Here is a 70640-nt window from a genome sequence, read left to right on the forward strand (position 1 = left end):
TAATTAAATGCATTTTAGATTACATAATTAATTAACTAATTGTTTGTGTGTTTGATGTTTAAAGGAAATGTTTTTTGCTGGGTCAGAGACTACAAGTGCAGCAACAGAATGGGCTATGGCAGAGTTACTTCGTAAACCTGAAGCCATGAGAAAGGTTAAAGAAGAACTCAATGAGGTTGTTGGAGAGAATAGAAATGTTGAAGAGAGTGACATAGAGAAATTGCCATATTTGCAAGCTGTTGTAAAGGAAGCACTTCGGTTACATCCCTCAGTTCCTTTACTCGTTCCAAGAAACACAATGCAAGATACAAATTTCATGGGGTACCATATAGCCAAAGATACTCAAGTTTTTGTGAATGCTTGGGCAATAGGAAGAGACCCAGATTCTTGGGAAGATCCTTTGACCTTTAAGCCTGAGAGGTTTTTAGGTTCAAACATTGACTACAAGGGGCAAAATTTTGAGTTGATTCCATTTGGATCAGGGCGGAGGATTTGTATAGGTATGTTATTGGCACAACGAGTACTTCTCCTTAGTCTAGCATCTTTAATTCACTGTTTTGATTGGGAACTTGACAAGGATTCAACCCCTGAGATCTTAGATATGAGAGAAAAGATTGGAATGAGTGTGAAAAAACTTGTACCTCTGAATGTGATACCCAAGAGACGTCCGAAGATGATGGCTGACTAATAATACTCTCAACTTAATCAGCGTGGTAAGTTCACTTTTCAATTTAGATGAAGTCTTAAATTTAAATTTTATTTTGTTTTTTAAAAAATCCATCTAGATACTATATGGTTGTGTGATGTATTGTATGGATTAAAATAACTATGATGTAGTTTGAGTTTAATATCTTTACACTCAAATTCTTGATATTGTTGTTGAATTTTTATGATAGAGTTAGATCACTCTACATATTTCTATCATACTAATACATGGAAAGGCACATGAGTATAATACTGAAAAAACGCTCAATTCAATTAAAAAAAATCTAAGATTTTAAAATTTTTAATTTAAATTATTAAGTGTTTATCACATCCACCAAATTTGTGAAAAAAAAAAAAAAAAAAAAAAAACTCGAAGAAGTTAAAATTGATTTGGTGGAAGAAGAAAAATGAAGATGGTGGAAGGTCGAGTGGGGCCAAGCTTGAACGCAGATTGAGGAAGTAGCAGAAATAGTGAAGTTAGAGAGAGAGAGCTAGCTTCCAATGGCCATAACTGTGATTTTGGCAGCGATGAAGCAAGTCGGAGTACCAGGACACTGACGGTGATGCAAACAAAGCTACGGTGAGATAGATGGATAATAGCAATAGGACTTGAGGCTTTGAAGCTTTTATTTATGCTTGTTATAATAAGTATGTAAATCTAAATCATACATTATCATACAATCACACAGTATATAAGATTTACATGATTCAATTATAGAGTCTATGATTATAAGGGAAAAAGCTCCATTCATTATTATAAAAGCAAAATATAATATTTTCAAATCTCTAATTTAGTGTATTTTTTAATATCTTACTAGTCTATCATAAAAAATAGAATATTACAATATTTATTTCAATCCGCTATTACTACAGGCCTCATTTTTTTATTTAAATTAAATTGCAGCGTAAAATTTTAAAATTGAATTAAAATTTTATTTCATAAAAAAGATATATTCAAAATTTAAGTTATATCAGTGATCGATTCGCTAGGCAAGTGGGTGATACTATTGTACTTACGATAAATAAGTGCAATTAATGGTAGTGTCAACTTCGATATGTGAAGTGGAGAGAGACTAATATAATTTTTTTAATTATTAAAAGGTTAATATATATTATTTAAATAAAGAAATTAGTTAATAAATTATAATAATTAAAAGAGAAATTTCTATCTAGAGTTAATTTAATATGAATTATTATATACAATGGAATTCACATATAAAATAGAGAAAACCTCATCTACCAACGATGAATCAAATTTAGATAAAATTTTTCTTAAATCTTAGAAATTAAATTGTAGGTCTCTAATAAATAAAGATTAATAGTATTTTTATTTTTTATTTTTATTATTTTTGCTCATGAAAGAAAGCTTTCATTTAAAGCAGGCAGCAAATACGGCCCAGCGTTCATTGAGTAAATGCCCAAAACCTCAACATTAAGAACTTCTATTTTCGTCTATTGAATGGGCCTCGAGAAACCATCGAAGTGTAGACGGGCTTGATCCTTCAGGTGAATCAGGTCTTCGGCTCTTTGCCTCCCTGCGCCCCCCTCTCTGTCACTCACTGTCTCTCCCTGCTGCAACTCTACATTCCAACACTTTTCTTGTATCATAATCCTGAATCTGGTTTTTATCGACAATATTCAGATCTTTTCTCTGTTCTTTTGTCATTCCTCTGTCGTATTCTTTACTGCATTTCTCACCCTCTCTTCTCAATTTAAAATCTGGTCCTTTTTAAAATTTGATTTTAAATTGTGTAGTTTAAACGACCACAATTGACCTTTATAATCATTTTCAGATTCTGGGTTGTTCTTTAGCCTTGAAAAAATTATGTGGGCAAGTGTAAGACGAAAAGTTCTTACTGGCAGCAAGTCTGCTTCTTTGGTCGGTTGTGAAAGTTCTTTCTTTTTGTAAAAGAACTAAGAAATTTTGGAATAAGAATTCTGATGTATATTGCCTCAGAAATCAAAGATGTATATAAAAAATTACAGCTAACAAATAGATTCCTAATCAAGTTAAACTACCAAAATTGTATCAGAATCATACAACAAAAGGTAAGAACAGATATGCACACAAAAATTCCTAAACAAATGCCCTAAATAAATGCAAAATAAGTGGCAGCTAACAACTGCCTTTCCAATACCCCCCTCAAGTTGGAGCATGGAGATCTCGAATGCCCAACTTGCGAAGAAGAAAGTCAAACTGATTCTTTCCCAACGCCTTTGTGAAGATATCCGCAGGTTGCATTGAACTACGTACATAATCTGTTCGAATGTTACCATTCAATATCTCATCACGGATAAAATGATAGTCCACTTCAATATGCTTGGTACGTTCATGATAGACAGGATTAGCAGCTATATGCAGAGCTGCCTGACTATCACAATACAAATTCATAGGTTTAGTATGCGCCACACCAAGAGAATTCAATAATCCTTTCAACCATTTAAGTTCACAAGTTGTAGTACTCATAGACCGATATTCAGCTTTAGCGGATAAGCGAGACACTGTCTGTTGCTTTTTAGTCTTCCACGAGATAGGGGATTCACCCAAAAGAACAAAATAACCGGTCAAAGACCGTCTCGTCAAAGGACAGCTAGCCCAATCAGAATCACAGTAAGCAGATAATTTGAGATCACAATTGGCATGCAGTAGTATACCCTGACCTGGATTTCCTTTCAAATAATGCACAACTCTAACAGCTGCCTCCCAATGAGCTTTCTTCGGTTGTTGCATGAACTAAGAGAGAATATGCACACAATAAGACAACTTGGGCCGAGTTATTGTTAGATAAATAAGTCATCCCACCAGACGCCTATACTGAGCAGGGTCATCCACATCATCACTCTCGGTAAGGGCCAGCTTGTGATTTTGTTCAAGAGGAGTTTTAGCCGGCTTGCAACCCAGTAATCCAACTTCTGAAATTACATCCAACGCATACTTACGTTGACACAAGAAAATACCATTCGAGTTTCTGGCTACTTCAATCCCTAAGAAAAATTTCAGCTTCCCCAAGTCTTTCATATGAAAGCAACGACTCAAATAGTTCTTGAATTTTTGTACAGTGGAAACATCATTGCTGGAGATAATAAGGTCATCCACATAAATAAGCACATTCAATTGAACTGTCCCAGCTCGAAAAGTGAACAAAGAGTAATTTGAATATGATTGCTGAAATCCAGAGATGCATCCAATTTCGCAAACCAACATATAGGTGCTTGCCGCAAACCATACAGAGATTTTCGGAGTTTACAAACCTTCCCTAGTGATTGAGAAGCAAATCCAGGCAGCATCTTCATGTAAACCTCTTCCTCCAAATCACCGTGTAAGAAAGCATTTTGGACATCCATCTGATAGAGTTCCCAATTCTTTGCAAATAGCGGTAAGAAAGGTGCGCACAGTAACCATTTTTGCTGTAGGAGCAAAAGTCTCCTGATAATCTATGCCTTCAACTTGATTATTTCCCAATATCACTAACCGCGCCTTGTATCGTTCAATACTTCCATCACAATTGTATTTAATTTTGTATACCCACTTGCTTTTTATTGCTTTCTTTCCAAATGGTAGATTTTCAACTGTCCATATACCATTATCCTCCAAAGCCTGTATTTCTTTTCTCATAGCCACTCTCCACCGTTCATCCTTAACTGCTTCTGCATAAGAACTTGGTTCATGTCCTGTAGTAATGGCTATCAAAAAACATCGATGTTGTGCAGAGAATTTATCATAACCACATAATGTGCTATAGAGTAAGGCATACCTGAGGAATCAGATTGGGAAGGTGAGCATACCGAGGGGCTTGTTTTGATGGCGTTTGTCACATAATCCTTCAAACGAATACTAGGTTGCTTGGCCCTTTGTCCCCTACCTAGTTGCTCTTCAACAACTTCACCTCTATCCACTCCCTCACTGTTTTCATGGATCAATTCTTCCGTTTCAAGATTCACCTCACTTTCTCTACCCACACTTTCATCGTGCTCCTTTCCCAAGTTGTTCTCTAAACCATCAACTTCATCACCCAACTCTTCAACTCCATTTTTAATGAGTTCATCACCCATTGTTTTCTCATTTGCATATGGAAATTATGTTTCAGCGAATACCACGTCTCTTGATACAAAGTATTCTTTAGTTTCTAAATCATACAATCTCCATCCCTTCTTTTCAAATGGATACCCAACAAAAACACACCTACGACTTCTACTACCAAATTTATCTTTATCCCGATTCAGATTATGCGCATAGCACAAACAATCGAAACCCGAACGTGTTTGTAAGAAGGTACTTTCCCAAAGAGCATCTCATATGGGGTTTTACCATTTAATAACATAGATGAGTCCTATTAATCAAATACCCAGCTGCAAGTATACATTCTCCCCAAAATTCTATGGGTAAATTTGCTTGGAAACGCAAGGCTCTTGCCACATTAAGAATATGGTGATGTTTTCTTTCCACTCGGCCATTTTGTTGAGGTGTTCCTACATAGGAAGTCTGATGCAACATCCCTTGTTCATCAAAATATTCTTTCAAACACATAAATTCACTTCCGTTATCACTTCTGATAATTTTCACATTTTTTTCAAATTAGCGTTTAACCATCATAACAAATTTCTTAAGAACACAAGCTACTTCTTGTTTTCCATTCAGCAAATATATCCAAATAGCATGAGAGTAATCATCAACAATTGTTAAGAAGTAAATTGCTCCACAAGAAGTTGGAACTCTATAAGGTCCCCACAAATCACAATGTATCAATTCAAAACAACCATCAGCTTTATTGTCACTAGAAAAGAAAATCTCTCTTGTTTGCTTTGCTCTAAAACAAACTTCACAAGTTTTATTAGTTTTCCTAACTATGCTACCAGCTTCTGGAATTAACTCTACCACCTTATAAGAAGGATGACCCATTCTCTTATGCCAAAGCTCAAAAGACCCCACATCAGTTACCTTGCAAGCATGTACCGATGTCACTCCCTTGAGAAAGTACAGCCCCTTGTGTTGCTCACCCGCTCCCGCTCCAATCAGGTTCCTCGAATTTAGGTCCTGTATAGCACAAATTTTGTTAGTGAGTTGAATAACCAAATTTGAATCATTAAGTAGTTGTGATACAGAGATCAGATTGCAATTCAAATTTGGCACATAAAGGACTCGTTGCAATTTCAAGTCTCCTCCAAGCAACACAGTTCCTTCTTTCACCGCCAAGGTCTTTTCTCCATTAGGTAACCCGACTGAGCATGGCACAATGTCACGCAATTCACTCAAAAATGCCAACGTTCCTGTCATATGATGGGAAGCTCCTGTGTCAATAATCCAAGGAAATATCCTCTGCGTACCTGTCAGCCTCTCATTGCCACCATTCTGACAAGAATTCAACATGCCCAACAAAGCAGCCCACTGCTCTTCATTTAATCCACTAAGACCCTTTCGATCTGAATCTGTCACAATTCCACGCCCACCATCAACTTCAGTTGCTTGTGTGGCATTGGCACGAGCAACTCCTCCCTTGTTACGTCTTGCTCCATTGCCACGTTTTTTACCACCTCCTCATCCAGCAGAAGTTCCACGTGGTCTATTACCCCACCATTCTGGATAACCTATCATCTGGAAAACAACTTTCAGCATCATGTCCCTCTCGGTTGCAATTAGAACAAATTGAGGATTTGTCTTTATCCCCCCTTGAATTTCGACTTCTTGCTCGAATGGCAAAACTCATAGGATTGCCTCTTTCTTCCTTGGTTAGTGTCATAGTTCGCACCTGCTCTTGCTGAACAACCATAGCATAGGCACGATTCAAATTGGGCAAGGGTTCAGTGCTCAAAATGTTAGAGCACACTGTTCCGTATCCTTCTTCATCCAAGCCCATCAAAAACTGATGAACTCTCTCTTTTTCACGCTTTCTTTCCAATTCAATGGTAAGATTGCATCTGCAGCCTGCATAGATACACACTGATATCTGATCATAGTTGTTTATTTCATCCCATAACGTTTTGAGTCTTCCGAAATATGAAACGATCGATTGACCTTCCTGCCTACAATTCACCAAATCCGATCTCAGTTGCTGCATTCGTGGACCATTCCCAATCGAGAACCTCTGTTTAATATCCTCCCACAGATCCTTTACGTTCTCCATGTGAGAGATGGTCGAGCGAAGCGTCGGTTCAATGGTGTTAAACACCCAAGAAACCAGCATAGAGTTAACCGTCCACCAATCTTCGAGTTCCAGTGAGTCATCTGCTGGTTGCTTAACAGATCCATCAATAAAACCATATTTCTTTTTGGCCCGCAATGCAGTTCGCATAGCTCGCGCCCATTCTTCATAATTCTCACCCTTCAACTGAACTTGGGTAATCAAGTTACTTGGGTTGTCATTTGAATTCAGTGTGTAAGAACTAGAAGTTTTTTTCCCTGATCCAGAACTCTCATTTTTCTTTTCATCAGCCATGGCTCTAATACCATGTAAAAGAACTAAAAAATTTTGGAGTAAGAATTCTAATGTTTATTGCCTCAGAAATCAAAGATATATATAAAAAATTATAGCTAACAAATAGATTCCTAATCAAGCTAAACTATCAAAATTGTATCAGAATCATACAACAAAAGGTAAGAACAGATATGCACACAAAAATTCCTAAACAAATGCTCTAAATTAATGCAAAATAAGTGGCAGCTAACTGCTGCCTTTCCAATACTTTTGTTTGAGTTTATTTGCTGTTTCTACGTATATAGCCTTCAAAGCCTATATTATTCTATTTAAGACATGACTGTGGTTTTATTGAACTCAAGTTTACTTGTCTGCGTTTTCTTTAAAATAGGTTTTAGAACTGTCATTTCTAGGTACTCAATCTAATTTGGCATTATCATCACGATCTTCCTCTATCGCCTTGAAGGAGGTAACGAAGCTTGATGTCTCTTGCTCTATGTGTTTCCTTTCTTTTTTCTAAAAAATCTAACATGGAGATAGGCTGATGACCTTTGTGGAATTCCATAATTAATCAAAGACCTTAAATGGTTTTTATTAAGACTAATCGTCAACGAAAGTAGGGTTTAGCTCTGATTGAAATACACCTTAGGTGCCTTAAGAGAGGACTTAAGATACTTAGGATTAATTTCCATTAAAGCAACGATCCTGAATCTAATGAATAGACATGATTACATCCATAATAAGGTTAAAGTGTGAAATCTTAATTTTAAAATTATTTTAAATTCATTATCCTTCTAGTCTTTAGTATTCAAAATAGATCAGATTCACTCTTCCATTTTATTCGATAGTCTAGACAGTTAAAATTACTATGTACCTTGGTACTTGCAAATTAAATTTCTTATGGGACGATACTTTACTCACTACTTTATTACTTATTAACGATCCGTATACTTAAGGGTTGAAAAACCAGCAAACAGTGATAGAGTACTCATACTCACAATGAACATCTCTTTTTATCGTAATGCAAGAATTTTCTAAATGGGCCTAATTTAAAGTGGGCTTTTTAGTCAACCAACTAAAGTCTTTAATTTTTATACAAAGCCGTCAAAATAGACCACACTTTGGACTAAACATTCGTCATCCCTTGCGTACTGAGATTTTCTTTCTTTCTTTTTTTTTATTTGTTGTGGTGCAATTATCATATAGTCCTTCAACTTTTTGTTTTTCTTAATTCTTCCCCAACATGAAATATTTGCTACTTATATTAAGTTTATTAACAATTAAAGTGAGGATAGTTATTTTTTTTTTCAAAATTAAAGAATAAAATTTAATAAATAATAATTACTCTCTCCATTCACTTTTATCACTTTTATTTGTTTTAAATTTTTATGCAATAATTAAAAAAATAATTAAATTATAATAAAATATTTATTAATTTGATTAAATTATTATTTATCTGACCTATTTAGTAGAGATATTGATATAAAGTTGAAGAATATTAATTAATACTTTTTAATCTTATCAAAATGACCTAATTTTGGACAAGACGATTTCTAAAAAATAACAAACAGAAGACGATGGAGGAAGTATTAAAAATTTTAATAGTTTATTTATTATTACTAATCTATCCAATCAATGATCAAATATTAATATTTAAATAAATCTTAATAGTTCTTTTTTTTTTCAAAGAATTTTTCTTTATATTACCAAAAAATGTAGTTTGGTAAAATTGAGCCACTATCCAAAAAGGGCCAAAAAAGAAAACAAGGGGGTTGGGGTGAAAAATTAATAAAAAACTATGATTGTGGATTAAAAAAATTTTATTTTTTTTTTAAAATAAAATAAAGACCAAGTGCAGAGAATAGCAGGATGAGGCCAAAAAATTTTTATATAAATGGCAGACTCTGTGAGCTAGAATTGTAGGAGATTCCAAAGCAAAGTAGCTATGGCAGAAGAAGAAGTAAAGGTTTTCAGGACATGGTCAAGTCCATTTCCTTTAAGAGTGATATGGGCACTAAAGCTGAAGGGGGTTGAGTTTGATACAGTGTATGAAGATCTCTCCAACAAGAGTCCTTTGCTTCTGCAATACAACCCTGTTCATAAGAAGGTTCCTGTGCTTCTGCACAATGGAAAACCCATCTGTGAATCTCTTGTCATTCTTGAATATGTGGATGAGAGATGGAAACAATTTCCATTGTTGCCTCAAGATCCTCATGAGAGAGCCAAGGCTCGCTTTTGGGCTAAGTTTGGTGATGATAAGGTATTATTGCTTCCTACTTTGATGAGTATTAGTTGCTTTTTCTTTTAGCCTTTTTTTCCTCGAAGTTAGAAGTTATCTTTAAGGTTAAATTTTTTTTTTTCTCTAAACTTTTAAATATAAATTATTGATTTTTTTTATTTAGATTATTAATTAAAAAATGTAAAATTAAATAGGTTTGAGGATTTTTTAGATAATAATAATAATTAGATTTAGGATGAATTTAATTAATTAATGATAAATTTTAATTGGATTTGAAATAGGTTCAGGTATTGAGAGTTTAGGCTTTGATGATTTTTATAGATATCTTACCCGTTGTTATCCTTAATGTACAATCAATTTAATAGAGTCAAAATATAAAGATAAAATTATTAATTCTTTAAAATTAGGGGTATATATATATTAATTTTGACAAAACCCAAGAACTTAAAAGTGATTGAAACTAGGGCTGAGCACAATACGGTTCAAAGGGCTGGCACAAATACAGTTCAAACCGAATAACCGAACCGATTCAATTCGGTTCAATTTAAAAGTTAATCGGTTGGTTTTAATTTATAAAAATTTGATTTATTTCGTCGGTTTTGAAGAAAAAAACAGAACCGAACCGAATAGTGATTTATATAGTCAAATCGAATTAAATCGAACCGAATCGATTTTTGAATTAATTTATTTTTATGGAAAATTTATGAATTATATTTAATTTTATATATATTAATTATTTAATTTCATTGATTAATGGTTATTAGGTTCAAACCAAAGTTAAAATTAGACCAAATAACTTGAAAATCAAGTCTAAATTAAAAAATCAATCAAAAATCAAACTGATCGGTTTAAGAACCGAATTAAAGCGGTTCGGTTTGATTTTTTCACTAAGTTTCTAAAATTAGCAGTTCGGTTTTGATAATTTAATTCGGTTCGGTTCGGTTCGGTTTGAACCGATTGCTCACCCCTAATTGAAACTAAAAATTTCTGTTGATGCAGGTCTTTCAATCAATTGTATATGGTATTCTGTTCAAGCAAGGAAAAGAGCGAGAGGAAGAAATACCTAGAGCAATGGAGATCTTGCAGCATTTAGAAGAGGAGCTAAAAGGAAAGAAATTCTTTGGAGGAGAGAAAATTGGGTTAGTGGATCTTGCATTGGGATGGCTTGCTTATTATTTGGGTATAATTGAGGAAGTAATTGGTCTAAAACTCATAGACCAAGAAAAATTCCCACTATTGCTACAATGGATTCAAGAATTCTCAACTGCCCCAATCATTCAAGAAAATTGGCCACCTCGCGACGAACTTATCGCCAAGTTTGATGCCAGTCGTGAGGCTGCCCTTGCACAAGGACTTAAATAAAGGATGGTCCAAGTTTTCATTTGTCACCAATAATACACAAGATAAAGCCAACAACATCACCTTCTTTAGAGTCAATGGGTGTGTACCTTTCTTATCCTATGTGTGCTTGTGTGTCTTTTATTTATTTAAAAAAAAAAGCATATATTTTTTAGTATTTTTTTTTATTTATGTGATATTCCACACTTAGATTGGGAGTAACGTTTAGGAAAGAGGGCGCTTTTAAGTTTTAAAAATATGTTGATTTGTTTATTTATAATAATTTTTAAATTTATAAATTAAATATATAAATTAAAAATAATAAGTTGGAGGATTTGATTTTTTATTTTAGCATTTATAAGCTTTGTACATATAAATTAATTTGATCAAATATTTTATTATATTATTTTTATTTAATTTTTAAAATTTAATAATAAATCTTATTTAATATTATTTTTAATTATTTTAATAATAAATATACTTATAAATTATTTTTTAATAAATGCGTTAATTATTTTATGCGTTAACTCATAAAAGAATAAAGACTTAGGTGAGTTGAGTTGAGAGTTTTATAATTTTTTTTAAGATAGAGTTTTTATAATTAAATTATATTTAAATAAATGTGTTTATAAAAAATTTGAATTCATATTAGAATTGATTATATCTATCATTACATTAAATTTTTAAATGTAAATTTATATTATATATATATATATTTTAATTAATTTTATATATATCTCAGTATAAATATTTAATATAATATAAATTAAACTCGTTATTAGATGTACCCTATTTATATTGACAGATTGAATGATTACGTAATGACTCATTTAAGAGAAAAATTCACCTACCTCTGATACTGTTGCCAAAAAAATCAACGAAGGCTCTTCATTTGGAAATAAAATTTTTAAAAATATTATATTTAAAATATAAATATTCTCACCTATTATAATTTTACTCTCTCAATATCTAATTAATATATATATTTTAAAAACGTAATTAACATTATAAAAATATTACAATATTTTTAACCTGTATTATATATAACTCATAAGAGGAAATGGTTAAAAAAATATGAAATAAAACATAATAGATTATTAACTAATAGTAATTTTATCAATATTAGATTTTTTTTTTCTAAATTTTTATCAATATTAGATGACAAATTAATATATATTAATTTATATGGGTACTTCGTGTTTCCTAAATGAGCTTAATTTAAGTGGGCTTTCAGCCTATTGTAGTCAACTAACTAAAGACTTCGATTTTCATGCAAAGCCGCCAAAGTAGAAATCAAGACCGCACTTTGGAGTAAACGTTCGTCATCCCTTGTGTACGTACTGAAAAAAGAAAAAAATTAATTTGTGATGGTGTAAATATGATATAGTCCTTCAACTTTTCGTTTTTCTTGGTTCTCCCCCAAAATGAAAGATTTGCTGCTTATATTAAAGATTAAAGCGAGGATAGTTAACAAAATTTGAATAATAATAATAAATAATGAAAAAAATTTAATAGTTACTGGCAGAGTGTAGTGGCTTAATGGTAAGCCTTTGATATTAGATACATTTAATTTCAGTTTGATTTTCCATCCTAATATTAAAGACTTAATATTGTCTTTGCTTGATGGAGATGAGTGAATCGACTATAAGTTGTCCATACTTTCGACAAGTTGAGATTGACTATGATTAAGTGATAGGTCTCCCTGTAACTTGGATTAAATCAGGAATGATGAAACCTTCTAATAGCAGACATTGACATTAGAAAACAAAGACTTGCACTTAAAAAGCTTTTTTTTTTGTCATAAAAAAAGAAAAATATTAATAATTTATTTTATTATCATTAATCTATTAAACCAATGATCAAATATTTATAATATCAGTAATATAATGTAACACCCCTAATTTTTAAATTTATTATTTTATGGGTAATCATTTATATTTTATTTTATTTTAATTTTAGGAGATTATTTGAAATTTTTCGGATTTTAAAAATCGGGTTTGATTTTTCGAAAATATAAAACTTTGATGATTTTTAAAAATTAATTTAAAGACCACGTGGCAAAACTAAAAATATATTTGGATTCTAAAAATTTTTTTTAGAATTTTTGGACCTCGTTTTCGGTCTCAAGGCAGAGTAAAAATTTAAAATTTTGTATCCTGAATCGGATCGATCGACCGGATCTAGTCGAATTGGACCTCTTCCTCTTCTTCCTCTCTCCCTCTCTCTCTCTCTCTCTCTCTCTCTCTCTCTCTCTCTCTCTCTCCTGTTTTCTCTCTCCTTCCTCCACCCCTCGCCGGCCAGCCACTGCCCCAGCCTCCCCCACACGCCGGCGCACCTCCAGGCCACCTCCCCGTCGCCGGCCGATGCTCTAGGCGGCCGAAAAAGTCGCGCGAAGTCCCCCCTGCCCGCGCGCGTTGTTTCGTCTTCTCGGGCTGATTCCGGCCTATCCGACCATCAATCGGATCGGGTCTTGTGTCAAAACTCATTTACACCTCGAGAGCTTTCCATAGACACCATGAACACCAAAATGCATCTAGCGGTTTGCCCAATTTTTGTCCGGAAAGTTTTAGCCCATTTCGATTTTTGGGCTAAATTTCTCGCAAACCGTGAACCCCAGGAGAAAACTGAGAGTACCGGAGTGCTCCACTCATCGAGAGCTTTGCGGCAATACCAATTTCAAAATTTTCCGACACCGTTTTTCGGTAGGTCCCGCGAAACTTCGTAGTGTTTTTTCGAGCACTAAATGAGCTTAGAAAATTCTGTAAAAATTATGTAATAACCCCTGTGTTGTGGGCTTCATGTAGGTACCTTCAATTCGCGGAAATTCAACGGTTGCCCGGGTCTGTAAATTTCGGACGAGGCAGACAGGCTACCGAAAAAGTCTCAGAATTGGGTCGAGATTTTGGCTATCCCACCATTGCCAAATGTCCCGAACACGTTTTCGGGGTCAGAATCGGCATAGGTAAACCCGAACCTTACTTTTTCTTAATTATCTAGTACTTGAATTGGATTAAAAATCCATAGAATATTCGTGGTAGCTTAGAAAATTAAAATTCCTTTTGCATTAGCTTAGTAATATTGCTAAGGACCGTGGGGCAAAGTTTTAGAATTTTTAGAGCTCATTTGGGTAGTTTTTGCAAAAGGGTTAATTATAAGGACTAAACTGTAATTTTTTCATATTGTGATTGTTGACTGTTTGGATGGGCCCAGGAGGGGCTATGTGATGTGATTGAGTTGTGGATGTGTGGTTTGTGGATATAGAAGTGCGTTTTAAGCCCTTTTGCAGGTTGGGTAGGTCCTAGGTATAGGGGAGACTCTGTCGGATTTTCGGCACGACTTAGGACATCTTTGATTTTTTCTTAGTTTGTATTGAGTCAAATGTATTAAATAATTATAATAAAATTATCAGGTGAGCCGGGACAGCCTTCCTCCTCCGCCTAGCTGCCACAGTGACCTCAATTTAAGTCTGTGAGTAAAATATTAATTTTAATTGTAATTTCGATATTATTATATGTTCAAGTATGCCCATGCATCACTTATAAATATGTATCTATGTAGTTAAACACTAGGCACGTTTTATATTGCATTCATAATTGTTGAAGTGCCATGGATGTTGTTTGTGGTAATTTGGAGCAGTGTGTGTGCGTGGCGTGTGTGTGGTATGGTATTGGATATGGACAGGACGGCTAGACACGGCTTGAGAGACACTCGCTGGGATCCGGTCCTTCAGGGTAGACACGACTTGAGAGACACTCGCTGGGACCCCGCATTTGGTTTATTAAGCGTTGAGAGACACTCGCTGGCAGAGGTTGGATTAAGAGGGCTATATAGAAGATCAGCTCCCATATATGTATTGTTTGACAGTGTTGGGTGTGTGAGTGCTCCAAATTGCCTTTTTGCTGTTATGATATGAATTGTATGAAAATTATGAGGATGTTGCATATCACTCCACATGGTGCATTAGCTTTAGATAGCTATAGAGATTATGATTAAAATTGGTATTTTATTCTCTGAGTAGAACGCTCACTCCTGTTCATCTATTTTTCCAGGTTACAGAAGGATTATTTGTTGTGACTAACCTGCTCTTCTTCTCCGCAGGTTCATTGATAGTATTTAATGTACTTTGTACAATTAAGTTAAATTTTAGACTCCGCATGTGCTAGAAGTACTTATTTTTATTTTGGGCCTGTATTATAAAAGTTATGTTGGACCTGTAAAATTATTAACTGTATGTATGACTGGATTGGATGAGGGAGCTGAGCTCCCATTGGACTTTTGATATTATGAGCATGTGGAGGGTGAGCTGAGCTCCCCAATTTATTATATATTGTATTTACAGGTCGGGTGAGTCAAAAACTCCCCGTTGAACGATGTTGAATTCTTGAAATTGGGCCCAAATGGGCCTTAGGATTAGGTTGAGGAACAGTTAATCTTACTACAGGCCTCGGGGGCTTTAGGCTGGCCTAGGTCCTAGTGTCGGTCCAGCCCATAGGTTGGGTCGTGACATATAAGATGTTAAATATTCAAATAAATATTAACAATTTTTTTTAGAATTTTTTTATATTACCAAAAAATTTTCCTTGGTAAAATTGAGTCACTATCCAAAAAGGAAAAACAAGCGGGTTGGGGATGAAATTTTAATAAAACTATTATTGTGGGTTAAAAAAATTAATTTTTTTAAAATGAAATAAAGACCAAGTACAGAGAATAGCAGAAGAATGGAGCCAAAAATTTGTATATAAATGGCAGACTCATTGGAGATGACAAAAAAAATTGGCTATGGCAGAAGAAGAAGTAAAGGTTTTTAGGACATGGTCAAGTTCATTCGCTTTAAGAGTGATATGGGCACTAAAACTGAAGGGAGTTGAGTTTGATACAGTGTTTGAAGATCTCTCCAGCAAGAGTCCTTTGCTTCTGCAATAGAACTCTGTTCATAAGAAGTTTCCTGTGCTTCTGCACAATGGAAAACCCATCTGTGAATCTCTTGTTATTCTTGAATATGCGGACGAGACATGGAAACAATTTCCGTTGTTGCCTCAAGATCCTTATGAGCGAGCCAAGGCTCGCTTTTGGGCTAATTTTGGTGATGATAAGGTATTATTGCTTATTAGTTGCTTTTTTAGCATTTTTTTCCTCTAGAGAAATTATCTTTTGGTAAATTAATTTTTTATTCTTGAATTATATTTAAATTAACATAAATATCTTTAAATTTTCAAAAATTAATGGTTTAATTCATGTAATTTCATCAAATTGAAAGTTTCTTGGAACATATTTGAAAACAATGTATTTTCCTTTCAATTTCATGAAGTCAAAAAAATAGGGACTAAAACCATTAATTTTTGAAAAATGAAGGCACATATGTGTTACTTTAACATAATACAGAGACAAAAAAAATGAAATTACCTTTAAGGGTATTTTTGATATTTTCTCACAGTTAATAGAAAATTGGCATAAAAGGAAAAAAATATAAAAAAAATACAATGTGATTTCGTGTTTTAATATATGAGGGATTGTTGTTTAATTTTTATTAATTTAATACTCTATATTTTTCTCCTTTAGCAAATATGATCTAAAACGTTAGTTACCGTAAAATGATGCTGATGGAGTGTTTGTGTGGTGCTCATTATTGCTTAAATGACGAACACGTGGCTCTGACATATCGTTTATATGTATTGCCACGTCAGCATTATTTAATAGTAACTAAAGATTTAGACCACGTTTACTAATAAAAAAAAAAAGGGCAAAGGGTATCAAATTAACAAAACTTAAATCATGATCCCTTATATACCAAAACGCGAAACCACTATATTTTCTTATACTCCTCCCCAAAATTAAATAAAAGAATTTTCAATTTAATAGAGTTAAAATATAAGGATTAAATCATTTTAAAAAATCAAGAGATATATACATTAAATTTAATATAATCTAAAGACGAAAAGTAGTTCAATCTAAATATTCTTGTTGATGCAGGTGTTCCAATCAATAGCATATGGTATTTTGTTGAAGCAAGGAAAAAAGCAAGAGGAAGAAATACCAAAAGCAATGGAGAACTTGCAATATTTAGAAAAGGAGCTAAAAGGAAAGAAATTCTTTGGAGGAGAGAAAATTGGGTTAGTGGATCTTGCATTGGGATGGCTTGCTTATTGCTTGGGTATATTTGAGGACGTAATTGGTCTAAAACTCATAGACCAAGAAAAATTCCCACTATTGCAACAAAGGATTCAGGAATTCTCAAATCATCCAAGACAATTGGCCACCCCGAGACAATTGCCAAGTTTGCTGCCATTCGTGAGGATGTCCTTGCAAAGAGGACTTTAAATAAAGGAAGCTCCAAGCTTTCACTTACCACATATAAAAACAAAACAAAGCCAACAACACCATCTTATTTAGAAAAATTACTATACGCAGTCATTCAATTTTACAAGTATTTTCATAAAAGTTATTAAATTTTAATTTTTTATAAAATTTATAAAATTTTAATTTGATTTTATAAAAATCACTATAACCGAAAATTAAAAATTTTCAGGTTAATCTATTATTTGATAATTATTTTATAAATAAAATTATCTAACTAGTGGTTGCTTGTGAAGAAGAAACGGAAGAAAATGAGGAGTATAATGACAAGATGTAGCTAGAAGCATTTTACACATTCTGTTTTGTTTTTTTTAAGAAACTAATAAAATAATATAATTTTACTTGTAAAAAAATTTATAAGTTAGCAGATTAATCTGAAAATTTTTAATTTTCAATTATAATTACTTTTATGAAATTAAATTAAAATTTAATAAATTTTATAAACAAAGTTAAAATTTAATAATTTTTATAAAATGTTCATAAAATTGAGTTATCCCTCGTTCCATGATCCCTATCTTAATTTGCCAATGTTGGAGTGTGCAAATTAATGTTATCTATCGTATTGGGCTTGGATTGGGCTTTCTTGCCCATGTACTCTTTGGATTTACAAATTAAAGTGTAAGCGTCCGTTTGAGATTGTATATTAAAAAATAGTTTAAAAAGTTATTTAATTATTTTAAAATTTTTATGAGGATAAATTGTTATTAAATCCTTATAATTTATCAAAATTAATTATTTAGTTTCTATTTTTTAAAACTCAATTAAAACATCCCTTATTTCATAAATCAAACTATTTAATTCTTTTATTAAATTTCTATCAAAAAAATCATTCAAATTGTTTTAACCTTGGTCAAATGGATTAATTAAGTAGTTTGAATAGTTAAAATTATAAGGATTAAACAGTATAAATATTTAATATTAAAATAAATTTATTAATATTTTCTTTTGACAGAATGATTAAAAAATTTAATTTTATAAAATACATAGACATTTTAATTTAATTTAAATAAAATTAGTAGGTATGTGGATGAATATCAATATAATGTCCACACATAATTAGGAATTTTTAAATCAGCTAACCTCCATCAAATTAATTTAATAAATTTTATTTTAACTTTTTTTATTAAATGTCATTCAACATATCCACTAAAATATATTTTATTTATTTTTACTAAAAAATATATATCATTTAAAGCCCTCAGAAAAAAAGAAAAATGCGCCTAGCCGTGACACTGTTGCCAACATAAATTAAAATTGTTCAGCAAAGGCTCATCATTTGGAAATAAAATTTTTTAAAATATTAAATTTAAAATATAAATAATCTCAACGATTAATATTTTTCTCTCTCAATATCTAATTAAAATGTATAATTTAAAAACATAATTAACATTATAAAAATATTAAAATATTTTAATCTTTAATATATAACTCAGGAAATGGTCAAAAATATGAAATAAAAAATAAAAAAATAGAAATATAATTAAAATAAGGGTAGTTGCCGGCATAATGATCAATAGAGAAGTCATATTAAAAGGAAGTTTCATTTATTCATATATTTTATTTTATTTCATCCTAAAAATCAACGTGAAGAGAAAAGAAGTGAAAGAAAAATACCAATTAGTGGACTGCACCCTGAATTTTTTTTTAAATATAAAAACAAGAAGCATGATCCAATAGTTTTATATCTATCTTTTTTTTCTTTTTTTAAGACTAGATTCCAATTTGAACAAGAAATCTGCTAAGTCGTTTATAAAATATATTAGGGAAACCTCCTCCTAACTTTTGAAGTACAGTTGGATTTGGTCTATTTTTTTTATGTAGTATTAGAATTTTTTTTCTGCTTTGAATCACTTGTATTTGCCTACAAACTTCATATTCCAAATGTTAATGCCTCCACATGAGGGTGTCCCACATTTGTTTGAAATAGGCATTTGTGCTATATACAAGAATTGGGCAAATCTCTCCCTATTTGGGATGAATTAAACCGGTCTATTTTTCCTAATTTTTATTTTATTATTGTTATATATAAACTTTTACAAAATTTTTGAGTAAAGAAAAGTGAAGCTGAATCAGTCCAGAGAATTGATTATAAAGAAAGGACTGGATCACTGAATTAGCTGGCTAGGTAGTAGTTAGTGATATCAAATCTGCCATGGAAGAAGAAGTGAAGCTTTTTAGGACATGGTCAAGTCCATATTCATTAAGGGTGGTTTGTGCGCTAAAACTGAAGGGTATCGAGCATGAAGCAATATACGAAGACCTCTCCAACAAGAGCCCTTCACTTGTGAAACATAACCCTGTCCACAAGAAGATTCCTATGCTTGTGCACAATGGAAAACCCGTCCGTGAATCTCCTGTCATTCTTGAATACTTGGACGAGACATGGAAGCAAACTCCTTTGTTGGCTGAAGATCCTTATCAGAAAGCCATGGCTCGGTTTTGGGTCAGATTTGGTGAAGATAAGGTAACTGTAATTAGCTCTCATCATTAATTAATATACAATTAAAGTGAAAATAATGCATTTCTTGCATTCTTTATTGTTTTCTTGATGCAGGTGTTACAGTCAATAAGATTTGGTGTTCTTTTGACAGAAGGGAAAGAACAACTAGAAGCAACACTTATCTGCAAAACTTGAAATATTTAGAAGAAGAATTAAGGGGAAAGAAATTCTTTGGAGGAGAGAAAATTGGACTAGTAGATCTTGCATTGGGGTGGCCTGCTTATTATCTTGAAATTTATGAAGAGATGATTGGTGCAAAACTAATAGACCAGGAAAAGTTCCCACTGTTAATAGCTTGGATGCAGGAATTTTCTAATATCCCAATAATCCAAGAAAGCTGGCCACCTAGGGACAAACTTATTGTCAAGCTTACTGCTGCTCGTGAGGCTAGCCTTTCCAAGGTAGACCCAAAATAAGTTAGATTATTGTATACATTGGATGCAGTGCTCTCTCATCACAAAAATGTGAGTCTTCCGTGAATTAAGAAGAATAAACCTCATATGAATGCGAGTGAGGGTACATATGATATTCACCCATTAATTTAGTGTAATACTCTTGGAGGAGGCAAAACTTTCCCTACAGAAATAATGCACAAAAAATTGGCATCACCTTCTTTTGTGATGCCTATATGTGTGTTTGTGCTTGTATTGGAGCGTGCAAATGTGTGATATTTTTTATGAAGTTTAATTTCTTAATGTTGGGTTGCGCTTTTATTGGCCCTCAATATAAGGATGTGTTTGATATTACTATTTAATTTTTCTGAGATCAATATGTAAATTAAATTATATATTTACTTACAAGCTTACTGCCATACTACTTTTGTTGATTTTTTTTCCTTGGAGTTGCCCTTACACTGCAAATCAGTTTACAACAAAGGCAGTAAAGCTGTAGCCAATGTAGAAACACACACAGTGATATATGTAGAGGAAATTAGATTTTATGAACTACTGGACTAAGAATTCAATGATTGAAGGTATCATGAATTTCACAAGGTCAGATATCATAGTACCGCAATCATTTTCTGGGTTATAAGATATGAATTTGAGTCTTAATCCGAATCAATTATATAAAAAATATAACTTCTCTTGGGATAAATAATTATAGTAATTTTTTTTAATCCTATTAATAGTCAATAAAATATGTATATTAAGGTACGTTGTATTGAAAAATTGAAATTAAATTGCTAAGAATATGTTATTAGCAAACATTGAACAGGGTAAAAAAATGGTTGTTTGAAAAAAAAAAAGGTTGTTGGAAGTAAATTTATAAATGTTACAAATGCTCCTAGCATTGTCTTTTCCTTCTAAGAATATCCAATGTAAGAAAAAAAAATGGTAATATTTTTAAGGATTGTTTTGTTCTCTGGTTAGTCTATCATGAATTTAAGACACAAGTATGTAAAATCTACCTATTTTACATGTTGATACGACTATATATCTATGTCTTATGTCTGTGATGTATTGGTGATGGGCAAGAATTTTTCCATTTTATAATGGCATAAGTGGCTGAAGTGGGGAAAACCACCACAATTACCGAGATATTTGTAAAGCCTAATTAGGCATGAGATGACCTCTTAACAAATGGATGGTCCAAGAGCTGAGCAGCAGTGGGACGATCGTCTGGATTAACTTGCAGGCATTGCAGGATAAAATCCTGTGATAATCCTGACAGAAAATCAGGAACAGGAGGTGGCTCACCCCTTCCAATCTTGTACAAAACCTGTGCAGGTTCCAAATGAGAGTATGGAGGTTTCCGAATTAACATTTCCAACACAGTGCATCCGAGACTCCATATGTCTGCTGGAAGCCCATACCCTCCTGTTCTTTTCAGGTTGACAACCTCCGGGGCCATCCAACATGGCGTTCCCTTGCAGGATTTTATGAGATTATTAAACTCAGTCACTTTTGCCAATCCAAAATCTGCAAGTTTCACAGTTCCTCCAACATTCACCAATATATTTGCACATTTGATGTCCCTATGAATTACGTTGTGCTCATGGAGGTACTTCAAGCCATGTAGTATCTGTCTAGTGTAAGCAGCCACTTGGGAATCCTTAAGATGATACCTGCTGTAAATTTCTGTAAGAGAGCCATTACTTACAAGCTCTAGAAAAATATAAAGCTTTGTTTCATCCTTGTCTGTTCCATAATATTGAACAATGTTTGGATGATTGAATTGGCTTAATAAAGCAATCTCCTGCTCTATTTGGTAAATACATTGCTTTGCTTGATTTTCTTGATTTCCTTGATCATGCAATTGAACTTCCTTCACAGCAAAAAAGAAACCCCCGGCTGCATATCCTTCATACACTGATCCAAATGACCCGCGTCCCAAAAGCCTACCCTTTTCCCAATTTGTAATAACATGTCTCCTTCTGTCACTCTGCCAAATATTCAGATTGATTGTCCAAAAATTGTTAGAAGAAAATCTTTAAACTACTTGTAAGCTGTAATATAACAGAAGAAAGCATAAAGGAAAAGTAGACTTTAGTTTAGAGATAATTTCAAACAGAGTTGATATGAGAAAAATTCTGCAAGCTCATAGCATAAGCAAACAGGAAGAGAATCACTTACATAATATCTATAGCTTGCTGCATTTGCCTTCAAATCATGAGGAGAAACACTGCTTTCGATTCCTTGCATCATCCAATCAAGATCTTCAAGATCTAAACAATGGAAAAAGAATTTCTGGAGGCATTTGTTACCAAAAACATCAGCAAGACCTTGAGCAAAATAAGAAACCTGTTTAGAGATAGATGTAACAAAGTGATGTTGAATGATAAGATCAGCAAATATTTTCCAATTTTTGCCATTCACAACTATGCTCTTTCCATCAGGGCAAAGTTCTGCGCTCCTTTTGTACTCTGCACCCCCAATAAACCTCAGTTCTAAAGCATCAGAAACAATGGGTTTGGAAACCATCTCCATTATCTGCTTGCAGTTACTATACAAGCATGGATCTGCATCCCGTATATCTTCTAATGAAATACTCTTTCCAGCCAATTGTAAGAAAAAAACATGATCAAAGACAACACCTACTCGCACTTGATGAATCAAAGCTAATGCTATCAGCTTACCAGCTAACCGGAAATACTCAAGGTGCAAGTTCTCCAGCTTAATTGCTGCATATATTAGAAGTGTATGAGTACTAAATCCTTTCTGTAGGAATAAAAAATGTGCAATTCTGATCATATTTATTGAACCAAAAACATAATTGTATGTCAACTACATAAAGGAATAAAGAAATATCAGAGGAGAGAATCACATACATAACCCAGACCTTCAATTTAAAAAGCATTCATTTCTATCATAACTCTATTTCAATATTATGAATGAAACTTCACTTTTTTCCTATTCAACATTAAGCTTTTAATTTGTCTGTAAACTTTATTTCTAATTATGTCACAGCATGATTATCTCTCACAATTTCAGGGGACCAATGCTATAAATATAAATCTTATGGTGTCAGCAAATTCTAAATAAGCTGGGAATACTGACGCTTTATTAATGCAAGATAGGGGATAACAAATCGTTTCTATCAGGAAAAGATCACGACACACAGCAATAAGATCCTGTTGAAGGAAACATGCATTACATTCAGCGGAAAGCTTACCAGGATTAGGATAGAGTCGTGCAGGATCATTTGGACATGCAATAAAAAGGGCATTTTGTGGATTGAATATAGCCTGGCACATTGAGAGAAACCACTTCTCCGTCAAATAACGTGTGCTGTAACTCTTCAGTCCTGCTGCACTCTCTTCTTGTACCCTGAGTTGTGAAAACAAATCATTAGGCAGCACCTGATGGCCTTCAACATGAGCTCCCATGTTGAGGAACTTGTCAATTACTATCTTGAGCGATCTTTGGAAATCTTCATTTGCCTTGGGAATCATCTGCCTGGCCAATTGCCTCCTAAATTCAAAGCCATAATCATTCTTATGCTCTAGAAGCCACTTAATATCATCTGTTGGCTTCAAATATTTAACAAGCAGCACACATAGTGAAAACTCTCTCTGCCGTAAAGACATCCACAATTCTTCTTCAGCGACGTCATAAAGTTCACTGATTTTGTGCAATTCTTCCAAAATGGCGAGATGCTGAAACCATCCATTCCAGACTGTAACATCTTCCCATGTTGTGTTTAAAGGAAAACAGCTCTGCATCTTAAGAAGGCATTCATCCATCTTTCTCAGCAATTTACTAAATGTAGCATAAAGAAACCCAAAGGCGTCCACATAATCCCTGTTGAGAATGGGATCAGAACTAGGACCTCTCTTAATGACAATAAACAAAGGGAGCAAAAAAGCCTTAAAGTCACAAACATCACCAAAAAAGGGCCCCGAACTCCAGGGAGATTCTGTACTGGAAGCCAAATCTTCACACAATCTATTCCCCAGCTCACCAACAAAAGAGAAAATCTCCTTCATCAAACAGCTGGCTCCCTTGGTATCCTCCCCATACAACAACCAACTAGCAATATCCATGTTTTTCAGCAACAACCCAAGAGCACTCCGGCAAGAGAGATACAGGGAATCCTCATGAGACACCCTTCTGAGCAACTTACAAAACTCTAACACCAAACATGCACATTCGTTACGCCAATCTTTCGCCAATGCTATTCTACTCAACTTCAGAATATGCATAATCATTCCGAAAGCAAAGACTTTGTCCACTTGATATGGGGACAAATAAAGCGAGACCAACAGTTCTGGAAGAAAGGACAGCCGAATTACCTCTAAATAACATTTGTTCTCTTTTGGGATCATTGAGAAGAACTCATTCATGCAATTCTCGATCTGGGTATACGGTGAAGGCACGTATTTCCTGTAAAAGTAGCGATAAATCACTGAAATCATTTCATCAACAATCTGCCAAGGCCGTAGATGCGTTGTGCTCACCAGGTGGAGGCGTCTAGTGTTTTGAATTGAACCATCCATGACCATCTTCTCCCATTCCAGCTGCTTCCCAATACGAAATAACCTTAATCTGATAGATGGAATTCTGATGATGGCTTGGATTTTCTGATTAAGAGAATTCATAGTATCGGTCCATTTCTTTTGAATTTCTTGGGTTTCATCACGAGAGATCAAATTGCTGATAAACATGCTCTCTACTGTATGACGGGAACTGAATTTCCAGTCCATTTTCCAGCAAAATGAAACTAAATTTGCAGAGACGGAGATGACATTATTATAGTGAAATTGTTCGTTAGGAAGAGTGGCCCCATTTTCACCTGTATGAGTAGGTCTAGCCGACCAGGCATACCAGTCGGCAGCGGATATGATTTCCCAGTTTCTCGAAGGTGGTGGACGGGCGGTGCCATTTTCCGTGGTTGCAAGTACAAAATTAAGCTGTGAGGAACCTTCTAACTAACTAAAGTGAAATAAATCTTTGGCAGACAAAAACATTATTTTTTTTATAAATAAAATATTTTTTATTTATTATTTTTAATTAAAAAAATATTATAAAATAAAAAATTATGTAATATTAAAATTATTATTTGTAATATTTTATTATTAAAATATTAAAAAATAATATTTTAATTTTTTAATTAAAAAAATATTTTCTTATTCAGTTCAAAATTTAATTTTATAATTTATTTACCACTAGACTTATTTAATTTTTTTTTCCCAATCAAATTCTAAGAAGCTGCGTTTTTAAGGCTATCATTGGATTGAAAAAAAAATAAATAAACAAGGGAGCAAGGAAAATTATAAAGAAAAATAAATATATTTATTTTTTAATATTTATTTTTTCTTCATTTTAAAGAAAAAATGGATAAAAAATCATAAAATTAATTTTTTATTTTTATAATTATTTATTTTAATTTTAAATAAAAAAATAAAATATATATTTTACTATTTAAAAAACTATTTCCCTTTTTTATTTTCCTCCCTAATATCCCCACAAGTGAAGAAAAATTACTTTTACATTATTTTTATTTTTCTTTCCTATTTTCCCTCTTCTATTTTCTTTCCTCTCTATCAAAGTTCTCAATCATAGTACAAGAGAACTCAATGATTAAATTAGGCTCAATGATAAAAAGCTTTTTTTTTAATTTTATTAAAAAATCTTAATTTTAATAATATTATCTCAGTATTCAAATTATTAGATTAGATTCTTATCGATATTTTTTAGTAAATGAACTGTAAATTTTGCACTTCTATTTGATTTGATAGAATGAAATAATTCTAATTTAATAATTTTATTCATTTTTAAGGTAATTTGACTGGTTCAGTTTTATATTTTAAAAATTTTGATTATTCGATTTGGTTCGATTTTGAATAAAAAAAATCATTATGATAAATCAAATCGAATTATTTTATTAATTTTTAAATTACTTTTATTTTATAGGAAATTGATGTATTATATATATATATATATATATATATATATAAATTATTTAATATCATTAATTAATGATTATTAAATTCAAATCAAGATTAAAATTATACCAAATAACTTGAATATTAAGTGTAAATAAAAAATTAATTATAACTAAAAACTGATCGATTTGAATCAAGCCGAATTAAGATGATTTTATTTTATTCATTTTTATCTTTGGTTTAAAGTTTGCATATAGTAAAATTTTATTGATAATTATTAACAAAAATATTTAGAGGTGATTATTATTCGGTTTGATTGAATAAATTGAATCGAACAATCATAATTTAATAATTTGATTCATTTTTAAGATAATTTGGTTATTTCAGTTTTAGATTTTAAGAATTTTAATTATTTCGATTTGATTCGATTTTAAATATAAAAAATTGATTATATCAAATTAAACTGAATTGTTTTATTAATTTTTAAATTACTTTAATTTTATAAAGAATTTATGTATTATATGTATTTATATATATATAAATTATTTAATTTTATTGATTAATGGTTATTAGATTCAAATCAAGATTAAAATCAGATCAAATAACTTGAATATTAAGTCTAAATAAATAATCAATCACAACTCAAAAACCGATCAATTTGAATCAAATCGAATTAAGATAGTTTGATTTTTATACATTTTAATTCGATTTAATTTTTAAAATATAGTAATTCAATTAAGATAGTTTGATTTTTATGCTATGTGGTTTTCTTCATAACCCTCCAATTGCTGTGTTTTGTTAAATGTTGATGCTATTTCTAATATTTTTATTATATAAGATTATTTAATAAACAAAATGCAAATTAAGTGTTCATCAATTGAGACTAATTTCCGATAACGTTACAGAGTTTATGGGCCAAACATTCCGAACAAGTTTCGATATGCTTTATGGAAAAGGTCACAGATGGAGTTTGGGTCATAAAGCTGCAATTTGAGAATTGGGATGTAAACTTCCCATGTTCCCATTCGCTTTGGACTTGGTCAATATTCGGTAGAGATTAAATTTTCATAGGAATAGTTTGTTTTTCCCCAACTTATTAAGTATTTTTTAAATAATAATTAATTAATAATTTAAAATGATCCATAGAAAGAAAAATAAAAAGTTTTAAAAAGACTTACAGGCCACGACAAACCAGTTTTGGCTTGATAAGTTATATAATTTTAAAATAAATAGATAAGTTATAAATAATGTTAACTTATTCATGACTTTTAACTTATTTTAAATAATTTTTTTATAATTTATAAATCTGATCAAACATTAATGTACTTATGACTTTTTATTTATATGTAAGTTAAACCAAACACTTTTTAAAATTAAAAGAATCTCCGCTCTTGTAAACTTTTTTTTTCACTAAAAGAATCATATAATATCCAGTTTTTCCCAAACAAAATATTCAAATCTATTTTTCAACTAATATATATTTACTCAGATTTTATTTTCACACTTATAATATGTAAAAGTTTTATTTGATTCATTGTGAGTATTAAAATAAAAATTGAAAGGTGTTGGTGATTGTGGTGTGGTTAAGGTAGGACCTCATGTGTGATTGTGAATTAATAAAAAAAAAATTAAATACAATTGTTAAAATTATAAATTTTTAATAAAATTAAAATAATAATTAATTTTAATAAAATAATTATTTTATTAATTTAAAAAAATTAATTTTTTATCTTAAAAATAAAAAAATAAATGATAATTTTTGACATTTTAATAATCAAGTTATAAAATATCTTAAAACGAAATATACCTAATTTTCTAGCTAAAAGTAATAAGCACGATTAATCCTATGTGATCATATTGCGTCTCAAAACTTTTTTTTTTTTTCAAGGATTTTGAATCCGGCCGGTGATAGAGTAGGTGAAAATAGAGTATTTAAAAATTTAATATTTAACTAAAATTAAATCAAAATTTAATTAATATATATTTATTTCATTATTTTTATTCGTTTTTTAAGTTTCCATACAATAATTAAAATTTTATTGGTAATTATTAACAAAATATAATCATTTTTAGGGCTGTGCACTATTTGATTTGAACAAAATAAATTGAATCGAATCGCCTTAATTAGTTAATTTGGTTCAATTTTAAGTTAATTCAATTTGGTTTGATCAGTTATTTCGATTCAGTTTAATTTTAAAGAGAAAAAATTGATTGAATCGAACTAAATTAAATTGAATTACGTTATTAATTTTTAAATTACTTTATTTTTATAAGAAATTTTTGTATTATATGTATTTTTATATATATAAATTGTTTAATTTCCTTGATTAATAGTTATTATGTTCAAATCAAGGTCAAAATCAATTCAACTCAACCAAACCTTTATCCCAAAAATTTGGGGTCAGCTATATGGATTTTCTTTCTCCAGTCTAAATGATTTTGGGTTAAATTCTCGAGAATGTGTAATACTTCTAGGTTATGTTATACTACTCTCCTCCAAGTCAGTTTAGGTCTACCTCTTTCTTTTTTTTGTATCCTCTAACCTAATGTGCTCTACTTGTCTAACTGGAGCATCCGTATGTTTACGCTTCACATGTCCAAACCATCTCAATCTCCCTTCTCTCAACTTATCCTCAATTGGCACCACTCCTACCTTTTCTCTAATACTCTCATTACTGACTTTATCTAGTTTAGTATGGCCACTCATCCACCTTAACATTCTCATCTATGCAACTCTTATCTTAGACACATACCAATAACTTAAAAATCAAGTCTAAATAAAAAATCAATTAAAACTAAAAAATCAATCGATTCGAACTAAACTAAATTACAATGGTTCGATTTTTTGTGCATTTCAACCTGATTTGATTTTTAAAATATAGTAATTCAATTAATTCGATTTTGACAATTTAATTTAGTTCAGTTCGATTTGAACCAAATGTTCGTAATTTTTTTTTATTGGTCGTGCAGTTTCTGTGAATTTTTTTTTTTTGGTACTCACCTAATAAAGTATGTTTGAGTACTTGAGAGGTCACAATATTCAATTGTAACTTCTAGGCTTTTGATCTCTTTCTTTTGTCCCATTTTTCGATTTCCATATGTCGCCGGCTTAAAAATATTTGAATGTCACTTAATACAAACTTTTTGTTAAAATACTTTATTAGAGCCAATTTTTAAAACTTGTTAAGATATGGTCTTTCTTATTTACACTCAGTTTATGATAAATTTAAGGAGATGTTACATAATACAACTGTGATTTTATGTAAGCATTTAATATGAGATTACAAATCAATTATGAAATAATAATTAAACATAAAATAGTAGTTATTATTTGAAAAAAATATATTTTTAATATATGGATAAAACTGAATTTTATGAGACCTATTATAACTTAATTATTATTCTATGATTAGCTTGTCATTTTATTTATGGTCAGATTCACTTATTAAATATATAAATCTTATATATTTATATCATGGGTTAATAGTAAATCGAGTGTAGATAATAATTTTTCCTTTTTAGCTTGGTGTTTTGTTAATTTAATAAAAAATAATCAATTAATTTATCTAATTTATTACCTATGTTTTGTTAATTTTGTGAATTTTTATAAAATACAATGTATAAATTTTAAAACTTATAGAAAGCACGAATAAGAATACAAAAATTAAAAAAAAAAAGCCTAAACCGATAAATTAATTAAACTGAATTAAAATTTTTTATTAGATAATCATATTATAAATATTTTTAATATATTTTTAATCTTATTTAATTGAAATAACTCAATTTAAGAACTTTAAATTTGTAAGAAGTATTGAAATTTTATTTACTTAATTAGTATATTTTTTAACTTCTTGATAAGTTAAGATTTCTATTTTCTTATAAAAAAATAATTTATAACAAATTTTTACTCATTCAATCTAATTTTTCAATTATAACTGATTTTTCCGGGCGCTAACAAACGTCCGCTTAGGCCCAAGAAGAAAGAGGCAATAATTTGCATTGTTGCGACGTGTGCCTACACAATTATTGATTTATTATAGAAGATATAACAATACTATAAAAGAGCAGCGGCCAACACTAAGCTGTCTCACAACTCGAGAAAAAAATGGAGTCCATCTGCAGTTTTCTTGTTTGCTCAGGCCTTTTCTTGGCCATAGCTATGATTCTATGCCTCAAAGGGAAAAATTTGGGACGTAGAACCAAGAAACTGCCTCCAGGGCCTCCAGGATGGCCAATCATAGGCAATATTTTCGATCTTGGAACTGAGCCACACCGAGCTCTACAGGAGCTTAAGTTGAAGTATGGACCTGTTCTCAGGCTAAGACTAGGATCCATGGACACAGTAGTGATCCAGTCAGCGAAGGCAGCGGCACAGTTGCTCAAGAATCATGACGCCAGCTTCTGTGACCGCAAGCCTCTTGATGTATTCACTTGTCATAACTATCGAGATGGGTCACTTGCTGTTGGCCGGTTTAGCCCCTACTGGCGCACGGTTAGGCGTCTTTGTTCGGTGGAAATGATGACCGTCAAGCGAATCAATGATACAGCCTCCATTCGGCGGAAGTGCATCGACCAGATGATAAGGTAACGCTGATTCTTGAATCTTATCTTACAGATATCGTATTCTTGTATCAACTTATAGTCTTATAACTCGATATAATTGAGCCTGAACTTGTTAGACCTTTGTTTAGTCTAAATATTGCCTTCTTAATTATGACCTCTGATTTGGGTCGCTCAATCATGAAGAGTTTTTGTCCTTTCTTGTTTAGCTCAACAATTTAAGATTGCATAATAAATAAAATTTATTGATGTTAATTATAAAGATCAACTACTTCTGAAAATCGCTTGAAAAAAAAAAAAAAAGAATTAGACTCGTTTGACTCACAAAATAATCTGTTTTTAGGGGAAAGTGTTTTATGAAAAAATGAATTATTTTCTATGACATTAAACATAGTAATAAAATCATTAGTGAAAAACAGTGAAGAACACTAAGTGAAAAGAAAAAAATAACTAAAGATATTAATTGATCATTCTGATGAAAAAAAAAAACGAAGCAGTGAGGAAAATGACTTCTTAATCTTGAAACAAGAAGTTATTTCCAAGTTTGAAGAGCATTTTTCGAGAAAATGATTTTCTTACAGTGTTTTATTTTTTTTATTCTCAAACAAATTTTTTTTATTCTCAAACAATAAAAAAATATGAAAAATATTTTTCAGAAAAGCACTTTTCGAAAATACAGCTTTAAAAATCTCTAATTTAAACACTTGAAATTGAGTTTGAATTTTTAATATGGTTTTAAAGTAAATTCTACGCTCTTTATTATGCCTATTAGGAAATGGTATTAGAGATTACTCGGACGATTTAACATATAATTAAATGTTGAAATTAGCTTGTGTCAATCAATTAATAATGAGTCTTTCACAATATTTTTAATTTGAGTTCAGAGATTATATTAGAGATTAGTATGTCAATTTAATATATAATTAAATAATTTTTATTTTTTTATTCCCAAACAACAAAAAATATAAAAATTATTTTACAGAAAAATGTTGTTCGTGAAATAAACAGAACTTTAAAAATCCCTAACTTAAATGCTTGAAATTAAGTTTGAACTTTTAATATGGTATTAAGGTAAATTTTACACTCTTCATTATGTGTATTAGGAAATAGTATTAGAGATTAGTGAGAAGGTCTAACATATAATTAAATGTTGAAATCAGCTTGTGTCAATTGATTAATAACAAGTCTTTCACAATATCTTCAATTCAAGTTAGATATCATGTTAGAAATTAGTATATCGATTTAACATATAATTAAATGAAGAAATTAAATTCAAATATTGCATATGCTATATCATTGTTGTTGATGTTGTGGTTTTTATTGAATTTATTAATTATATCATAGCAATTCATATATATAAAATGTCACGACCCAACCTATGGGCCGGACCGGCACTAGGACCTGGGCCAGCCTAAAGCCCCCGAGGCCCGTAGTAAGCCTAACTATTCATTAGCCCAACTCTAAGGCCCATTTGGGCCCAATTTCAAGAAACCAACCGGACAGAGTCCGGCCATAAAGTGGACCTTTCAACGGGGAGTTTTTGACTCACCCGACCTGTAAACAAAATATATCATCAATTGGGGAGCTCAGCTCACCCTCCACATACTCATATCAACATAAAGATAAATGGGAGCTCAGCTCCCTCATCCAGTCCATCAAACATGCATATAATAATTTTACAGGTCCACATAACAATTTATATTACAGACCCGAATCATTTAAATATTTCTAACACATGCGAAAATTCTAGAAGTTTATAAAATTACACAAACATGAGAAAATGACCTGCGAGGGAGAAAAGCAGGTTAACTTCAAAAAATATCCTCCTGTGGCCTGGAAAAATATTGAACAGGAGTGAGCGTTCGACTCAGAGAGTAAAATATCAATTTTAACCATAATCTCTATAACTATCTAAAACTAATGCACCCTGTAGAGTGAAATGCAACACCAGCAATAATTTCACATCATAACATCAAAAAGGTAATTTGGAGCACTCACACACCCAATAATATCAATCATAATATATGGGAGCTGATCCCCTATACAGCTCTCTTAAATCCAACCTGGTGCCAGCGAAGAACTCAAGCCGGACTTTCGCTTAATAAACCAAATCGGGGTCCCAGCGAAGAACTCAAGCCGTGACTACCCCTGAAGGATCGGGTCCCAGCGAAGAACTCAAGCCGTGACTACCCGTCCTATCCATAGTCCACACCACATCACACGCACGCCAACGCACGCACACTGCTCCAAATTACCACAACAACATACATGGCACTTTCACAGTTATGAATGCAACATAAATCGTGCCTAGGATTTATCTACATAGATATATGCATATAAGTGATGCATGGGCATGCTTAAACATATAATAATATCGAAATTACAATTAAAATTAATATTTTACTCACAGACTTGAAAGCGGTCACTATGGCGGCTGGGCGGAGGAAGAAGGCTGTCTCGGCTCACCTGACAATTACATTACAATTATTTAATACAAATGACTCAATACAAGTCAAGAAAAGACCAACACGCCCTAAGTCGTACGAAAATCCGCAGAGTCTCCCTATACCTAGGACCTACCCAACCCGCAAAGGGCCAAAACACACTTCTATATTCACAATCCATATATCCACAACTCAATCACATCACACAGCCTCCCGCCCATCAAATCACCACCCATCACAATATGCAAAATTTCAATTTAGTCCTTATAATTGATCATTTTTGCAAAATCGCTCAAATAAGCTCTAAAATTCTAAAACTTTTCCCCATGTCCTTAGCAATATTACTAGGCTATTGCAAAAGAATCATAATTTTCTGAGCTACCACGAATATTTTATGAATTTTTAATCCTATTTAAGCACTAGAAAATTACGAAAAAACAAGGTTCGGGTTTACCTTTGCCGATTCCGACTTCGGAGAGACGCTCGGGACGTCTGACAATGAGGGGGTAGCCAAAACCTCGGTCCAATTCGAAGACTTTTCCAGTAACGGGTCTGTCTGGCCGAAAATTCACAAACCCGGACAACTGTCGAATTTTCGCGAATTGAGGATACCTACACAAAGCCCACAACACGGGGGTTAGTACATAAATTTTTCAGAATTTTCTAAGCTCATTTAATACTCGAAAAAATACTGCGAAGGTCCGCGGGACCCACCGAAAAACGGTGTCGGAAAAATTCAAATTTATGTTGCCGTGAAGCTCTCGACGAGTGGAGCGCCCGTACTCGGTTTTCGTAGGGTTCACGGTTTATAGAAATCTAGCCCGAAAATCAAAATGGGCTAAAACTTCTCGGGCAAAAATTGGACAAACCGCTCGATGGATTTCGGTGTTCTTGGTGTCTATGGAAAGCTCTCGACGAGTAGATGAGTTTAGACACAAGACCCGGTCCGATTGGTGGCCGGATCGGCTGGATTTTGGCCGGGAAGTCGAAAGGACACGCACACGTAAAGGAGGCGTTCGCGCACGTTTTTCGGCCGCCTGGGGCGTCGGCCGGCCGTGGGGGAGCGGTGGGGCGGTGCGCCGGCGAGCTGGGGTGGCAGGGGAGGCGGCGGCGCGGCAAGGGGAGAAGGGAGGAGAGAGAAAAAGAGAGAGAAGGGGAGGGAGGTCGGACGCGCGCGGGGAGGAGGAAGAAAAAGAAGAAGACCGGTCCGATTCGACCGGTCCGATCCGGTCCGGTTCGATTCGGCCGGTTCGATTTAGAATACAAAATTTTGAATTTTTACTCTGCCTTGGGACCGAAAACGAGGTCCAAAAATTCCGAAAAAATTTCAGAAAACTCAGAAAAATTTGTAGACTCCAAATATATTTTTAGTTTTGCCACGTGGTCTTTAAATTAATTTTTAAAAATCATCAAAGTTTATATTTTCGGAAAATCGAACCCGATTTTTAAAATCCGAAAAATCTCAAATAATTTCTTAAAATTTAAATAAAATTAAAATATCAATATTACTCATAAAATAATAAAATTTAAAATTTTTGGGGTGTTACATAAAATTGTTTCAATAGGAATATTGAAGATGATACAGTAGCTGCAAATGCAAGGGGAGAGTCAGGGGTAGTGAATTTACCCCACTATCTCTTTCTAATGGCATTCAACGTAATTGGTAACCTCATGCTCTCAAGAGACCTTTTGGATTCACAGTGCAAAGAAGGGTATGAATTTTTTCAAGCCACAGGAATGGCTGCAATGTGGGCAGGGACGCCAAATGTAGCAGATTTTCTACCATTCTTGAAATGGTTTGATCCACAGGGGTTAAGGAGGAACATGTCGAGAGATATGGCAAGAGCTTTGAAGATTGTTGAAGGGTTTGTGAAAGAGAGGCTTGAGGAATACAAATTAGGGAATGAGGAGAAGAATAATAAGGACTTCCTAGACACTTTGTTGGAATTTGAAGGTGATGGTAAAGATTGGCATGAGAAGATCCCATATGAAAGAATCATTATAATCATATTGGTAAGCATTTACTTGATTAATTAAATGCATTTTAGATTACATAATTAATTAACTAATTGTTTGTGTGTTTGATGTTTAAAGGAAATGTTTTTTGCTGGGTCAGAGACTACAAGTGCAGCAACAGAATGGGCTATGGCAGAGTTACTTCGTAAACCTGAAGCCATGAGAAAGGTTAAAGAAGAACTCAATGAAGTTGTTGGACAGAATAGAAATGTTGAAGAGAGTGACATGGAGAAATTGCCATATTTGCAAGCTGTTGTAAAGGAAGAACTTCGGTTACATCCCTCAGTTCCTTTACTCGTTCCAAGAAAAACAATGCAAGATACAAATTTCATGGGGTACCATATAGCCAAAGATACTCAAGTTTTTGTGAATGCTTGGGCAATAGGAAGAGACCCAGATTCTTGTGAAGATCCTTTGACCTTTAAGACTGAGAGGTTTTTAGGTTCAAACATTGACTACAAGGGGCAAAATTTTGAGTTGATTCCATTTGGATTAGGGCGGAGGATTTGTATATGTATGTTATTGGCACAACGAGTACTTCTCCTTAGTCTAGCATCTTTAATTCACTGTTTTGATTGGGAACTTGATAAGGATTCAACCCCTAAGATCTTAGATATGAGAGAAAAGATTGGAATGAGTGTGAAAAAACTTGTACATTTGAATGTGATACCCAAGAGACGTCCAAAGATGATGGCTGACTAATAATACTCTCAACTTAATCAGCGTGGTAAGTTCACTTTTCAATTTAGATGAAGTCTTAAATTTAAATTTTATTTTGTTTTTTAAAAAATCCATCTAGATACTATATGGTTGTGTGATGTATTGTATGGATTAAAATAACTATGATGTAGTTTGAGTTTAATATCTTTACACTCAAATTCTTGATATTGTTGTTGAATTTTTATGATAGAGTTAGATCACTCTACATATTTCTATCATACTAATACATGGAAAGGCACATGAGTATAATACTATGAAAAAACGCTCAATTCAATTAAAAAAAATCTAAGATTTTAAAATTTTTAATTTAAATTATTAAGTGTTTATCACATCCACCAAATTTGTGAAAAAAAAAAAAAAACTCGAAGAAGTTAAAATTGATTTGGTGGAAGAAGAAAAATGAAGATGGTGGAAGGTCGAGTGGGACCAAGCTTGAACGCAGATTGAGGAAGTAGCAGAAATAGTGAAGTTAGAGAGAGAGAGCTAGCTTCCAAGGGCCATAACTGTGATTTTGGCAGCGATAGAGCAAGTCGGAGTACCAGGACACTGACGGTGATGCAAACAAAGCTACGGTGAGATAGATCGATAATAGCAATAGGACTTGAGGCTTTGAAGCTTTTATTTATGCGTGTTATAATAAGTATGTAAATTTAAAGCATACATTATTATATAATCACACAATATATAAGATTTACATAATTCGATCATAAAGTCTATAATTATAAGGGAAAAAGATCCATTCATTATTATAAAAGCAAAATATAGTACTGTCAAATCTCTAATTTAGTGTATTTTTTAATCTATTATAAAAAATAAAATATTATTATATTTATTTCAATTCACTATCACTATAAGCCTCACTTTTTTATTTAAATTGAATTGCAGCACAAAATTTTAAAATTGAATTAAAATTCTATTTCATAAAAAGATATATTCAAAATTTAAGTTACATCAGTGATCGATTCGCTAGGTAAATGAGTGACACTATTATACTTACGATAAAGAAGTGCAATTAATGGTGGTGTCAATGTCGACATGGGAAGTGGAGAGAGACTAATATAATTTTTTTTAATTATTAAAAGGTTAATATATATTATTTAAATAAAGAAATTAGTTAATAAATTATAATAATTAAAAGAGAAATTTTTATCTAAATTTAATCTAATATAAATTATTATATATAATGAAATTCACATATAAAATGGAGAAAATCTCATTTATCAATGATGAATTAAATTTAGATAAAATTTTTCTTAAATCTTAGAAATTAAATAATAGGTCTCTAATAAATAAAGATTAATAGCATTTTTATTTTTTATTTTTGTTATTTTTGCTCATGAAAGAAAGCTTTCATTTAAAGCAGGCAGCAAATACGGCCCACCGTTCATTGAGAAAATGCCAAAAACCTCAACATTAAGAATTTCTATTTTCGTCTATTGAATGGGCCTCGAGAAACCATCGAAGTGTAGACGGGTTTGATCCTTCAGGTGAATCAGGTCTTCGGCTCTTTGCCTCCCTGCGCCCCCCTCTCTGTCACTCACTGTCTCTCCCTGCTGCAACTCTACATTCCAACACTTTTCTTGTATCACAATCCTGAATCTGGTTTTTATCGACAATATTCAGATCTTTTCTCTGTTCTTTTGTCATTCCTCTGTCGTATTCTTTACTGCATTTCTCACCCTCTCTTCTCAATTTAAAATCTGGTCCTTTTTAAAATTTGATTTTAAATTGTGTAGTTTAAACGACCACAATTGACCTTTATAATCATTTTCAGATTCTGGGTTGTTCTTTAGCCTTGAAAAAATTATGTGGGCAAGTGTAAGACGAAAAGTTCTTACTGGCAGCAAGTCTGCTTCTTTGGTCGGTTGTGAAAGTTCTTTCTTTTGTTTGAGTTTATTTGCTGTTTCTACGTATATAGCCTTCAAAGCCTATATTATTCTATTTAAGACATGACTGTGGTTTTATTGAACTCAAGTTTACTTGTCTGCGTTTTCTTTAAAATAGGTTTTAGAACGGTCATTTCTAGGTACTCAATCTAATTTGGCATTATCATCACGATCTTACTCTATCGCCTTGAAGGAGGTAACGAAGCTTGATGTCTCTTGCTCTATGTGTTTTCAAATTATAGCTTGTATTGTTATGTGTAATTTTAATTCTTGCTAGTTTTATTTATACTTGTTCAGATGCTGCCAAGAAGATCAAACAACTCACAATATGTTGATTCCCATGGTTATCTAAGTATGTATAACGTGGATGATATTTTGGATTTGCCTATTTGATTAAGGTTTTTATTTAGGCATGTGCTAACACCATTGTCTTTGTGGGTTTCTTTGAATTTCCTGTTTTTACAGGATTTCCAGTTGGTTCAAGTCCTGTAAGGTCAGCTTTGTCTTGCTATTTCTTTTTCTATGTTACTTTTTCCATGGCATATGCATACACATTGCTTTGTGATTCATAAAAAACTTCTACCTAAAATGGTTGTTCTTATTTCACTTTCTTTGATACATTTTAGGCAATCGTCTGTTTTTCTTAAACAAATTTAAAGATAATAAGAGTGCAAAGAAGTGTGATGCCTATAGCATATTTTGGCAAGATTGAAAAGCCTGTCATTTTCTATGCATTGAGCTTGCTTGTCTTGTCAAATTTCATTGTTGTCTATCATATTGCATTAACGTTCTCTGTTCTACCACAGGGAAGTTATCTCATGTTTCAGAGTGGATCCTTCCATTTCTATACTGAGCAAGGCATTTTCTTCAGATAGGCCTAAAACGTCTATTTCACCGTCAAAATCTTCAGCAACAGAATCTCAACTGCCTCCTAATGAAGGGGCAAGAAGAGTAAGAGTAAGTGTCATCAACTGGGCTATTCTTTTTTTTTTTTTTTCCAAAAAGAAATTCCTTTTAAGTAGTTTCTTGAGGGCTTTGATGCATTCAGGGTGTAAACTTATTGTTCTTGTTCTTACTTTTCTTCCCTACCTCTTATCTTATCTGAAAGGAATCCTGCTAATGCTACTTTCAAATTTGCCACTTGTGTTATTGCAGCTAAAAAGGCATGTTGCAACAAGGCTTCCTTTCGTTGATGCATTCCTCTTGAAGATGAAGAAGGAAAAAGTTCTACTTGCTAACAAGAAAATTTGGTCACATCGTTCTGTTATTATACCTGAATTTGTGGGTTACACAGTACGAATTTACAATGGAAGAACATTTGTTCATTACACACGAAGCCGAAGTCTCTTTAGAGTAAGTACAACAGCAGGAAAAAAGAAGGGGAAAAAATAGGCTAAAGTGCAAATGGTACGAAAAGGAAATCTTAGTTTTTTAGGACTTTATATGAACTAAGTCAAATCTGCTTGCTGATAATGACTGTGAAGGTTCCAAATCTTCTTGTGTTATCTTCTTAGTCTCTTTAAGAATTAAGAAATAACTCTACAAAACATGAATCGACCATATTTCCTTTCATCATCTGAACCATCTTGGACTAGTTTTTTGTGATTGAAATTTGTAAGGAAACGTAAATTTCTTTTACCAGGACCTATGAGGATGTAAATTTTTACGATTGATCATTCTCCTTAGTTCAATAAGAAAGCATATTCTCTGGATAAAGAGTAAAGAGCATTTGGAGATGCTCATTTGGAGTTTGAAATTTTCTGGCAGGGTGATTAGATTAATTTTGACGAATAAAGTGAGGGGGAGTAGCCTTCCAACTTGTTTTCCTTGAGCAAGGCAGGCTTCCTTGTAAAAAGATTTGTGTCTATGTATGCAAAACAGATATCGAAAGGTTTAAATTATCTCCATGAGAGAAATGTTGTTCACAGGGAAGTCAAATGTGCTAACATATGTCAAATGTGCTAACATATGTATTAGTGCATGAGAATCGATGTGTGAAAATTGCTGATTTTGGATTGACAAGTCACCTTATTTAGTGCTCTTATTGAGTCCAGCAAGTTGACTCCATACTGAATGGCTCCTGAAGTTTTTAATTGAAAGAGAGCAGAAGGGTATAAGCTTCGAAGCTGATATATGGAGCCTATGCAATGTGTTGGAGATGTTAACCAGAAAAACTACATATATATATCCAGCAATGCATGCAAGTTGATCAGAAAGATCGTCCCTCTGCTGCTAAGCTTTTAGAGCATCCATTTGTAAACAGATCAACTTCCAATATAGAACAACTGTGCTAATTTCAGCTTGGCTTATAAAATAAATATATAATCACACATTATTCGTTGAATATTATAATTAATATGAAAGTCTATAAGGTATATTGATAATAAAATACACACATTATATTATAATAAGGGACTGTAAAAGTAAAAATGGTGGGAAATAGCTTTCCTTTGAATTGAGATTCAATTGATATGGTAATGAGATGGTTAGAGATTTAATTGAAATCGTTCTTAGTGAGAATGTGTGTGATAGTCGTCAGTTTGGAAAAGCTTCACAGGCAGTCATCCTCTGGAAATGCAACCTGGAGGGCAAGTGAGAAATTGGAATTGGCATACTGATGTATGTGGACTAATAAAGACAACTTCCCTTGGTCAAAACAAAGTGAAACTGCTCATTTATAAAATATTTTTTATTTATTATTTATAAATATTGAAAATAAAAAATTAATAATAATATCCAAACTTTAAATATTATTACTTACCAGAAGTTTCTGGAGAGCCTGTGTTTTGTGAAGTAAGATGAGAGATCTGCTTGCAACTTATCATACTTGTTCATGAATGCATCCGTCTGGCATTGTATAAAAATAATTAAAAAAAAAAAAACCATCAAATAGATATTAGAACTAGCCAAGAAAGCCACACCGTCACTGGCTGCTCCTGTGCTCGAGCTTAGGCCGTGTTTGTCATTTGGATTCTGGCCAGAAAAAGCGCTTTTTTTTTAATATATATATAATTTTAGATATTGTTGAATAAGTTAATTTATAAAATATTATTTTATTATTTTATAGTTAAAGTATATTAAATTTAATATTAATTAATTTTTAATACCTTTTAATTTATATATATATATTTTTTAATTTTTACGACAAGCCATAATGAGTGCATGTTACCTAACCGAGTTCTTTTAATGTTCGATTAACTAACCAAGTTTAATTACTTGTCTAAGCTTATTCATATGAATGCACGAAACCTAATCTATATTTGTTGACTTTGTTTTTTTTTTTTAAAGATTAAATTAATTCTAGAAGAAGAGGAAGTACTACCTCAGTTACTAACTTTTATAGCATTTAATTTTAAAAAATAAAGGGAAAAGCTACCCATCGATTCATGATATTTTAAACTTACATAGGGTTAATTTCATTTATAGTTTCTCAATTTAGATAGTTATATTATCATCGTCCTTCAACTTCAATTTGTATCACAAAAATCTAAAATTTCAATTTGAATATCGCTAAAATTCATTCATGTGATTTGCTATTATAATTTTTTTTTATTAACTTATTATTGAGTTTCATTTATCATCCTTCCATTTAAATAAGTTTATTATAGTCATTCATTAATTTTATAATTAGTCTAAAATTTAAATCTTTATTTATTTTTAATTTATTTAAAATAAATTTATATTTTTAGAAATATTTTAATATTTTTATAAATATTTACAATTAATTATTTAATTTATCATATAAAAATATTATTTTTACCTATATTATTTTTCAATTTGATTTTAGGTTAATACCTAAAAGATTTATATCTAATTTATCTTAATTCCTTTGATTTTATTTTAGTATAAGAAAAAAAATTAATAACCTATAATTATTTTACTTTATTTTGGAAATATTTAAACCTAATTAAATATGAATGATATTATATTTTTTTTATATAGGTTGATATTGTATACAGTTTTTTGTCCTTATTTTTCAAATTAGCAAGACAATATATCAATCTTAATTATTATTTAGTACATTTTTGTATTAAAAATTTTTAATATATTAAATGAAAGTTTAAAATTTTTTTGAGATAAATTAAAATTAAGAGATGCGTATGGTATATTTATTAAAGTTGAGAGACGGTAAGTAAAATTTAGCATGAAAACTTGTAATAGCAGGTCACAAAGATTTTAATAATATTCAAATTGAAATTTAAGAATTTTTATAATACAAATTAAAGTTAAAGGACATTACTGATATAACAAATTAAGTTGAGAGATTATGAATAAAATTAACCCTAAAAATTTGCTTTGACTTGGTGCCCTTACCATAGAAATTTCCTTAAAGCTGCTTTAATAAATCAATTGTATTACCAGGTCTTAATTAATCCATATCCTCCAATGGAAGAACCTGTGTCTTTTTCAAGCTCTTTTCAGTAGTTGGGAGCAGCTATTGACCTGTACTTGAAAATTGTAAATTGCTCTATCATTATTTTTCATTTTGTTTCCTTTCTTTTCTCTAGCGAAATCTAAACTCCTGGATTATTAGAACAGTACATGTCAAAATCTTAATTTTATGTTCATCATTAATTATTCTTCGTTGTCTGCATTTTATGTTTTTATAATTATATTTCTAGGATTTTTCTTGTGTAGACTTACTTATATCAAATATGAAATTCACTTATTAAATAAATCTCGTGTTGTGAACTGGGTCTAGATAGGAATTCCCTTCTAATGTTAGTCCCAACTTGCTGAATAATTTATATTTCTGCTTACATTCAAGAGAACAGGGATTTGCAAACTTTGTGTGTTACCATTGTGCTGAAAAGCAATTGAAGACCTCTCATCCAGAGGAGATGGAGTTTTTTGAAATTAAACCCGTCAAATTATTCGTGAAAATGATGAATTCGGAAGGTAGAGCTATAGAGATTGATGCGTATTCTAATGGTTCAATAAAGTCTATCCACGAGCAAATTCTACGAAAAATTTAAGAAAAAATACCTACGAAAAATTTTTCGTCTCTAATTATCAATGAAAAGCTTTTTGTAAGTAATATTAAGAAAAAAATAGAGAAAAAAAATTCTAAAAATCTAACCCTAGACATTGAATATAAATAGAAGCAACAGTAAATAGAGAAGGGGGGTTCAGAATCAAAAAGTCGGACATTAATATCTTCATTATTCTCTCCAAGCCGTCTAGAAGAATAGTGCATTAGCATCAAGGAGGAGTCCTCAGCCGAAGTTCCACAAGATCAAAACCATAGATTCTCTTCGGTTCTTTTGTTCTATTTCTCTAAGCTATTTTTATGTTCTTTAATTTCATTTTTATTATGTTTGCTAAACTCACAATGAGTGAATAATTTCAATATTTTAGAAATAGGAGAGTAATGCTTGTAATCATTATTATGGACAAATATTGAGTTTCATCTATTGTATTTGAGTTTTATTCTTTGATTCAATATTTTGTGTTCTTAATGCATGCTATGTATTGGTACCCACTTAGACATGATAGAAGATACTAATTGAATAACTGAAAGGTGAAGATTGATATTGGAAAATCAAAATATTAAATCTAGAAAATCTGACCTGGAGATAGGCTGATGACCTTTGTGGAATTCCATAATTAATCAAAGACCTTAAAGGGTTTTTATTAGGACTAATTGTCAATGAAAGTAGGATTTAGCTCTGATTGAAATACACCTTAGGTGCCTTAAGAGAGGACCTAAGATACCTTAGGATTAATTTCCATTAAAGCAACGATCCTCAATCTAATGAATAGACATGATTACATCTATAATAAGGTTAAAGTATGAAATCTTAATTTTAAAATTATTTTAAATAGATTGTTTCATTTTAAATTCATTATCCTTCTAGTCTTTAGTATTCAAAATAGATCAGATTCACTCTCCCATTTTATTCGGTAGCCTAGACAGTTAAAATTACTATGTACCTTGCTACTTGTAAATTAAATTTCTTGTGGGATAATACTCTACTCACTACTTTATTACTTATTAGCGATCCGTATATTTAGAGAGTCGAAAAACCAGCAAACAGTGATAGAGTACTCATACTCACAATGAACATCTCTTTTTATCGTAATGCAAGAATTTTCTAAATGGGCCTAATTTAAAGTAGGCTTTTGGCCTATTAGTCAACTAACTAAAGTCTTCAATTTTTATACAAAGCCGTCAAAATAGACCACACTTTGGACTAAACGTTCGTCATCCCTTGCGTACTGACATTTTTTTTTTTTAATTTGTTGCGGTGCAATTATCAAATTATCATATAGTCTTTCAACTTTTCGTTTTTCTTAGTTCTTCCCCAGCATGAAAGATTTGCTACTTATATTAAGTTTATTAACAAGTAAAGTGAGGATCGTTATCATTTTTTTTTTTGAAATCAAAGAAAAAAAGAGTTAACAAATAATAAGTACTCTCTTTCCATTTTATCAATTTTTATACAGTAATTAAGAAAATAATTAAATTATTTAAATTAAAATAAAATACTCTTTGATTAAATTACTATTTGTCTCGTCTATTTAGTAGAGATATTGATATAAAGTTAAAAAAATATTAATTAATATTTTTTAATCATATCAAAATGACCTAATTTTGGACAAGACGATTTCTAAAAAATAACAAAAAGAAGACGATGGAGGAAGTATTAAAAATTTTAATAGTTTATTTATTATTACTAATCTATCCAATCAATGATTAAATATTAATATTTAAATAAATCTTAATAGTTCTTTTTTTTCAAAGAATTTTTTTATATTACCAAAAAATTTAGTTTGGTAAAATTGAGCCACTATCCAAAAAGGACCAAAAAAAGAAAACAAGGGGGTTGGGGGTGAAAATTTAATAAAAAACTATGATTGTGGATTAAAAAAATATTTAATTTTTTTAAAATAAAATAAAGACCAAGTGCAGAGAATAGCAGAAGAATGGAACTAAAAAGTTTTTATATAAATAGCAGACTTTGTGATCTAGAATTGTAAGAGATTACAAAACAAAGTGGCTATGGCAGAAGAAGAAGTAAAGGTTTTCAGGACATGGTCAAGTCCATTTCCTTTAAGAGTGATATGGGCACTAAAGCTGAAGGGGGTTGAGTTTGATACAGTGTATGAAGATCTCTCCAACAAGAGTCCTTTGCTTCTGCAATACAACCCTGTTCATAAGAAGGTTCCTGTGCTTCTGCACAATGGAAAACCCATCTGTGAATCTCTTGTTATTCTTGAATATGTGGATGAGACATGGAAACAATTTCCATTGTTGCCTCAAGATCCTCATGAGAGAGCCAAGGCTCGCTTTTGGGCTAAGTTTGGTGATGATAAGGTATTATTGCTTCCTACTTTGATGAGTATTAGTTGCTTTTTCTTTTAGCCTTTTTTTTCTCGAAGTTAGAAGTTATCTTTAAGGTTAAATTTTTTTTTTCTCTAAACTTTTAAATATAAATTATTGATTTTTTTTATTTAGATTATTAATTAAAAAATGTAAAATTAAATAGGTTTGAGGATTTTTTAGATAATAATAATAATTAGATTTATGATGAATTTAATTAATTAATGATAAATTTTAATTGGATTTGGAATAGGTTGAGGCATTGAGAGTTTAGGTTTTGATGATTTTTATAGATATCATTCTTAATGCTGGGAGCTTATGACCATCACTTGTTTAGTGGGTGGGTGGATCCAAACTCTTCCCATCAACAAAGGCGTGGAGAGTGGCGACTGGCTCTCCAAAAACATTGAATGTTTTAAAGTCTAATTCACTCTATTTTTCATTTTTAGTCTAAATTATTTAAAATTTTAATTTAACCTCAATTTATATTTTTTTATATAAATGAGAATTATAAAATATTGAGGGCTGATTTATATTAAAATTAATTTTTAATTTTCTTTCTTATGTTTAATTTATTTTAGTTTTAATGAATAAAAAATAAAATCACTTGAAATTTTTTTTATTATTAAAATATAATATTCTAGCTTAATTAATATGACAATATAGAATAACTTTTTCTATATTTTTAAATATAATTAATTTTAATTCAAATTTAATTATACAAAAATAATATTTTATTAAATTATTTATTTAATTATATAAAATGAAATTAAACTTATCTAACAAATACAAAAGTAAATTAAACATCATATTATGCCTAAAGTGTAAGTTCACTTAATGATTGAAATATGATCCTTCGGGATTCCATATCAGATGTGAAGTGTGTGTGGGTTATGTAGGAATAATGAATTTGTTAAAATTGTCATAATTTTAAAAGTGGTTCATTTCTGTCACTAACTTTTGTGTGTGTGTTTTATTTATTGACAAAAAAGAAAGGAGCTTTTTTGAAAATAAAGGATAGGGACTGATCTTTCAGGATCTCGTATTGAATGTAAAGTGAGCATGTGTGTGATTCATGTTTTGAATTCAAGATCCCATATTAAATGTAAAGTGTGCATGTGTGTAATTCATGTTTTGAATTTGGTCAAATTAAATTTAAATTAAACTATCAATTTTTATTATGAATCTATCCTATGTATACCTAAAATAAACAATGAATAAACAAGCATTATTAATTTTGTTTTTTGTAGTTATTTTAAAATTTTTACAATCAAATTTAAATATTCATTTGCAAAATCATTTTTTTCAACAACAATAATAATATAATACTATGATAGATCATATAATTAAGAACAATTAATATGTTGCAAATTAAATATACTTTAATAAATCTCAATTCTCTTGTTTGAAATGTTGAATTAAAAAAAAAAATTTCAATTCAATTAATTTTTTTTCTCTTTTATTAATTCTCATATTAGAATGAAAGAATTCAATTTTTTATTAAATTAAAAAATTATTATTTAAAAAAAAGAGAATTCATACATGATGGTATAAGAATTCTTTTGAATTCTTTTCTTACAAATGATTTATTTCAAACGAACCCATTATGTTTTTTATTTTCTTGAGTAGGTGTTACAAACAATGAGAATGGATGTTCTCTCAAAGCAAGGAAAAGAACAAGAAGAAGCAATAGTTTCAACCATAGAGAACTTGAAATATTTGGAAGAAGAGCTAAAGGGAAAGAAATTCTTTGGAGGAGAGACCATTGGACTGGTAGATATTGCATTGGGTTGGCTTGCTTACCACTTCAATGTAGTTGAGGAGATAATTGGTGTGAAATTGATAGAACAACAAAAATTCCCATTATTAGTGGCATGGATGCAAGAATTCTCAAATATCCCAACAATCCAAGAGAGTTGGCCTCCAAGAGACAAACTCTTTGATCGGTATGCTAGCTTCCGTAAGGCTGCCCTTGGAGAGCACACCCCAAAATGAGCCCCATATAATTTGTGAAAATTATCATGGAGTTGTATTAATTTCATGCAAGTTTTATCAAGAATAAACACACCCACTTGTGATGTTTGTGTATTGCAATGGATTGTGATCTGGTTAAGGATTTCTCATTGTTTTGAACTAATAAAAGGGGAAATTTTCATTTTCTTAATATTTATAGGTAATAATATTTTTAAATTAATTTATATAAATTAAAATTAAATTTGACTCTGCTAAATGAGTGATATGTCTTTAATTAATAGATAAAGTCAAATTATTATTTAATATACTCAATATAAATATATTTTCACTCATAATTATATAAAATTTTTTCTCTATTTTTCATAAAAGATTCATATTTGTGTGGATAACAGAGTACTCACAGTGAACACCTCTTTCTATGGTAATGCAAGAATTTTTTGAATGGGCCTAACTTAAATTGGGCTTTCGACCTATTAGTCAACTAACTAAAGTCTTCAATTTTTATACAAAGCCGTCAAAATAGACCACACTTTGGACTAAACGTTCGTCATCCCTTACGTACTGACATTATTTTTTTTTTTAATTTGTTGCGGTGCAATAATCAAATTATCATATAGTCTTTCAACTTTTCGTTTTTCTTAGTTCTTCCCCAGCATGAAAGATTTGCTACTTATATTAAGTTTATTAACAAGTAAAGTGAGGATCGTTATCATTAAATAGGTTTGAGGATTTTTTAGATAATAATAATAATTAGATTTAGGATGAATTTAATTAATTAATGATAAATTTTAATTGGATTTGGAATAAGTTCAGATATTGAGAGTTTAGATTTTGATGATTTTTATAGATGTTTTATCCGTTATTATCCTTAATGTACCATCAATTTAATAGAGTCAAAATATGAAGATAAAATTATTAATTTTTTAAAATTAGGGGTATATATATATTAATTTTGACAAAACCCAAGAACTTAAAAGTGATTGAAACTAAAAATTTCTGTTGATGCAGGTCTTTCAATCAATAGTATATGGTATTCTGTTCAAGCAAGGAAAAGAGCAAGAGGAAGAAATACCTAGAGCAATGGAGATCTTGCAGCATTTAGAAGAGGAGCTAAAAGGAAAGAAATTCTTTGGAGGAGAGAAAATTGGGTTAGTGGATCTTGCATTGGGATGGCTTGCTTATTATTTGGGTATAATTGAGGAAGTAATTGGTCTAAAACTCATAGACCAAGAAAAATTCCCACTATTGCTACAATGGATTCAAGAATTCTCAACTGCCCCAATCATTCAAGAAAATTGGCCACCTCGCGACAAACTTATCGCCAAGTTTGCTGCCAGTCGTGAGGCTGCCCTTGCACGAGGACTTAAATGAAGGATGGTCCAAGTTTTCGTTTGTCACAAATAATACGCAAAATAAAGCCAAAAACATCACCTTCTTTAGAGTCAAAGCGTGTACAGCACCCTCTTCCGTATGTGCTCACGTGTCTTTCATTCATTCCTAAAAAAAAAAAAATTATAATCTCCTTTAGTGATTATTTTTTTTCTTATCTATTTAATTACATAATATTTTACCTTCAGTTTAAAAGTAGCAATTAAGTAAGAGGGTAATTGTAAGCTTTAAAAATATGTTATCGAATTATTTATAATAATTTATAGGCTTATAAATTAAATTTATAAGTTAAAAAAAAAAAGTTAAAAGACTTAACACTCTGTACATATAGATTAATTTGATTAAATATTTTTTCATATTATTTAATTAATTTTACATATATTTTAATATAAATATTTAATACATCGTTAATTAAACTTAAATCCATAGGAGCTATGTAAGCTATTTACGTTGGCATATTGAATGATTACGTAATGACTCGTTGAAGAGAAAAATTCACCTACCTCTGATATTGTTGCCAACGTAAATCAATGAAGGCTCTTCATTTGGAAATATTTTTTTTTTGGCGATATTTGGAAATAAAATTTATAAAAATATTATATTTAAAATATAAATAATCTCACCTATTATAATTTTACTCTCTCAATATCTAAAAATTAAAATTTAAAAACATAATTAACTTTATAAAAATATTATAATATTTTTAACCTGTATTATATATAACTCATAAGAGGAAATGGTTAAAACATATGAAATAAAACATAAAATAAAAATAGAAATATAATTAAAATAAATTAAAATAATGGTAGTTGCCAACATAATGATCAATGGAGAAATCATCATTAAAAGGAAGCTTCATTTATACATATATTTTGTTTTATTTCATCCTAAAAATCAACATTAGGAGAAAAGAAATGGAAGAAATTTACCAATTTGGACTGCACCCTGATTTTTTTTATATATATACAAACAAGAAGCATAACTCCGCCTAAGTAGCTTGCGCTTAGCCGGTCCCAAGCCCGAATAAAGGAGGAGGGTTGCGGTAGGTGACAACCAGCGTAAAAATTTTGTCACACCCTTATGATATGGATTCAAATGATATAAGCGTTGGGGCGTCCTCTACTCACGACGCGCTACATCGGAGCCCGAGTGTAGTGAGAAATATGCAAGGGTGTAGGGCGTTCACCGAAAGTGACGCGCCATGCCGGCGCCTGGGTGTAGTGTTAAATAAGCAAGGGTTCTCACATCATGGACGGGTGTGGATAAAGAAGTTAGTCCATATGACAGATAGTAGAACAGATAGTGGAATAGAACACAAGATAGGCATAGAGAACAATAGAATATATCATAGAAGGAGATCAATTAGGAAGGAACAGGATAGGAGAAGAATCAGGGTTGGTACGTAGAATGTTGGATCACTTACAGGAAAATTAATGGAGCTTGTGGATACCTTGGAAAGGAGAAGGCTGAATATTGCTTGCATTCAGAAGACTAAATGGGTAGGAAAGAAAAGCAAGGAAGTAGGTAATTCAAAGTACAAACTGTGGTTTACCGAAAAGGAGAGAAACAAGAACGGAGTGGGCATAATCATAGGCAGGACATTGAAAGATGCTGTAGTAGCTGTGAAAAGAGTAGGAGATAGAATTATACTAGTAAAGCTAGTACTAGAAGGAGAAACAATAAATGTAGTTAGTGCTTATGCTCCACAAATAGGACTAGATAGTGAGAGTAAACAAAGGTTTTGGAAAGACATAGATGATCTAATGCAAAGCATAAAGAATGAAGAGAATGTTTTCATCGGTGGAGATTTGAATGGACATGTAGGAAGTGATAGGCAAAGTTATGAGAATGTTCATGAAGGTTTTGGTTTTGGCAGTCGAAATGAGGAAGGAAAAAGTATTATGGATTTTATTATGGCATACGACTTAATACTAGCAAATACCTACTTTATAAAAAGAGAGTCACATTTAGTGACTTTTAAAAGTGGGCAACATAGAAGCCAAATTGACTTCCTCTTAACCAGAAAGACAAATAGAGCTCTATGCAAGGATTGCAAGGTTATTCCGGGAGAGGTTTTAATAAGTCAACATCGGTTAGTGGTCTTGGATGTCAAGTTTAGGAACAATCCAAGTAAGGTTAGAAGAAATAGTGTCGCTCGAACAAAGTGGTGGGAGTTCAAAGGAGTAAAGCAAGTGAAGTTTAAAAATGAGCTTCTCGAGTCCGAAGCATGGAAGCTGGATATGGAGGTGGATACAGATGGCATCAAAGATTAGAGAAGTAGCTAGAAAAGTACTTGGAGAGTCTAGAGGACATGGACCACCCTCAAAAGAGAGATGGTGGTGGAATGAGGAAGTACAAAAGGCAGTGAAGAGAAAGAGAGAATGGTATAAGAAATTACCTAAGTGTGATAATAATGAGGCATATGAACAGTACAAGATAGCAAAGAAAGAGGCAAAAAAGGCAGTTAGTCAAGCAAGAGCGCAGGCCTTTGAAAAGTTATATGAGAAACTTAGAACTAAAGAAGGGGAGAAAGATATTTATAGACTAGCAAGGAGGAGAGAAAAGAAATGTCAAGATCTCAATCAAGTTAGGTGCATTAAGGATAAAGAAGGAAAAGTGTTAGTGAAAGATGAGGACATTAAAGAACGATGGAGAAATTATTTTGATGATCTCTTTAATAATAGTCAAAATGGTAAAAGCGTGAATATAGACTATAGAGCAATAGAAAAGAATGTGAATTATACTAGAAGGATTAGATTTTTAGAAGTAAAGGAAGCACTTAAGAGAATGAAAGTGGGTAAAGCCTGTGGACCTGATGGAATACCAATTGAAGTGTGAAAGTGTTTGGGAGATATGGGAGTGGCATGGTTAACTAAATTATTTAATAAGATTCTAAACTCAAAGAAAATGCCGAATGAATGGAGGAGGAGCATTTTAGTACCTATTTTTAAAAATAAGGGGGACGTACAGAGTTACTCAAACTATAGGGAAATTAAACTCATGAGTCATACTATGAAGTTGTGAAACATCGACTACGTCATGATACTTCTATCTCTCCTAATCAATTTGGCTTCATGCCTGGTCGTTCAACTATGGAAGCGATCTTTCTCATTAGAAGCTTGATGGAGAAATATAGAGATGTGAAGAAAGACCTACACTTGGTTTTTATCAATTTGGAGAAGGCTTATAATAGTGTTCCAAGAGATGTCTTATGGAGAGTATTAGAACAAAAGGAGGTATCTATTAGGTACATACAAGTGCTGAAAGATATGTATGAAGGAGCAACTACTGTTGTGTGCACAGTAGGAGGGGACACAGGAGATTTTTCCATCTCAGTGGGATTATACCAAGGTTCAACTGTAAGCCCTTACCTTTTTACATTAGTTTTAGATGAATTGAAAAAACATATACAAGAGAGTATCCCTTCGTGCATGATGTTTGCAAATGATATAGTTCTGATAGATGAGACACAAGAAGGAGTCAATAGAAAGCTAGAGCTTTGGAGAAGTACTCTAGAGTCAAAGGGCTTTAAGTTAAGTAGAACAAAGACAGAATATATGCATTGTAAGTTCAGTGAAGGCTAAACTAGTGATAGGGAAGGAGTTAGTTTGGATAGAGTGGTACTGTCTCAAAGTAATCACTTTAAATATCTTGGCTCAGTCCTTCAAGTAAATGGGGGATGTGAGGAGGATGTTAGTCATAGGATTAAAGTCGGATAGTTGAAGTGGAGACGTGCCACGGGAGTTCTATGTGATCGCAAGATCCCCAATAAGTTGAAAGGAAAATTTTACCGTACAATCATACGACCGGCCATGTTATATGGTAGTGAGTGTTGGGCACTGAAGGAGTTGTATGTGTCTAAGATAAGAGTTGCGGAGATGAAAATGTTAAGGTGGATGAGTGGCCATACTAGAATAGATAAAATCCGTAATGAGAGTATTAGAGAAAAAGTAGAAGTGGTGCCAATTGAGGATAAGTTGAGAGAAGGGAGATTGAGGTGGTTTGGACATGTGAAGCGTAGACATACAGAGGCTCCAGTTAGACAAGTAGAGCACATTAGGTTAGAGGATAGAAAGAAAAGAAGGGGTAGACCTAAACTGACTTGGAGGAGAGTAGTACAACATGACCTAGAAGCATTACAGATTCCCGAGGATTTAGCCCAAAATCGTTCAGAGTGGAGAAAGAGAATCTATATAGCTAACCCCAAATTTTTTGGATAAAGGTTTAGTTGAATTGAGTTGAGTTATAAAAACAAGAAGCATGATCCAATATTTTTATATATCCTTTTTTTCTTTTTAAAGACTACATTCCAATTTGAACAATAAATCTGCTTATTATTTGGAAAGTATTAAAAATAAAAAATTTACATCATAATTATAAAAAAAAGTGAAAATTCATAATTTTTTTCGTTATCAAGCCTTTATTATATAATTATTAATTAATAGTAATTTTATCAATATTAGATTTTTTTTTATCTAAATTTTATCAATGTTAGATGACAAATTAATATGTATTCATTTATATGGCCACTTCGTCTTTCCTGAATGGGCCCAATTTAAAGTGGGCTTTCGGTCTATTGTAGTCAACTAACTAAAGTCTTCAATTTAATTGATCCATTTAAGTCTTTATGAATCAAAAATTCATTTTTACAAGTCCTCACTTAATTCTATGTATATTCCGTTAAACGTGAATCCAACATGCTCAGTGCCACTGAGTCTTGCAGCGCCTGAAGCTCATTTTCAGCATCCATCATGGGACATATCCAAAAATTCTGAAATTAGCATTGGGCATGCTAAATAGCAATAGCAGTGCATAACATTCATATTTTCAATTATTTTTCTTCTATTGATGGAATTAAGTCATGGAGAAAGAGATGAAAGTGTTAGTGGGGAGTTTAACTCTAAGGTTATTTAATAAAAGTGGACGTCAACTAAATGTTCTTCTATTGTGTATAAGTCACATGATATAAATTAAATCTTTTTGGCCCAAATTTTTAACATTTTGACTCTAAGAGTAATTGCTTAACTAAATTGATAATAACTTATTTAACTCTAATAATAATTGTTATGAGATTCAAATGAATCAATTAAATTAACAAGGACTAATTTAACTCTTATAGTAATTATCAAAGGTTTAAATAGACCAATTAAATTCACAATAGACCACACTTCGGACTAGAGGTTGGTCATCCTTGCGTACGAAAAAAAAAGAAAAGATTTTTTTTTTATTTGTGGTGGTGCAATTATCATATAGTCTTTTAACATTTCATTTTTCTTAGTTCTCCCCCAACATGAAAGATTGGGTACTTATATTAAGTTTATTAACAATTAAAGTGAGGATAGTTATCAAAATTCAATAATTATAGTTCTTTTAATTTAACAAATAATAATTACTCTTTCCATTCACTTTTATTTGTTTTAAGCTTTTGTATAGTAATTAAAGAAGCAATTAAATTATTTAAATTATAATAAAATATTCTTTAATATAATAAAATTATTATTTATCTCAACTAATTAAAAAGAGAGAAGGAGAGGTGATAAAATAGGTTTTAGGAAATTATAGAATAGTTACTTATATTTAGTAGCAATAATGATAAAATTGAAAAACTATTAATTAACATTCCTTAATTTTTTCAAAATAATAAATAATTTTCAATAAAATAATTTCTAAAAAATGACAGATAAAAGTTGATAGAAAAAGTATTAAAAAATTTTAATAATTTATTTATTATTATTAATCTATTTAACCAATGATCAAATAATATTCAAATAAATCTTAACAATTCTCTTTTTTCAAGGAATTTTTTTATATTACCAAAAAATTACTTCGGCATAATTGAGCAACTATGTAAAAAGGAAAATCAAGAGGTTGGGGGTGAAAAATTAATAAAAACTATGATGGTGGATCAAAAAATATTTAATTTTTTTTTTAATAAAATAAAGACCAAGTACAGAGAGTAGCAGAAGAGTATAGCCAAAAATTTTTATATAAATGGCAGACTCAGTATTGAACTACAATTATTGGAGAGAACAAAACAAATTAGCTATGGCAGAAGAAGAAGTAAAGGTTTTTAGGACATGGTCAAGTTCATTTGCTTTAAGAGTGATATGGGCACTAAAACTGAAGGGAGTTGAGTTTGATACAGTGTATGAAGATCTCTCCAACAAGAGTCCTTTTTGCTTCTGCAATACAACCCTGTTCATAAGAAGGTTCCTGTGCTTCTGCACAATGAAAAACCCATCTGTGAATCTCTTGTTGTTCTTGAATATGTGGATGAGACATGGAAACAATTTCCATTGTTGCCTCAAGATCCTTACGAGAGAGCCAAGGCTCGCTTTTGGGCTAAGTTTGGTGATGATAAGGTATTATTGTTTATTAATTGCTTTTTTGGCTTTTTTTCCCCTTGAGAAATTATCTTCAGGTAAATTAATTTTTCGTTCTTAATTATATTTAAATTAATACAAATGTCTCCTGATTTTCAAAAATTAATGGTTTAGTTCATGTATTTTTATTTTTGTTATTTTATTTGAAAATAATGTATTTTCTTTTCAGTTTGACAGAGTAAAAAAATAGGGACTAAATCATTAATTTTTAAAAAATTCAAGGATATATATGTAACTTTGATATAATCCAAAGATAAAAAAAAAAGTAATTTACATTTAAGGGTATCTTGATAATTTCTCACGATTAATAGAAAATTGACACAAAATTAAGAGAAAAATTAAAAAAAAAAACTTATAATTTTATAGGAGAGACTATAGTTTAGTTTTTGTTAATTTATATTCTGTATATTTCTTATTTAGGAAAGGTGGTGCAAATTGTTAGTTAACACTAAATGACGCTGATATCGCAATACATGACAGACGTGGTGTTTATGTGGTGCTCATGTGTCACTTAAATGACAAACATGCAGCATTGACATTATTTAATGGTAAATAATGTCACCATGTGTTGCTTACTCATGTGTTATTATGTTGGTATTATTTAATGGTAACTAACGGTTTGCATCATATTTACTAACGAAAGAAAATACAGGATATTAAATTAACAAAACTTAAATGATGATCTCTCATGTATTAAAATGCGAAACCACAAAGTATATTTTTATACTTTTCTCTAAAATTAAATAAAAATGCCTTCAATTTAATAGATTTGGGGACTAAACCATTAAATTTTAAAAATTGAGAGACATATACATTAGTTTCGATATAATTTAAATGCGAAAAAGTAATTCAAACTAAAAATTCTTGTTGATGCAGGTCTTCCAATCAATAGTATATGGTATTTTGTTGAAACAAGGAAAAGAGCAAGAAGAGGAAATACCAAAAGCAATGGAGAACTTGGAATACTTAGAAGAGGAGTTAAAAGGAAAGAAATTCTTTGGAGGAGAGAAATTTGGGTTAGTGGATCTTGCATTGGGATGGCTTGCTTATTACTTGGGTATATTTGAGGAAGTAGTTGGTCTAAAACTCATAGACCAAGAAAAATTCCCACTATTGATACAATGGATTCAAGAATTCTCAAATGCCCCAATCATCCAAGACAATTGGCCACCTCGAGACTAGCTCATTGCCAAGTTTTCTGCCATTCGTGAGGATGTCCTTGCAAGAGGACTTTAAGTAAAGGAAGCTTCAAGCTTTCACTTACCATATATAAACACAAAACAAACCTAATAACACCACCTTATTTAAAGAAATTATTACATGTGATTATTTAATTTTATAAGTATTTTTATAAAAGTTATTAAACTTTAAATTTTTTTATAAAACTCATTAAATTTCAATTTAATTTTATAAAAGTCACTATGACTGAAAATTAAAAGTTTTTAGGTTAATCTATTGACTTGTCAACTGTTTTATAAATAAAATTACCTAACTAATGGTTATTTGTGGAGAAGAAACAGAAGAAGGGGAGGGGTTTAACGATGAAGGGTAGCTAGAAGCATTTTACGCATTTTGTTTTCTTCTTTTTTTAAAGAAATTAATAAAATAATATAATTTTATTTATAAAATAATTTACAGGTCAATAAATTAATTTAAAAATTTTTAATTTCTAGTTATAATACTTTTATAAAATTAAATTAAAATTTAATAAATTTTATAAAAAAAATTAAAATTTAATCATTTTTATAAAAATACTCATAAAATTGAGTTATCCCTTATTCATATACTATTTTAATTTGCCAATATTGGGGTGTGCAAATGAATTGTTATCTTCTTTGTTGGGTTTGGATTGGGCTTTCTTGCCCATGTACTCTTTGGATTTACAAGTAAAAATATAAGCGTCCGTTTGAGATTGTATATTAAAAAATAATTTAAAAAGTTATTTAACTATTTGAAAATTTTAATGAGGATAAATTACTATTAAATTTTTATAATTTATCAAAATTAATTATTTAATCTTTATTTTTTTTAAAACTCAATTAAAACATCCCTTATTTTATAAAATTAAACCATTTAATCCTTTTACTAAATTTCTATAAAAGAAAATATCAATTGAATTGTTTTAACTTCGGTCAAATGGATTAATTAAATAGTTTGAATAAGTAAAATTATAAGGATTAAACAGTATAAATATTTAAGATTAGAACAAGTTTATTAATATTTTCTTTGATAGAATGATTAAAAAATTTAATTTTATAAAATACAAAGACAATTTAATTTAATTAAAAAAAACTAAATATTTAATTTTAATAAAATTTGTAAGTATGTGGATGAATATCAATATAACGTCCACACATAATTAGGTAATTTTAAATCAGCTAACCTCCATCAAATTAATTTAATAAATTTTATTTAAACTTTTTTTATTAAATGTCATCCAACATATCCGCTAAAATATATTTTATTTATTTTTATTAAAAAAATATATGTCATTTATTGCCCACAGAAAAAAAAAATCACTAGCCCTGATGCTGTTGCCAACATAAATAAAAATTGATCAGTGAAGGCTCATAATTTGGAATTAAAATTTTTAAAAATATTATATTTAAAATATAAATAATTAATCTCAACGATTAATATTTTTTTCTCTCTCAATATCTAATTAAAATAAATAATTTTAAAAAATAATTAACATTATAAAAATATTACAACATTTTTAACCTATTAACATATAACTCATGAAATGGTTAAAAAATATGAAATAAAACATAAATTAAAAATAGAAATATAATTAAAACAAATTAAAATAAGGGTAGTTGCCGACATAATGATCAATGGAGAAATCATCATTAAAAGGAAGCTTCATTTATTCATATATTTTATTTTATTTCATCCTAAAAATCAACGTGAAGAGAAAAGAAACTAAAGAAAAATACCAATTATTGGACTGCATCCTGAGTTTTTTATTTTTGTTTTTTCCTTTTTAATATAAAAACAAGAAGCATGTTCCAATAGTTTTATATATATCCTATTTTTTTATAAGACTAGATTCCAATTTAAACTAGAAATCCGATTAATTGTTTATAAAATATATTAGGAAATCCCTTATGCCTTTTAGAGTGAAATTAGGTTTGGTCTATTTTCTTTATATGGTATCAAGGTTACTGATAGATGTGTTTGTCTGTAAACTTCAGATGTTCATAACTGAACGTGAGAGGTGCATTATTACACATTTATTTGATTTGAGATAAAAGATTTGCGAGATATATATGTGGGCAAACATTTTCCCCTGAACTAGCATTTGAGTGGAATTAAACCGATCTATTTTCTTAACATTTTTATCTTATTATTGTTATTATATACAAACTTTTACAAAATTTTGGGCAATGCGAGAAAAAAAAAATTACAGTTCAGAGAATTGATTATAAAGAAGGGACTGGATCACTGGAATTAGCTGGCTAGGTAGTAGTTAGTGATATGAAATCTGACATGGGAGAAGAAATGAAGCTTTTTAGGAAATGATCAAAGTCCATATTCATTAAGGGTGGTTTGGGCACTAAAACTGAAGGGTATCGAGTATGAAGCAACATACGAAGACCTCTCCAACAAGAGCCTTTCACTTTTGAAATATAATCCTGTCCACAAGAAGATTCCTGTGCTTGTGCACAATGGAAAACCCATCTATGAATCTCGTCATTCTTGAATACTTGGACAAGACATGAAGCAAACTCCATTGTTGCCTGAAGATCCTTATCAGAAAGCCATGGCTCGGTTTTGGATCAGATTTGGTGAAAATAAGGCGATTGTAATTAGCTCTCATCACTAATTAATATACAATTACAATGAATATAATGCATTTCTTGCATTCTTTATTGTTTTCTTGATGCAGGCGTTACAGTCAATAAGATTTGGCGTTCTTTTGACAGGAGGTGAAGAACAAGAAGAAGCAACACTGTCAGCACTGCAAAACTTGAAATATTTAGAAGAAGAGTTGAGAGGAAAGAAATTCTTTGGAGGAGAGAAAATTGGACTGGTCGATCTTGAATTGGGGTGGCTTGCTTATTGTCTTGAAATTTATGAAGATGTGAGTGGTGCAAAACTGTTAAATCCAGTTTACTAGCTTTTCTTTTTTTTCTTTTTAACTAATTAATTTTGTTTTTGGCCCGATGTAGTGTTGCGGCATTGAATTTAGTTCGTTATTTTCACCAAAATAGTTTCACAAAAATAGCTAACTAATTTTGCTACTGGTATTGATGGAGCTTAGCAGAATTTTTGATGTATTTTAATGATATTTTCTCCCTCACATCTGTATTAGGTGGTTTAGGTGAAAATGAGTGGAAGAGCTTAAGTTTGGGAGACAAACTTCCTTAATTTATGGAGGTTTGGTTATCAAACTTATCTTTTATATGTATTTTTGTGTTAGACTAAAAGAAGATTTTCCATTTCCTCCTTCCATTTTTTCTGTGTTCTCCATATCTCTCATTTTTCTTTCAAAAAATCCAACATGTGGTATCAGAGCTTCTATGATCTTAAGGGACTGTGAGAGATTTTGAAAATAAATAAATAAATAAATAAACAAGTGATAAACCACCATAAAACTGCACACCCTGTTTTGCTGAACTTTTTTTTCTTTCACTTCCAATGGCTTACAGCAGCAACCCTTTGTCACCTCCACATTTTAATGGTGAAAATTACCATGTTTGAATGTAAAAATGAGAGCTTATCTCGGAGGATTGGGAGTATGGCGGTATGTTGAGGAAAAGCAGTACCTCCTCCATTACGTCAAAATCCAACTCTGAATCAGATCAGGCAACATGAAGATGAAGTTGCTAAAGCTCCAAAGGCCCTGTCCTATATCCATGCAGCTGTATCAGATTCTGTTTTCACCAGGATCATGGCTTGTGAATCAGCACATGAAGCTTGGATGAAGTTGAAGACTGAATTTCAAGGGTCTAATAAAACAAGGCAGATGCAAGTCTTTAATTTGCGTAAAGAATTTGAGTTGTTGAGGATGAAGGATACTGACAAGGTGAAAGAATATGTTGATAGGGTGATGAATATAGTAAATCAAATCAGATTTTTGGGAGATGAAATGGAAGAGAAGAGAGTTATGGAGAAAGTTATGGTGACTCTCCCTGATAAATTTGAAGCAAAGATTTCTTCACTTGAAAACACGTGGGATATGTCTCAGATTTCTTTAACTGAGCTTTCTAATGCTCTGCAAGCTGTTAAACAAAGAAAAGCTTACAGAGAAGAAGAAATTGCAGGGGAGAAGGCACTTGTTGCAGCTCAAAAATCAAAACCAAGTGAAGGAGGAATGAAGAACCAGCAAACTGACAAGAAAGATAGGAACAAAAAGAACCATAAGAGAAAGGGAAAAAGATTTGATAAGTTTCCACCTTGTCTTCATTGTCAGAAGACCAATCACACTGAAAATTTTTGTTGGTTTCGTCCTGGAGCTCGATGTAGAAGATGTAAGCAATTTGGTCATGTAGATAAGGTGTGTAAAGCAAATCAAAATCAGCAACAACAAGCTCAGCTTGCTCGAGCCACTGCTAACTCAGAAAATTATGAAGATAGTTTGCTTGCTACTACTGTAACTCAGAAGAGTGATGTTTCAGTTGAAGCTGAAGATGTATGGCTTGTTGATAGTGGTTGTACACATCACATGACAGCAGATTTGAAGAGTTTTAAGGACTTGGACACCAACTACTCCTCAAAAGTTAGAATTGGAGATGGGAGGCTGGTTGATGTTAAAGGCAAAGGGGCTGTGGCTGTACAAACTTCCTCAGGTACTAAAGTTATTTCAGATGTTCTTTTTGTTCCTGAGATAAGCCAAAGTTTACTTTCAGTTGGTCAGTTGCTCGATAAGAATTATACACTAGTTTTTAAAAATAGGAACTGTGAAATCAGTGATCCTATTGGTATGAAGAAATTTTTAGTTAAAATGAATAGGAGGAGTTTTCCTTTGAATTGGAAAGCCATTGAATTTGAGTCTTGTCTCAGTCATGTTGAAGAAACATTTTTGTGGCATAAGAGATTTGGTCACACCAATCTCAAAACTTTGAAATTGCTTCAAAGCAAGAATTTGGTTGTAGATATGCCACTTGTGACTGAAGATGATAGTGTTTGTGAAGCATGTCAGTTTGGGAAGTTTAGTCAGGCTCCATTTCCAGTTGATCAAGCTTGGAGAGCCTCTACCAAGCTGGAATTGATTCATACTGATGTTTGTGGTCCAATTAGCATCTCTTCCTATGGTGGCAGCAAGTATTTTCTATTGTTTATTGATGACTTTAGTAGATATTGCTGGGTTTATTTTCTCAAGCGGAAATCTGAAGTTTTCAGCAAGTTCCAGCTGTTCAAAGCCTTTGTTGAGACTCAAACTGATTCCAAAATCAAGATTTTGAGGTATGATAATGGAACAAAGTATACTTCCATTCAGTTTACGGAGTATTTGCAGAAGGCTGGCATCCACCATCAGCTTACAGTTCCCTACACACCTTAACAAAATGGTGTGAGTGATAGGAAGAATAGATACTTGATGAATATCGCCAGGTGCCTCTTGTTTGAGAAGAATTTGCCAAAGGAGTTATGGGCAGAAGCAGTTAACACTGCTGCGTACTTGCAAAATAGGTTGTCAACTAAAGCTCTGGATGGTAAAACTCCATTTGAAGCTTGCTTTGGAGTGAAACCTTCAGTGGCTCATCTCAAGGTGTTTGGTAGTATTTGTTATTCCTTTATACCTGAGGCAAAAAGGAGCAAGCTAGATTCAAAAGCTGAAAAGGGTGTGTTTGTTGGTTATAGCAGTGAATCAAAAGGCCATAGGGTTCTGAATCCCTTTACTCATCAAGTTTATGTAAGTAGAAGCATCAAAGTTGATGAAGGGAGTGAATGGGATTGGAGTAAAATGGAACCAGCTGAACTTGCTCAAAAACAACAAACTAATTTATAAGACCAACAAACTATTTTTGAAGATCTCATCCAGCAAAATGGAGTTCCAACTGTAGATGATGAAGATTTTGATATTGATGAATATGTAATAAGAGGAACCAGGTCACTGGATGAAATTTATGAGAGATGCAACATTACTTCTGTTGAACCAACTCAGGTTAGTGAAGCTTTGGAAATTCGTGAGTGGAGAGCTACAATGGAGGAGGAGTTGAAGATGATTAAAAAGAATGAGAGTTGGACTTTGGTTCCTAGACCAATAGATAAACAGGTGATAGGAACAAAGTGGATTTTCAAAGTGGCCCGAATTCAGATGGCTCCATCAACAAATACAAGGCAAGATTAGTTGTGAAAGGGTATGTTCAGTTGCAAGGAGTGGATTATACTGAAACTTTTGCTCCTATGGCAAGATTTGACACAATCAGGTTGATTCTTGCATTAGTAGCTAGTGAAGGCTGGCAAGTGTTTCAACTTGATGTGAAGTCAGCTTTCTTGAATGGTTTCTTGGAAGAGCAAGTGTATATTGAGCAGCCTGAAGGGTTTAATGATGGGAGCAATCAAGTTTGTTTGTTGAAGAAGGCTCTTTATGGCCTTAAACAGGCTCCAAGGGCCTGGTATTCAAGAATTGATAACTACTTGCTGGATTTGGGTTTTAAAAGAAGCTTGAATGAAACAACTTTGTATGTCAAGCATCAAAGCAATGATGTTGTTGTTGTCTCATTATATGTGGATGATTTGCTAGTGATAGGTAGCAATTTAAAGTTGATTGAAGAATTCAAATTTAAGATGCAGCAAGTTTTTGAGATGAATAACCTTAGAAAGATGTGTTATTTCCTTGGTATGGAGATCTCTCAATCAGATAAAGGCTTCTTTGTGTCTCAAAAGAAATATGCTTGGGAACTTCTTAAGAAATTTGATTTTAGCAAATGCAAACCAGTAAGCATACTTGCTACTCATGGAGAAAAACTGAAGAAAAATGATGATTCTCAACCAGTTGATGCATTAATTTATTGAAGCATGATTGGTTCTTTGCTTTATCTCTCAATTACCAGGCCTGATATCATGTTTGCTACAAGCATATTGTCAAGATTTATGAATTCTCCATCTAAGATTCATCTTGTGGCAGCCAAGAGAGTGTTGAGATACATTCGTGGTACTGTTGATTATGGCTTATTTTATAAAATATCCACAAAAGTGAAGTTATTGGGGTTTTCTGATAGTGATTGGGCTGGGTCAGTTGAGGACATGAAAGCCACAACTGGTTATTGCTTTACTCTTGGTTCAGGTGTCATTTTCTGGGAACAAAGAAGCAAACTTCAGTTGCACAATTAACCGCTGAAGCTGAATATATTCTTTGCCTCTGTAAATCAAGCTATTTGGTTAAGGAAAATTCTTGTTGATTTGGGTTTTCAGCAAAATCATCCTACTGAGATTTTTTATGACAACAAATCAGCTATAGCTATGGTGAAAAATCCAGTTTTCCATGGCAAAACTAAGCATATCAAGATTAGGTATCATGCCATAAGGGAAGCTGAGAAAGATGATGAAGTTTTGTTGAAGCATTGCATTGGTGATGAGCAAACAGCAGATATTTTCACTAAGGCATTGCAGAAACAGAGGTTTGAATACCTCAGGAGTCATCTTGGTGTTTACAGCAACACTAGCATCAAGGAGGAGTGTTAAATCCAGTTCACTAGCTTTTCTTTTTTTCTTTTTAGCTAATTAATTTTGTTTCTGGAACTGATGTAGTGTTGCAGCATTGAATTTAGTTCGTTATTTTCACAAAAATAGCTAACTAATTTTGCTACTGGTATTGATGGAGTTTAGCAGAATTTTTGATGTATTTTAATGATATTTTCTCCCTCACATCTGTATTAGGTGGTTTAGGTGAAAATGAGTGGAAGAGTTTAAGTTTGGGAGACAAACTTCCTTAATTTATGGAGGTTTGGTTATCAAACTTATCTTTTATATGTATTTTTGTGTCAGACTCAAAAAAGATGAATTCCATTTTCTCCTTCCATTTTTTTTGTGTTCTCCATATCTCTCATTTTTCTTTCAAAAAAATCCAACAAAAACTAATAGACCAGGAAAAGTTCCCACTGTTAACGGCTTGGATGCAGGAATTTTCTAATATCCCAATAATCCAAGAAAGCTGGCCACCTAGGGACAAACTTATTGTCAAGCTTACTGCTGCTCGTGAGGCTAGCCTTTCCAAGGTAGACCCAAAATAAGAGTGCTCTCTCATCACAAAAATGTGAGTCTTCCATGAATTAAGAAGAATAAACCTCATATGAATGCAAGTGAGGGTACATATGATATTCACCCATTAATTTAGTGTAATACTCTTGGAGGAGGCAAAACTTTCCCCACAGAAATAATGCACAAAACATTGGCATCACCTTTTTTTGTGATGCCTATGTGTGTTTGTGCTTGTGTTGGAGTGTGCAAGTGTGATATTTTCTATGGAGTTTAATTTCTTAATGTTGGGTTGGGCTTTTATTGGCCCTCAATATAAGGGTGTATTTGATATTGCTATTTAATTTTTCTGGGATCAATATATAAATGAAATTATATATTTAGTTACAGGCTTACTGCCATACTACTTTTGTTGATTGTTTTTTACCTTGGAGTTGCCCTTACACTACAAATCAGTTTACAACAAAGGCAAAAAAGATGTAGCCGATGTAGAAACACACACAGCGATATATGTAAAGAGAATTAGATTTTATGAACTACTGGACTAAGAATTCAATGATTGAATGTATCATGAATTTCACAAGGTCAGATATCATAGTACCGGAATCATTTTCTGGGTTATAAGATATGAATTTAAATTTTAGTCGGAACTAATTATATAAAAAATATAACTTCTCTTGGGATAAATAATTATAATAAATTTTTTCAACCCGATTAATAGTCAATAAAATATGTATATTAAGGAATAAAATATGTATATTAAGGTACGTTGTATTGAAAAACCGAAATTAAATTGCTAAGAATATGTTATTAGCAAACATTGAACCGGGTAAAAAAATGGTTGTTTGGAAGTAAATTTATAAATGCTACAAATGCTCCTAGCATTGTCTTTTCCTTCTAAGAATATCCAATGTAAGAAAAAAAATGGTAATATTTTTATGGATTGTTTTATTCTCTAGTTAGTCTGTCATGATTTAAGATACAAATATATAAAATCTATCTATTTTACATGTTGATATGACTATATATCTATGTCTTATGTCTGTGATGAATTGGAGATGGGCAAGAATTTTTCCATTTTATAATGGCATAAGTGGCTGAAGTGGGGAAAATCACCACAATTACCGAGATATTTGCAAAGCCTAATTAGGCATGAGATGACCTCTTAACAAATGGATGGTCCAAGAGCTGAGCAGCAGTGGGACGATCGTCTGGATTAACTTGCAGGCATTGCAGGATAAAGTCCTGTGATAAACCTGACAGAAAATCAGGAACAGGAGGTGGCTCACCCCTCCCAATCTTGTACAAAACCTGTGCAGGTTCCAAATGAGAGTATGGAGGTTTCCGAATTAACATTTCCAACACAGTGCATCCGAGACTCCATATGTCTGCTGGAAGCCCATACCCTCCTGTTCTTTTCAGGTTGACAACCTCCGGGGCCATCCAACATGGCGTTCCCTTGCAGGATTTTATGAGATTATTAAACTCAGTCACTTTTGCCAATCCAAAATCTGCAAGTTTCACAGTTCCTCCAACATTCACCAATATATTTGCACATTTGATGTCCCTATGAATTACGTTGTGCTCATGGAGGTACTTCAAGCCATGTAGTATCTGTCTAGTGTAAGCAGCCACTTGGGAATCCTTAAGATGATACCTGCTGTAAATTTCCGTAAGAGAGCCATTACTTACAAGCTCTAGAAAAATATAAAGCTTTGTTTCATCCTTGTCTGTTCCATAATATTGAACAATGTTTGGATGATTGAATTGGCTTAATAAAGCAATCTCCTGCTCTATTTGGTAAATACATTGCTTTGCTTGATTTTCTTGATTTCCTTGATCAAGCAATTGAACTTCCTTCACAGCAAAAAAGAAACCCCCGGCTGCATATCCTTCATACACTGATCCAAATGACCCGCGTCCCAAAAGCCTACCCTTTTCCCAATTTGTAATAACATGTCTCCTTCTGTCACTCTGCCAAATATTCAGATTGATTGTCCAAAAATTGTTAGAAGAAAATCTTTAAACTACTTGTAAGCTGTAATATAACAGAAGAAAGCATAAAGGAAAAGTAGACTTTAGTTTAGAGATAATTTCAAACAGAGTTGATATGAGAAAAATTCTGCAAGCTCATAGCATAAGCAAACTGGAAGAGAATCACTTACATAATATCTATAGCTTGCTGCATTTGCCTTCAAATCATGAGGAGAAACACTGCTTCCGATTCCTTGCATCATCCAATCAAGATCTTCAAGATCTAAACAATGGAAAAAGAATTTCTGGAGGCATTTGTTACCAAAAACATCAGCAAGACCTTGAGCAAAATAAGAAACCTGTTTAGAGATAGATGTAACAAAGTGATGTTGAATGATAAGATCAGCAAATATTTTCCAATTTTTGCCATTCACAACTATGCTCTTTCCATCAGGGCAAAGTTCTGCGCTCCTTTTGTACTCTGCACCCCCAATAAACCTCAGTTCTAAAGCATCAGAAACAATGGGTTTGGAAACCATCTCCATTATCTGCTTGCAGTTACTATACAAGCATGGATCTGCATCCCGTATATCTTCTAATGAAATACTCTTTCCAGCCAATTGTAAGAAAAAAACACGATCAAAGACAACACCTACTCGCACTTGATGAATCAAAGCTAATGCTATCAGCTTACCAGCTAACCGGAAATACTCAAGGTGCAAGTTCTCCAGCTTAATTGCTGCATATATTAGAAGTGTATGAGTACTAAATCCTTTCTGTAGGAATAAAAAATGTGCAATTCTGATCATATTTATTGAACCAAAAACATAATTGTATGTCAACTACATAAAGGAATAAAGAGATATCAGAGGAGAGAATCACATACATAACCCAGACCTTCAATTTAAAAAGCATTCATTTCTATCAGAACTCTATTTCAATATTATGAATGAAACTTCACTTTTTTCCTATTCAACATTAAGCTTTTAATTTGTCTGTAAACTTTATTTCTAATTATGTCACAGCATGATTATCTCTCACAATTTCAGGGGACCAATGCTATAAATATAAATCTTATGGTGTCAGCAAATTCTAAATAAGCTGGGAAAACTGACGCTTTATTAATGCAAGATAGGGGATAACAAATCGTTTCTATCAGGAAAAGATCACGACACACAGCAATAAGATCCTGTTGAAGAAAACATGCATTACATTCAGCGGAAAACTTACCAGGATTAGGATAGAGTCGTGCAGGATCATTTGGACATGCAATAAAAAGGGCATTTTGTGGATTGAATATAGCCTGGCACATTGAGAGAAACCACTTCTCCGTCAAATAACGTGTGCTGTAACTCTTCAGTCCTGCTGCACTCTCTTCTTGTACCCTGAGTTGTGAAAACAAATCATTAGGCAGCACCTGATGGCCTTCAACATGAGCTCCCGTGTTGAGGAACTTGTCAATTACTATCTTGAGCGATCTTTGGAAATCTTCATTTGCCTTGGGAATCATCTGCCTGGCCAATTGCCTCCTAAATTCAAAGCCAGAATCATTCTTATGCTCTAGAAGCCACTTAATATCATCTGTTGGCTTCAAATATTTAACAAGCAGCACACATAGTGAAAACTCTCTCTGCCGTAAAGACATCCACAATTCTTCTTCAGCGACGTCATAAAGTTCACTGATTTTGTGCAATTCTTCCAAAATGGCGAGATGCTGAAACCATCCATTCCAGACTGTAACATCTTCCCATGTTGTGTTTAAAGGAAAACAGCTCTGCATCTTAAGAAGGCATTCATCCATCTTTCTCAGCAATTTACTAAATGTAGCATAAAGAAACCCAAAGGCGTCCACATAATCCCTGTTGAGAATGGGATCAGAACTAGGACCTCTCTTAATGACAGAAAACAAAGGGAGCAAAAAAGCCTTAAAGTCACAAACATCACAAAAAAAGGGCCCCGAACTCCAGGGAGATTCTGTACTGGAAGCCAAATCTTCACACAATCTATTCCCCAGCTCACCAACAAAAGAGAAAATCTCCTTCATCAAACAGCTGGCTCCCTTGGTATCCTCCCCATACAACAACCAACTAGCAATATCCATGTTTTTCAGCAACAACCCAAGAGCACTCCGGCAAGAGAGATACAGGGAATCCTCATGAGACACCCTTCTGAGCAACTTACAAAACTCTAACACCAAACATGCACATTCGTTACGCCAATCCTTCGCCAATGCTATTCTACTCAACTTCAGAATATGCATAATCATTCCGAAAGCAAAGACTTTGTCCACTTGATATGGGGACAAATAAAGCGAGACCAACAGTTCTGGAAGAAAGGACAGCCGAATTACCTCTAAATAACATTTGTTCTCTTTTGGGATCATTGAGAAGAACTCATTCATGCAATTCTCGATCTGGGTATACGGTGAAGGCACGTATTTCCTGTAAAAGTAGCGATAAATCACTGAAATCATTTCATCAACAATCTGCCAAGGCCGTAGATGCGTTGTGCTCACCAGGTGGAGGCGTCTAGTGTTTTGAATTGAACCATCCATGACCATCTTCTCCCATTCTAGCTGCTTCCCAATACGAAATAACCTTAATCTGATAGATGGAATTCTGATTATGGCTTGGATTTTCTGATTAAGAGAATTCATAGTATCGGTCCATTTCTTTTGAATTTCTTGGGTTTCATCACGAGAGATCAAATTGCTGACAAACATGCACTCCACTGTATGACGTGAACTGAATTTCCAGTCCATTTTCCAGCAAAATGAAAGCAAATTTGCAGAGACGTGGATGACATTATTATAGTGACTTCGTTAGGAGGAGTGACCCCATTTTGACCTGTATGAGTAGGTCTAGCCGACCAGGCATACTATTCGGTAGCGGATGTGATTTCCCAGTTTCTCGAAGGTGGTGGACGGGCGGTGCCATTTTCCGTGGTGGCAAGTACAAAATTAAGCTGCGAGGAACTTTCTAACTAACTAAAGTGTAATAAATCTTTGGCTGGCAAAATATTATTTTTTATAAATAAAATGTTTTTTATTTATTATTTTTAATTAAAATAAAATTATTATAAAATAAAAAATTATGTAATATTAAAATTATTATTTTAAATATTTTATTATTAAAAATTAAAAAATAATATTTTAATTTTATTTTTCAAACATTAATTCTATTTAACTTTAATTAAAAAATTATTTCCTTGTTCAGCTCAAAATTTAATTTTAAATTTATTTATCACTAGACTTATTTATTTATTTTTTCCCAATCAAATGCTAAGAAGCTGCGTCCTTGACACTCTATTTGGATAATTTATAAGAGGGAAAGGAAAATAACATATAGAAAAATATTCTATTTTCTCATTTATTTTCTCCTTTTATATTTGAATGAATGAAAAATAATTTTTTTTTTTTGTTTGAGAAGAGAATGAGTGAAAAAAAACGTTAAAATTACTACTTTATCCTTACTTTATAAAGTATATTTACCATTTTACTTAATAAAGACACAAATAAAAAAAATTAAAGAAATGCTATATATATATAATTGCATAAATTTTAATGCACAATTTTTCTATTTTTATTATTTTCTATTTAAATTGGAGAGAAGATAAATAGGATAAAATACTTTTTATTTTCCTTCCTCATAATATTTTCCCTTCTCTTTCCAAACAAAGAAAAGTGAGAATATTTTCTTAACTCGAAGAAGTTAAAATTGATTTGCTGGAAGAAGAAAAATGAAGATGCTGGAAGGTCGAGTGGGACCAAGCTTGAACGCAGATTGAGGAAGTAGCAGAAATAGTGAAGTTAGAGAGAGAGAGCTAGCTTCCAAGGGCCATAACTGTGATTTTGGCAGCGATCGAGCAAGTCGGAGTGCCAGGACACTGACGGTGATGCAAACAAAGCTACGGTGAGATAGATCGATAACAGGGACTTGAGGCTTTGAAGTTTTTATTTATGCATGTTATAATAAGAATGTAAATCTAAAGCTTACATTATCATATAATCACACAGTATATAAGATTTACATGATTCGATCATAAAGTCTATGATTATAAGGGGAAAAGATCCATTCATTATTATAAAAGTAAAATATAATACTTTCAAAATATTATAAAAAATAAATTATTATAATATTTATTTCAATCCGCTATTAATACATGCCTCACTTTTTATTTAAATTGAATTGCAGCGTAAAATTTTAGAATTGAATTAAAATTTTATTTCTTAAAAAGATATATTCAAAATTTAAGTTATATCAGTAATCAATTCGCTAGGTAAGTGGGTGATACTATTGTACTTACGGCAAAGAAATGCAATTAATGGTAGTGTCAACGTCGATATGAGAAGTGGAGAGAGACTAATATAATTTTTTTTAATTATTAAAAGGTTAATATATATTATTTAAATAAAGAAATTAGTTAATAAATTATAATAATTAAAAGAGAAATTTCTATCTAGAGTTAATATAATATGAATTATTATATACAATGGAATTCACATATAAAATAGTGGAAACCTCATCTACCAACGGTGAATCAAATTTAGATAAAATTTTTCTTAAATCTTAAAAATTAAACTGTAGGTCTCTAATAAATAAAGATTAATAGTATTTTTATTTTTTATTTTTATTATTTTTGCTCATGAAAGAAAGCTTTCATTTAAAGCAGGCGGCAAATACGGCCCAGCGTTCATTGAGTAAATGCCCAAAACCTCAACATTAAGAACTTCTATTTTCGTCTATTGAATGGGCCTCGGGAAACCATCGAAGTGTAGACGGGTTTGATCTACATTCCAACACTTTTCTTGTATCACAATCCTGAATCTGGTTTTTATCGACAATATTCAGATCTTTTCTCTGTTCTTTTGTCATTCCTCTGTCGTATTCTTTACTGCATTTCTCACCCTCTCTTCTCAATTTAAAATCTGGTCCTTTTTAAAATTTGATTTT

General features: G+C 31.8%; 7 protein-coding genes and 3 pseudogenes across 15 annotated transcripts in view; 8 read left to right on the forward strand and 2 right to left on the reverse strand.

Moving 5' to 3' along the window:
• The window catches only part of LOC110646433 (iridoid oxidase-like), a 3163-nt gene extending 2292 nt beyond the window's left edge, over positions 1–871 (forward strand). The window contains exon 3 of the mRNA XM_058142879.1: positions 65–871. Within this exon, the coding sequence (XP_057998862.1) occupies positions 65–688 (624 nt within the window). The 3' untranslated portion in view covers positions 689–871. The remainder of the gene's footprint in view (positions 1–64) is intronic.
• An 8188-nt stretch (positions 872–9059) lies between these two features.
• On the forward strand, positions 9060–15018 carry LOC131177785 (probable glutathione S-transferase). 3 transcript variants are annotated; one of them, XR_009147079.1, is made up of 3 exons: positions 9060–9378; positions 10357–10797; positions 14745–15018. XR_009147079.1 is itself a non-coding variant. In XM_058142880.1 (2 exons), the coding sequence occupies exons 1-2, from the start codon at positions 9064–9066 to the stop codon at positions 10717–10719; spliced, it is 678 nt and encodes a 225-aa protein (XP_057998863.1). In that variant the 5' UTR covers positions 9060–9063; the 3' UTR covers positions 10720–10873. The 3 variants fall into 3 exon arrangements, 1 of the variants encoding a protein (XP_057998863.1); XR_009147080.1 differs by lacking the exon at positions 14745–15018 and adding an exon at positions 14105–14119; XM_058142880.1 differs by lacking the exon at positions 14745–15018 and having other exon boundaries at positions 10357–10873.
• A 155-nt stretch (positions 15019–15173) lies between these two features.
• LOC110646436 (probable glutathione S-transferase) lies at positions 15174–17141 on the forward strand (annotated as a pseudogene).
• Positions 17142–18964: 1823 nt separating this feature from the next.
• On the forward strand, positions 18965–19965 carry LOC131169180 (probable glutathione S-transferase; annotated as a pseudogene).
• Positions 19966–20868: 903 nt separating this feature from the next.
• On the reverse strand, positions 20869–24914 carry LOC110646440 (E3 ubiquitin-protein ligase UPL5). Of its 2 annotated transcripts, XM_058142883.1 has the most exons (4): positions 24447–24633; positions 23162–24372; positions 22123–22670; positions 20869–21931 (listed from the first exon to the last, which is right to left on the reverse strand). In XM_058142883.1, the coding sequence occupies exons 1-4, from the start codon at positions 24479–24481 to the stop codon at positions 21104–21106; spliced, it is 2622 nt and encodes an 873-aa protein (XP_057998866.1). In that variant the 5' UTR covers positions 24482–24633; the 3' UTR covers positions 20869–21103. The 2 variants fall into 2 exon arrangements, with proteins under 2 accessions (XP_057998866.1, XP_057998865.1); XM_058142882.1 differs by having other exon boundaries at positions 23162–24914.
• A 5042-nt stretch (positions 24915–29956) lies between these two features.
• On the forward strand, positions 29957–35596 carry LOC131177786 (iridoid oxidase-like). Its single transcript, XM_058142884.1, has 3 exons — positions 29957–30458; positions 34444–34891; positions 34973–35596. The coding sequence occupies exons 1-3, from the start codon at positions 29980–29982 to the stop codon at positions 35594–35596; spliced, it is 1551 nt and encodes a 516-aa protein (XP_057998867.1). The 5' UTR covers positions 29957–29979.
• A 1408-nt stretch (positions 35597–37004) lies between these two features.
• Positions 37005–39432, forward strand: LOC131168878 (uncharacterized). Of its 3 annotated transcripts, none has more exons than XM_058142889.1 (6): positions 37005–37101; positions 37619–37696; positions 37798–37852; positions 37966–37993; positions 38307–38457; positions 38656–39432. In XM_058142889.1, exons 3-6 carry the CDS (start codon positions 37798–37800, stop codon positions 38890–38892), a joined length of 471 nt encoding a protein of 156 aa, XP_057998872.1. In that variant the 5' UTR covers positions 37005–37101; positions 37619–37696; the 3' UTR covers positions 38893–39432. The 3 variants fall into 3 exon arrangements, with proteins under 3 accessions (XP_057998872.1, XP_057998870.1, XP_057998871.1); XM_058142888.1 differs by having other exon boundaries at positions 37022–37110; XM_058142887.1 differs by having other exon boundaries at positions 37009–37696.
• A 5006-nt stretch (positions 39433–44438) lies between these two features.
• LOC110646439 (probable glutathione S-transferase) lies at positions 44439–48245 on the forward strand. Of its 2 annotated transcripts, none has more exons than XM_058142886.1 (2): positions 44439–44818; positions 47807–48245. In XM_058142886.1, the coding sequence occupies exons 1-2, from the start codon at positions 44504–44506 to the stop codon at positions 48167–48169; spliced, it is 678 nt and encodes a 225-aa protein (XP_057998869.1). In that variant the 5' UTR covers positions 44439–44503; the 3' UTR covers positions 48170–48245. The 2 variants fall into 2 exon arrangements, with proteins under 2 accessions (XP_057998869.1, XP_057998868.1); XM_058142885.1 differs by lacking the exon at positions 47807–48245 and adding an exon at positions 46454–46988 and having other exon boundaries at positions 44444–44818.
• A 5987-nt stretch (positions 48246–54232) lies between these two features.
• On the forward strand, positions 54233–55806 carry LOC110649884 (probable glutathione S-transferase; annotated as a pseudogene).
• Positions 55807–64627: 8821 nt separating this feature from the next.
• LOC131177787 (E3 ubiquitin-protein ligase UPL5-like) lies at positions 64628–68686 on the reverse strand. Of its 3 annotated transcripts, none has more exons than XM_058142892.1 (4): positions 66919–68686; positions 66383–66427; positions 65880–66028; positions 64628–65688 (listed from the first exon to the last, which is right to left on the reverse strand). In XM_058142892.1, the coding sequence occupies exons 1-4, from the start codon at positions 68447–68449 to the stop codon at positions 64861–64863; spliced, it is 2553 nt and encodes an 850-aa protein (XP_057998875.1). In that variant the 5' UTR covers positions 68450–68686; the 3' UTR covers positions 64628–64860. The 3 variants fall into 3 exon arrangements, with proteins under 3 accessions (XP_057998875.1, XP_057998874.1, XP_057998873.1); XM_058142891.1 differs by having other exon boundaries at positions 65880–66265; XM_058142890.1 differs by having other exon boundaries at positions 65880–66427.
• Positions 68687–70640: the final 1954 nt, after the last annotated feature.

This window comes from Hevea brasiliensis, unplaced genomic scaffold (genome assembly GCF_030052815.1).
Source record: "Hevea brasiliensis isolate MT/VB/25A 57/8 unplaced genomic scaffold, ASM3005281v1 Scaf88, whole genome shotgun sequence".
NCBI classification, from domain to species: Eukaryota; Viridiplantae; Streptophyta; class Magnoliopsida; order Malpighiales; family Euphorbiaceae; genus Hevea; species Hevea brasiliensis.

Excerpts from the sequence above, each read along its gene's own strand:
- LOC131177787 (XM_058142890.1), bottom strand. The coding sequence starts at position 68,449 with ATGGACTGGAAATTCAGTTCACGTCATACAGTGGAGTGCATGTTTGTC. Across the intron at positions 66,428-66,918 it reads ACGACTCTATCCTAATCCTG|CAATTAAGCTGGAGAACTTG; the intron begins GTAAGTTTTCCG and ends TAATATATGCAG. Across the intron at positions 65,689-65,879 it reads CAGCAAGCTATAGATATTAT|AGTGACAGAAGGAGACATGT; the intron begins GTAAGTGATTCT and ends AATATTTGGCAG.
- LOC131177785 (XM_058142880.1), top strand. The coding sequence starts at position 9,064 with ATGGCAGAAGAAGAAGTAAAGGTTTTCAGGACATGGTCAAGTCCATTT. Across the intron at positions 9,379-10,356 it reads CTAAGTTTGGTGATGATAAG|GTCTTTCAATCAATTGTATA; the intron begins GTATTATTGCTT and ends CTGTTGATGCAG.
- LOC110646440 (XM_058142882.1), bottom strand. The coding sequence starts at position 24,692 with ATGGACTGGAAATTCAGTTCCCGTCATACAGTAGAGAGCATGTTTATC. Across the intron at positions 22,671-23,161 it reads ACGACTCTATCCTAATCCTG|CAATTAAGCTGGAGAACTTG; the intron begins GTAAGCTTTCCG and ends TAATATATGCAG. Across the intron at positions 21,932-22,122 it reads CAGCAAGCTATAGATATTAT|AGTGACAGAAGGAGACATGT; the intron begins GTAAGTGATTCT and ends AATATTTGGCAG.
- LOC131177786 (XM_058142884.1), top strand. The coding sequence starts at position 29,980 with ATGGAGTCCATCTGCAGTTTTCTTGTTTGCTCAGGCCTTTTCTTGGCC. Across the intron at positions 30,459-34,443 it reads TGCATCGACCAGATGATAAG|GAATATTGAAGATGATACAG; the intron begins GTAACGCTGATT and ends TTGTTTCAATAG. Across the intron at positions 34,892-34,972 it reads GAATCATTATAATCATATTG|GAAATGTTTTTTGCTGGGTC; the intron begins GTAAGCATTTAC and ends TGATGTTTAAAG.
- LOC131168878 (XM_058142889.1), top strand. The coding sequence starts at position 37,798 with ATGCTGCCAAGAAGATCAAACAACTCACAATATGTTGATTCCCATGGT. Across the intron at positions 37,853-37,965 it reads TGATTCCCATGGTTATCTAA|GATTTCCAGTTGGTTCAAGT; the intron begins GTATGTATAACG and ends CTGTTTTTACAG. Across the intron at positions 38,458-38,655 it reads AAGGGGCAAGAAGAGTAAGA|CTAAAAAGGCATGTTGCAAC; the intron begins GTAAGTGTCATC and ends GTGTTATTGCAG.
- LOC110646439 (XM_058142885.1), top strand. The coding sequence starts at position 44,504 with ATGGCAGAAGAAGAAGTAAAGGTTTTCAGGACATGGTCAAGTCCATTT. Across the intron at positions 44,819-46,453 it reads CTAAGTTTGGTGATGATAAG|GTGTTACAAACAATGAGAAT; the intron begins GTATTATTGCTT and ends TTTCTTGAGTAG.